The sequence below is a fragment of the Dryobates pubescens genome, chromosome Z (assembly GCF_014839835.1).
Source record: "Dryobates pubescens isolate bDryPub1 chromosome Z, bDryPub1.pri, whole genome shotgun sequence".
NCBI lineage: Eukaryota > Metazoa > Chordata > Aves > Piciformes > Picidae > Dryobates > Dryobates pubescens.
Window position 1 is genome coordinate 97,941,013 of NC_071657.1, and position 71,845 is coordinate 98,012,857.

Below are 71,845 nucleotides of genomic sequence, written 5' to 3' on the forward strand. Positions count from 1 at the left end.
GAATCAGACACCAGAGTCTGTTGCTGAGTTGAGACAAATACTTTGGCCAGTCTGATTTAAAGAAATTAAAATGTGTTTGAGTGTTAATAGTATGAGGATATAAGTCTTTCAGCATCTTTTTCTTGCCTTTCTAGAGCTCTGCAGCTCTGCTTCCATGACAGACAACCTGAGCTTTTGTGACCTTGGTTAGAGAGTGGCAGATACAATTTGAGTTTGTGCTGCTAGTGGATGGTGACTTAAACATTCAGTAATAATATATGGATTCTTTGTTATGTTATTAGTATAAACCTGATCTCTCCCTTTGGTTTTTAGACTGTAAGTACCTTGGTCTGCAGATTTGGGTTTTGGTCTTGTGCTATTCTTCCACTATTGGTACCTATCTTGACTTTCTAAAGATCTCATGATTGTCCTGCTTGAAGCTGAGAAATACATCTTGAAGGAAGGATTTTACTGTGTTTTTTTCTCCTCTTGCTGCAGTCTACTCACATTCAGTTTGCTGTTTTTCGATTTAGCATGCCCTGTGTTGATTAATCTGAGTCCTCTCAGAAACCCTTTTTTGGTGGCAGTTCTGTGACTCCAGGATTTCCTTAATTTGTGTTTTCACTAGTCTAACATAATTGAATTCTTTAAAAAAATTACTTGGATTTTTTTTTTTTGGTGAGGCTATTTTAGTGTTGGATGACTTCAACAGAGTCATTTATAAAACGATATTTGGGTGAGGTATACCTTTAAACATGTCTCTCTTTAAATGTAAAAGATTTTGTGTATTACCTAACAATTTAATTCTGGCATCAGAGGTACCTGAAAGGCTAAGTATGGGCTCACAGCATAAAAGGAGACATCAGCTTAGCTAAGTGCAATTCAGCACTTAGATATCTGTTAGATTTCCTTTTAGAAGCTGAAATGTTCTCATCTGTCACTGGAAATCTGCAGTAGCCAGGTCTAGGCCAGAATAAAACAAAAGTTACCAGCTATCAAGTTAAAATAACACACCTCTTACTAACACTTTCTCATGTTAGTTTAGATTGAAGTGAAGTACATCTGTGCTCACAGGCTAATTCTAGTGTACAGCGAGAATGCACATTTATTTGCATCTCCCTATGAAATAGATGTGGGTGGTTATTGTGCTTTCATAGCTGAATTTCTAACAGTTTGTATATCATACTTAAAATTTTGCAGTGTCTATCTGCAGAGCATGATTCAGGTACCCTTAATTCAGGCAGCATTTTGTCCATTTCTTTACTTTTTGTGCTTCAGGTAACATAGTTTGTATTCTCCTGCGTTGCCTGGTTTATTGAGAGATGTTTTCTGACTGGTGAGGAGAGCATGAGATAGAAAAGGTATTCTTGAGTTTTAATCTTAAGACATTACTTCTCTTGCCTGTTTTCAAACTAGAGAATTCTGGTTTTTGACACTGCTTCTGGGTATGTAGACTGTGTCCAATGACTCCAAACAGAATACAGGGTTGGTAATGGCCCTGAGCATCTAGGTTTTTTCATATGGAGCTTTCATTGGCATCTGAGATCCAACTTTTATAGACTAATTAAGATCAGCTTCTTCTAGCAAGCTAATTTAATAGTTCCTGAAATCTATTCTAGATTGTAGCAGAAAGTATTTCAACAACTTAATTTTGCCATAGCTTTCTGGATCTGACCTTACACAAGATGCTTTATGCCACCTGCAAGAGAAAATATAGGAAGTAAAGTTACTGTTATGGTTTCACAATACTTGTGATACACTTGATCAGTGTGAAACTTAAGGAATAAGAGTACAAATGTGATGCTGTGTGATAGAACAGTTAGATTCTAAACCAGATCTATGTGAGAAAATAATGCCAGAAATCAGAAGAGAAGAAAAATAAGGATTAAAACACCACAAGTATAGTTCTTCTGGAGTGCAGGAATCTGAAAAGTACTCATTTATGTTTCTTCCAATTGCAGGGACTTGCCATGAGGTGCTGAAACCTCATTCTCTTGATTTGGAGAGCCTGGACCTGAATGGCACAGCATGACTTCGCTCCAGCCTGGCTTAATTTTCCTACTCCTCCGTCATCAACAAGGGTATGTTACTTGTTGTTCTTTTGAACAGGTGATCTCATTAGAGAAGTGTAAACATCATAGAATCATAGAATCAACAAGGTTGGAAAAGACTGCAGAGATCATCAAGTCCAACCTATCACCTAACACCTCATGACTAACTAAACCAGTGCCACGTCCAATCCTTTATTGAACACCTCCAGGGGCGGTGAGTCCACCACCTCCCTGGGCAGCACATTCCAATGGCCAATCACTCTTTCTGTGAAGAACTTTCTCCTCACCTCGAGTCTAAACTTCCCCCTCCCCCTTCCCCCTTCCTCTTGTTCTGTTACTGGTTGCCTGGGAGAAGAGACCAACCACTCCCTTCAGGTAGTTGTAGACAGCAATAAGGTCTCCCTTGAGCCTTCTCTTCTCCAGGCTAAGCAACCCCAGCTCCCTCAGCCTCTTCTCACAGGGCTTGTGCTCAAGTCCTCTCACCAGCTTTGTTGCCCTTCTCTGAACGTGTTCAAGTGTCTCAATGTCCTTCTTAAACTGAGGGGCCCAGAACTGGACACAGGACTCAAGGTGTGGCCTAACCAATGCAGAGTACAGGGGCACAATGACTTCCCTGCTCCTGCTGGCCACACTATTCTTAATGCAGTCCAGGATGCCGTTGGCCTTCTTGGCTACCTGGGCACACTGCTGGCTCATGTTTAGGCGGGTGTCAATCAGCACCCCCAGGTCCCTCTCTGTTTGGCAGCTCTCCAGCCACTCTGACCCCAGCCTGTAGCTCTGCATGGGGTTGCTGTGGCCAAAGTGCAGCACCTGGCACTTGGATTTGTTGAATGCCATCCTGTTGCCCATCTGTCCAGTTGGTTGAGATCCCTCTGCAGAGCTCTAACACGCTCTAACACGCTCTAACAGATCAACATCTGCTCCCAACTTGGTGTCATCTGCAAGTTTGCTGATGACTGACTCAATCCCCTCATCCAGATCATCGATTAAGATATTGAATAGGATTGGGCCCAGCACTGATCCCTGCAGGACACATAACATTCATAGTCAAAATGCAATTCTCCTTATAAATAGGGTGGTAAGAGATGATAGCTAGCAAGTCTTGTTGTGATTTAAGTAGTTACACAATGGTTGTCAAGCCCATACCTCTAGTAGAGTTTTTTGCTTGAGCTGCTGAGTTCAGAGAAGTGAGCAAATGCCTAGCTATGTTACCAGTGCTGTTGCTGGGTTAAGATTTCCTTCACCAGGAGTTTGAAATGGATTAGTGTGTTTTGTGTTAGAAGTACCAAGACAAGGGTGTGTGCTTGATATTCTTGCTTCTGGTTTTATTCCATACTATGAATTTTACAGAAGTGTTGTTTCATTGTCAAGTGACTTTTGAAACAGACCTTCTGAGATCGTTCTTCAGTTGATGGAAGAACGCTTGTTTCTGCTGATGGAGTGTGGCCCTTTCAAATAGTTGTGCATTTTTACTCTAGTTTCACTTAGACTCCTGTTACTCAGCTTATATAGTGGGACGGTTAGCTTGGAAGCAGGAAGTAGTAATCACTGAATCATTAGGTTTTACAAATGTTCTAGGGTGTCACGAGAATGTCTGCCTTGTAAGTGTTTCTTTTTTTCCTGGCCTGTTCTTCTACTCTCTCTTAGTTGGCGTGAATGCAGAGGCAGCCCTGGACATTCAGACTCCTGTCATGTATTCCACTACTTGTACACCATTCCTGATTATAATCTTTTAAATGCAGTATCCCTATCTGCAGCTATGAGAGTGGTGTTGCCTCACTTGAATGTATTTAAGTTTCTTGGTGTCTTTCATGCCCATGGAAAGTGTTTAGCCTTTGTAAACTTACAGAAATAGGCTTGTGCTATTGTTAAATGTACAGTTAGTCATCAGTGTTAGTTGTGCTCCCATTGATTATATTTGTCTACATGTACATACATACATGCATGCAGTTTTTCACTTGAGTCCTTCAGTGTCCTTATTCATATTGCTCCGTTTCTCATTCTTCTATGCTGATTTAGCATCGTCTGCAAGTAACTCTCAGTTGCTGTTCTGGGAATATCAGGCCTATTCATTCTGGGATGAATCCTGCTGTCTGTTTTCATTCTACCTGAATTTTGATGCATTCAGCTCTTGGTCTGGTGGAGGTTTTTTTTGTTTGTTGTTTTGTTTTGGCTGGTTTGTTTGTTTTTCCCACCAGTTAAATACACTTCCAATTGGAAAAGTAATTAAAGTGTAGTTTAATATGAAGTCACAATTACAAACAATCTTATCAACGTGTTTCAATAATCTGGTGGAAGAGCTTTACCTACATACTTACTGTCAATATAACATGATAAATGTAAGTTCCAGAACTACTCCAGTATCTCTTCTATGTATGAGGTATAGGTTATACTTGTCATCTCATTCCTGAATTGTGGGAAATTTGAACTGCAAGCATGTATTTTGAATCCTGTTTTCTCCCTTGATTCTTTACCTTAAGGAGTTTAGATAGACTTTCTTTCATCTCCTGCAAAAGGTCCATAGTTGCATGTTTTCTTCAGTGTAGTTTCTGTGCTTCATGGTTTGAAGCTTATTTCACAGCTTATTTTTTTGTTAGCTCATCCCCTGAGTGATCAGCACTCTGTACTACACAGCATTTTTGAATTACTAAACACTTGTAAAAATCTTTTTGGTCCTGCCACTGTATAGTAATTCTTAGTTTATAGAATAAGGCTTGTCCTGTCATACTTTTACAAGATGTAGAGGAAGGTAAATGTTGTGGGCCCCTGTACCCTCCATTTCCTAGAGCATGCTTTTGATATCTGCTTCCCATATATCAACAAAGCACACAAAAAGTGCAGATGAGTCATGGGAGTGGAGAAGAAGATGAAGAAGAGTGTGGAGGGCAGGCTGTCTCATGTATTAACCAGATTGGAACTGAAGTAAGGTTGTGGTATCAACAGCATTTAACCTTGAAAAGGAGAGACCAAACTCTTCCTGGTCATTTTTTTATTTCCCTGAAGAGACATTTTAGAAATAGTATCTTTTTAAGCTTGGTTTCCCATCTCCAGAATTTGCCTATAGATTTCCTGTTGATCGCAAAGTTTACTGTGCTCTCTGCCACGGGAAGCTTGGTAGACTCATATCTCCCTCATGTGGGGGAAATGCAAACTACATGATCTCTGCTGAATTTGAAGACTCCCCCTCTACTCAGTTTGATCTGTGGAGTACTTTAAATATGAATGCAGACTGATGAGAAAGTAGTGGATAACTGCTGCTGAAATAAAGATAGGGGCTTTCATTTCAGCCACACAATATTTACTGCTGTCTCCTTTCCCTTTCCCTTTCCCTTTCCCTTTCCCTTTCCCTTTCCCTTTCCCTTTCCCTTTCCCTTTCCCTTTCCCTTTCCCTTTCCCTTTTCCCCCCCTTTTCCCCCCCTTTTCCCCCCCTTTTCCCCCCCTTTTCCCCCCCTTTTCCCCCCCTTTTCCCCCCCTTTTCCCCCCCTTTTCCCCCCCTTTTCCCCCCCTTTTCCCCCCCTTTTCCCCCCCTTTTCCCCCCCTTTTCCCCCCCTTTTCCCCCCCTTTTCCCCCCCTTTTCCCCCCCTTTTCCCCCCCTTTTCCCCCCCTTTTCCCCCCCTTTTCCCCCCCTTTTCCCCCCCTTTTCCCCCCCTTTTCCCCCCCTTTTCCCCCCCTTCCCCCCCCTTTCCCAGTCTGGAGAGGGAGTAAGTGTCAGGCAGCAAAATTAATGCAGTAAAATGTTTTGTTCTCTGGAACCAAGAAGGTTAGTTTGCTGTCACAGTACATGTCCACACAGTGACATGCATTTGTATCTCCTCTGGCACTGGGAAGTGTTGAATCTCTTGTACACCTGCAGTACAACGGGCATATATGCACACAGTAAGCCTGCTGGGATGGAAGGAGGCTTTGCCTCGCCTGCATCAAAGGTTGGCTGTGTGGCAGGGAGATGCTGGGTAACACAGCCACTTGTTGCTGCTCACTGTTGTATGAATGACAGTAGGGCTAAGCAACACCTTTGCAGATTGAAGATTTATTCCTGATTCTTTTTGTGGTTTTTTTTTTTAAGATGTAGCAGTGAAAGAAATGTTGGAATATTCAAACAGTAAAGCTAGATAGAAGTAATAAAGAGGGCAGCTGCTTATGATCTTTTTTTTGGTTTAATCACCTGAGGTATGAGTTCTAGATAGAATGTATTTTGATTTCTGAGCGGTGGTCTAAATGTAAGGTTTTAGTTTGCAAAGTACTTCCTACTTATATATTAAAAACCTATTTCTTTAAAATTTGTACATTACCTACTTCTATTGCTAATTTGAAATGCAGTTGTGCATCTGTACACTTCTGACTGGATCTTACTTGATTAGATTTGGATTTCATTTATTTGATTAGATTTAGATTTATTTGGTTAGATTTAGATGTGATTTATTTGATTAGAGTTAGATTTGATTAGAATTAGATTTAGATTTGATTTATTTGATTAAATGTGACTTGATTTACAACTAATTGCATTTACCTTATTATATTGTAAAGGTAGAACTAATAAATTGGGCCTTTTTTTGGGTGCAGCTACATCTGGTAAAAGCAACTCCTTGCGTTCTGTGGAACTCATTTCTGGAGTCCTTGACCACGCAAATTAAGATCCCAAACTTGTTTTCTGCCGTCCAAACTGTGATCTTCTGTCCTTTCTCACTTTTAAGATTTTTCTTTTGCTGCTACACATCATCTGTGTTTTGTTCTGCTGCCAAAACAAAACTGGTATTTGGGGGTTTTATCTTGTATCACAAGTATGGTCTCCAGCGCTGTTCAGCGTCCTGGAGCAGAAGGTATAGCTTCCACTTTGGTCTCATGGGAGTTGGTGACGTAGCTCTGAACATGTGTATATCATGGGTAATGTGAATAATACAGTTCTCATAATTCATTTTTGTTATAAGATATCTCAGGTCTACCACTTGTGCTCCTTTATAGTCATCACTGAACTTTGAGAAACATCCTGAAATTTTTTTGTGGACGAAGAATCATGATGAAGCAAATTACAGAAGACACGGCTCTTCAGATGGGTTTGATCCTAACATTGGATGGTGTAGTGGAGGTATAATTTAGCTTTCACAGAACATCTTGAATAAGTTTAGATCATTGCTTTTGACCTAGCTAGAAATATAATCTGGTGATAATAAGTCTTCTGTGTCAAATTCTTATTCTGTAGTGAAATAAAGGTAATGGCAAGGCAGGTCTGAGAGTGGTTGACGAAGGGTTGGTTAAAGTAGTACAATTCCAGGTAATAATAAAAGTGTTAATACTCTACCCAAAAATTTCAAATGATGAGCCACAAAAGGAGGTTGACTTGTGCTGGACTACACTCCTCTTTCTCTGGCACTGTTTTGTGAGATTGTTCCCTACTACTTATTTGAATGAAAACTTACGTTCGCCTTGCTATTACATCTTCTCTGCACCATGCTATTGTTCTTCTCTAACAATTTTGCAAAAGTAGAATACTCTTTTGGAATGATTTGTAACTGCATTTCTTTAAAAATCTAAGGGCATTTTGGGAGAAAAGAGAAGAATGGTTTGCCTTCACAAGGCAAAAATAGTACAGAAAATATACACCATCGTGGGGGATACTATGGAGGATGTTCTTGTGCTTGTACCAGCTCTTACTGCTGTGGAAAAAGTCACGGACTGTATGAAAGCAATGTACCTGATGGCAGAACTGGGAAAAGGGAAGACAAAGAAGTAACCAAACAGTTTGCTGCTGAAGATTTTGTAAGTTAATTTAGTTATAATGATCAAGGTTTCATTGTTTCTACAAAGTGCCATTTTGTCCATTACAAATTATTTCATGAGATTTCACTAGTTTCAGATCATATATTTGAGGGATTACTCTTCCTTATAGGTAAAAGGGTATTAGTCATTTGTTCAGTAACTTGTTTCTCCTTTCATATTCAGTTTTTATGGTTGTTTATTGTTGTCATGTTAGGTTGGACTCTGATCTCAAAGGTCTTTTCCAACCTGGTCTATTCTGTTCTGTTCTATTTTTACCCTGGAGAAGAGGAGGCTCAGGGGAATCCTTATTGCTCTCTACAACTACCTGAAAGGAGGTTGTAGCCCAGTGGAGATCAATCGCTTCTCCCAGGCAACTGGTGACAGAACAAGAGGACACAGTCTCAAGCTGCACCAGGGCAAATTTAGGATGGATTTAGGAAGAAATTCTTCACAGAAAGAGTGGTTGCCCATTGGAATGGGCTGCCCAGGGAGGTGGTGGAGTCACTGTCCCTGGAAGGGTTTAAAAAAAAGACTGGATATGGCACTTAGTGCCTTGGTTTAGTTGATTGGATGATGTTAGGTAATAGGTTGGACTTGATGATCTCAGAGGTCTTTTTCAGCTTAGCTGTTTCTGTGATTTTGAGATTTAACCCTAAATAGGTTGCAGTTTAATGGTATGTGTGTGCATTAACTTCTACACGTTGAATTTACTGGAAATATGAATTATTAACAATGTAATCTTTCTGCCAATGGCCCTTTCAGATCTCATGCTTCAATCTAGAGTTACAGGATGTAAGAGGAAAGATGAGCTTCCCCTTTAGAGAACCATACATCACTGGGTTTGTTTCTTTTCTGGACAGGTCATGTAATGATACTAATGCTGCCTGTGTTATGTTGGAAAAGAGAAGCAAGTGGGTGCTGGCCTGTTTGGGTCATGGGGGAAAATGTTTAGTCTGTATTGTGATTCTTTATTTCATTGGTCCCAGAATTCAAGACTTACTTCTTAATAATGATAACACTTTTTCAGCCATCTTTGAACCCTGAATATGAGAGGGAACCAAAGCAGAATAAATCTTCAGTTGCAGGTGTGTGGGGTAAGTATTTCTGATCTTTTTAAATGTGAAAGTGCAGTGGAGATCTAAAGGAGTTGTATTTGAAACATATTAATTTTTGTTAAGCGTTACAAAGATACACATTTATGTTACAAAGGTGTAGACTGAAACTCAGGAAGCTTCATTATTATTACAGTGTAAGCATCTTTTACTGGAGAGGTTACACTTCCATTTGCATATTAGTCTGTTGGTCTGCAGATGTATCCACAACTAAGATTCTTTTCTAGGGAAAACATAGACATCTGATTTTGTAAAGATGTCAAGAATCCACCTTCAACTATATTTTCAAGGGGAGATATAATGAAGGTTGGTCAACTGAACCCGTGGATTGATTGCTAGCTGAGGGTGTTGTGAAAGATTTCTTCTGACTACAGCTGTTGGAAAAGCAGGTTGGCTTGTAGAGGTTTAAGAGTCTCTTCCTGGAAGGAAGTATTTTAAGCGGTTGGTTGTACTTTGTAACAAACACAATCCTGAGAGTAAGCCTTGAACTGAGCTGTAGTCTGGGATTTTCTTACCTCTCTCTGAATAAATTTGACTATTACTTCGCAGTTCTGTGGCTTTGTGTGCAGTTCAACATTAAGAAGGTGGCAGCTATGGACCACACAGGTTTTGAAGTGGTAAATTTACTAAAAGAATAAGAAACTTTCTCTTTACAAAGATTAAACATTTACTTGAATTAAATATAAAAGGTACTACTTAAACTCTTGCTAATCTGAACCTTTTTGCTCATTTAAAATGGTACTTTAATTTGCTTATCCTTTCTCATACTTTCCCCACTATGTTTTCCTTTCTTCTTTCTTTATCCTTCCATAAAAGTGCAGCAAGGAGTAAATTCTTTCCTAATCAACCTGGGGAAAATTACTTAGCAGCTACCATTTTGCAACACTTCAGCCATGGCTTCTGTGTGAAATGGCTCAGTTTGAAGTGAAGTGGGGCAAGCTCTCCAGGCTTTTTAGTATATCACCCCTTCCAAATGAAGGAAAGAACAGTTTTATCAGAAAATAGTTTGGAAGGGACCTTTACAAGGCATATGGCTACAGCTCTGTGGCTTGTTAGAGCTGACGGTTTGGTACCTTACTTTATTACAGCTCTGCTATTGCAAACCTTGTTTTGTATCTTGTGCCTGCTTGAGAGGGTGACATCAGCTGTGGCAAATATAAATGAGGTAGACCTGAGCTGTGTGACACCATTTTGCTAGAGAGTTGCCAGGGAAGATTTAGACTGGATGTTAGGAAGAAGTTCTTCACAGAAAGAGTGATTGCCTATTGGAATGGGTTGCCCAGGGAGGTGGTGGAGTCACCATCAATGGAGGTGTTTAAGGGGAGAATAGAATAGAATACACCATATTGGAAGAGACCTTCAAGATCATTGCATCCAACCCATCATCAATCACCACCTAATCAACTAAACCATGCAACCAAGCACCCTATCAAGTCTCATCCTAAACACCTCCAACAATGGTGACTTCACCACCTCCCTGGGCAGCACACTCTCTCTGTGTAGAATTTCTTCCTAACATCCAACCTAAACATCCCCTGGTGCATCTTGTGACTGTGTCCTCTTGCTCTGGTGCTGGTTGCCTGGGAGAAGAGACCAGCCCTCACCTGGCTACAACCTCCCTTCAGGTAGTTGAAGACAGCAAGAAGGTCTCCCCTGAGCCTTCTCTTCTCCAGGCTAAGCAACCCCAGCTCCCTCAGCCTCTCCTCACAGGGCTTTTGTTCCAAACCCCTCACCAACTTTGTTGCCCTTCTCTGGACACGTTCTAGCAAGTCAACCTCCTTCCTAAACTGAGGGGCACAGAACTGGACACAGGACTCAAGGTGTGGCCTAACCAGTGCAGTGTACAGGGGCACAATGACCTCCCTGCTCCTGCTGGCCACTCTGTTCCTGATGCAGGCCAGGATGCCATTGGCTCTTGTGGTTGCCTGGGCACACTGCAGGCTCATGTTCAGCCTACCATCAACCAGCACCCCCAGGTCCCTCTCTCCATGGCTGCTCTCCAGCCACTCTGATCCCAGGCTGTAGCACTGCATGAGTCACTTGGTGCCATGGTTTAGTTAATTAGATGGTGTTGGACTCGATGATCTTGAAGGTCTTTTCCAACCTATTCTATTCTTTTAAAAATGGAAATTAAGGCTATTATGATTCCTTTTTAAAGGCAACAATATTCAGAACAGGAGAATATTACAATCTCCTTCTGATGCCTTTATTCTATTCTATTCTGTTAAAAATGTGTGCTTCTGTTGCATAATAGTTTACCTTGTGTATTTGCATGAGTGCTATGAAAAGTCATAGAATCATAGAATTATAGAATCAACAAGATTGGAAAAGACCTCAGAGTTCATCAAGTCCAATCTATCACCCAACACCTCATGACTAACTAAACCTTGGCTTCAAGTGCCATGTCAAATCCCTTTTTGAACACCTCCAGGGATAGTGACTCCACCACCTCCCTGGGCAGCACATTCCAATGGCCAATCACTCTTTCTGTGAAGAACTTTCTCCTCACCTCGAGGTTGAATTTCCCCTGGTGCATCTTGAGACTGTGTCCTCTTGTTCTGGTGCTGGTGCCTGGGAGAAGAGACCAACCCCCACCTGACTACAACCTCCCTTCAGGTAGAGAGCAATAAGGTCTCCCCTGAGCCTCCTCTTCTCCAGGCTAAACAACCCCAGCTCCCTCAGCCTCTCCTCATAGGGCTTGTGGTTGAGACCTTTCACCAGCCTTGTTGCCCTTCTCTGGACACATTCAAGTGTCTCAATGTCCTTCTTAAATTGTGTGGCTCAGAAGTGGACACAGGACTCAAGATGTGGCCTAACCAGTGCTGAGTACATGGTGACTTCCCTGCTCCTGCTGGCCTCACTGTTCCTGATGCAGGCCAGGATGCCATTGGCCTTCTTGGCCACCTGGGCAGTTCTTTCATAACAATCAATGAGAGCTAAGTATACAGTGACCATGAATATTTTGTGAAGTCTACTTGCTAAACAAAGCTGAAGTAATTTATGCTTGTAGGAGTTTAAATGTAGTATATCATGACTCTTTGTGAAGCAGAAATTCTTGCAGTGAGAGCAGGTAATCTTGGAAAGGGCTCTTAATGCAGGATTTGAATGTTTCAACAAATGACCCAGCCACCTTTTGCACAATGTTAGTGCTGTTTTTAATACATGTCAAACTTCTAAATGTCAGTTACTTCATATGTTAGCTGACTATGTCTCTTAGTTCCCTCTTGAATGTGGAAATGTAAGCTTCAGATGTTCTGTTATATTCAGGTAGAGAAACCAGTCATTACTGTGGTCTAGAGTAGTGCGTGTCTCTTATGTTTATAGGGCCTCAATGTGGTGCATTTGGCTCTAAACTGAGCTGTTAACAAATGTAAGTATTCTCTTGGTAACCTTAGAGAGAAATATGAGACCAATACTCACTTTTGAAGATAAGCTACCTATCAACTAATGGTATCAGGATTTTGGATTGCAAACAAGAGCTGTGTAGCTGGCTTCATTGAAGAATATCATTACTTTCCGAAAGTAAAATTCTTGCTTTGTCTAGTGAAATGTTTCATAAATGGTGGTTGTAGAAAATTGAACAGAACCTTTTTTCATCCAGGTTTGTACAATGTGTTATTTATGAAGATAACACTGGACTAAGTTTCTAGTGTACACTTGTTTGCACTGGACTGTATGCCTGTGCAGTACCTTTTCAAATAGAAATGCAAGATTGTATACACATGCACCCACACACATATGTGTGTATTCATACACATATTCTTCTTTTTTCCAGAGTCCCCTTTGAATCCTAAATCTAGTTCTCCAAGAATGCTAGTCATTAAAAAGGGCAGTACAAAAGAACTGCAGATACCTGGATTCCCAGTAGCAGGAAGACTTCATTCTCAACCAATAAGGAATGGAGCTGGTGCAAGTTTTTATAAAGGATTAGTCCCAAAGCCTGTCACTCCACCTACAAAGGTGAGTCTTTGATACCACTGGCATGAAAACTGAAGAAAAAATGCTGTCATTCTGTATGTGTTTATTTCACCTCTGAAATGACCGTTCCTGGCTTACTAAGTTTTCAGCTCTAAGTGCAGCCCACATCAAAAGCAAATGGAAACAACTTTCTGCCATTTTTCCTTTTAAACTGTACTGTAGATGGATCTCTCTCTTCCTTTTTTTTTCTCATTTACCTTTCTGGAGAAGTGTAAGACCTGTCCATGAAAGAGTGGAAAGGATGTTTTTAACTTGCAGAACAGTGATGCAATTTGTATATATGATTTTAACAGTAAAATATCTAGAAGAAATAATATAGTTAGTATAAAATCACCTTCAGAAGTTGTGTCATTCTCTTCCCAAGCTCCAATGCAACTTACCCTGTTCATCCCTTGACTTTTGTTTCGGGAATTTTTCTGTCCTCCTGAAAACATACAATGGAGAGTTTTTTAACTCTCTATCATTCTACATTATAAAACATAATTTCAGCTGTTGAAGACTTAGGTTTTGTACCTCAAATAGGAGTTTCAATTGTTTTGAAATTTTAATCCATACATAAAAATGGAATCAGTATTTGTGAGAAGATGAATTACTCATAAAGAGTCTCTCTTCCATGAGAAAACAGGTGTTTGTGCTGAATTTATGGTTGTAATTATGATCAGCCTGACCTCAGGCCTGTCAGCCTGACCTCAGTGCCCAGCAAGATTATGGAACAGGTCATCTTGAGTGCAGTTGCACAGAACTTGGAGGATGGCCAAGGGATCAGGCCCAGCCAGCATGGGTTTAGGAAGGGCAGGTCCTGCCTGACCAACCTAATCTCCTTCTATGATCAGGTGACTGCCTGGTGGATGTGGGGCAGGCTGTGGATGTAGACTACCTGGACCTCAGCAAGGCCTTTGACACCGTCCCCCACAGCAAACTCCTGGCCAAACTGTCAGCCCATGGCTTGGATGGGAGCACACTGAGATGGGTTAGGAAGTGGCTGGAGGGCCGAGCCCAGAGAGTGGTGGTGAATGGTGCCACATCCAGCTGGCAGCCAGGCACTAGTGGTGTGCCCCAGGGATCAGTGCTGGGCCCCATGCTCTTTAACATCTTTATTGATGATCTGGATGAGGGCATCAAGTCCATCATCAGTAAATTTGCTGATGATACCAAGCTGGGGGCAGGAGTTGATCTGCTGGAGGGTAGAGAGGCTCTGCAGAGGGACCTCGACAGGCTGGGCAGATGGGCAGAGTCCAACGGCATGAGATTGAACACATCCAAGTGCCGGGTTCTGCACATTGGCCACAACAACCCCATGCAGAGCTACAGGCTGGGGTCAGAGTGGCTGGAGAGCAGTCAGGCTGAGAGGGACCTGGGGTTGCTGGTTGATGGTAGACTGAACATGAGCGTGCAGTGTGCCCAGGCAGCCAGGAGGGCCAATGGCATCCTGGCCTGCATCAGGAACAGTGTGGCCAGCAGGAGCAGGGAGGTCATTCTGCCCCTGTACACTGCACTGGTTAGGCTGCACCTTGAGTACTGTGTCCAGTTCTGGGCCCCTCAGTTTAGGAAGGAGGTTGACTTGCTGGAGCGTGTCCAGAAAAGGGCAACAAAGTTGGTGAGGGGCTTGGAGCACAAGCCCTATGAGGAGAGATTGAGGGAGCTGGGGTTGCTTAGTCTGGAGAACAGGAGACTCAGGAGTGACCTTATTGCTCTCTACAACTACCTGAAGGGAGGTTGTAGTGAGGCAGAGGTTGGTCTCTTCTCCCAGGCAACCAGTACCAGAACAAGAGGACACAGTCTCAGGCTGCGTCAGGGGAGGTTTAGGCTGGAGGTTAGGAGGAAGTTTTACACAGAGAGAGTGATTGCCCACTGGAATGGGCTGCCTGAGGAGGTGGTGGGGTCGCCGTCGCTGGGGGTGTTCAGGGCGAGGTTGTATGGTTTAGTTGATTAGGTGGTGTCGGATGGTAGGTTGGACATGATGATCTCGAAGGTCTCTTCCAACCTGGTTAATTCTATTCTATTCTATTCCATTTGCTTTTGATTAATCATTTTTTTCTGAAGATTCCTGAAAACAGTCCTATTACAGGTGAATTTCTGTTTAACATATTGTTTAGCCTAAACAGTGGAAACTCCAATCAAGAGAAAACAAATATGGGAAACTGTTTCCATATGAGTCTACATGTGGTGCTGACAACTTCAGTCCTTTCAAATCGACTGCTAAGGCACTTACTGTATCACCGAATTCAGTGAAAGAGGTAAAGCAGTGTCTGCAATTTTTATCACATCTAGGTGATGTTTAATTTGGCTAGCTAATGGGTCAGTAAGTTTTATGCAGAATTGTATTAAGTTCTTTTTTGAAGTTAATGTGTGAGAAATACAGTAGGCATGTCACTGGCCTCTTAAGTACTGCAAAATTTAATTTGTAGGTTTGATGTGGAGTCAAAATGGTACCTTAGGAAGTATTACCAGATACATTTAGACTTCAAAACTGCTTATGGTGTGACACACTTCAGAAGATCCATGTTTTCTTAACTATAAACTCCATAAACCTGCATCTCTGGGTTTACATCTAAGAATTACACATGTTGAAATGGAACTATCTTCTTTCTGCTTTTGACTGTGGACATACATGACACCTGAAGCTGCAGGGTTCAGGGAGGTTTTTGTCTTTTATTCAAAGTTTTCTAAATTAATAAACTGATATTCTCTCTTTTTTTGACACCCTACCTTAGTGTAATCGGTCAAATTCTTCATCCCCTGTTGACAAAGTTGGTCAGCCTCATTTAACAAAGTTGACAAGAATGCAAACTGATAAGAAGAGTGAATTTTTGGAAGCATTGAAACAAGATAGAGTGGAAGAGGAACATGAAAATGAGAATGATGCTGGGCAAGAGAAGGTAATTTTGTTCATAGGTATTGTAGATCCAGCAGTAGTAATTTTCCAGTGGCCAAGAAGGCCAGTGGCATTCCTGGCCAGGAATAGTGTGGCCAGCAGAACTTGAGTACCATGTCCAGTTCTGGGCCCCTCAGTTCAAGAAAGATGTTGAGATGCTTGAATGTGTCCAGAGAAGGGCAACAAAGTTGGTGAGGGGTCTGGAGCACAAGCCCTATGAAGAATATATGGAATAAACCAGGTTGGAAGAGACCTTCAAGATCACTGCGTCCAACCCATCAACCAATCAAACACCACCCAAACAACTAACCCACGGCACCAGAGCAGCTGAGGGAGCTGGGGTTGTTTAGCCTGGGGGAAAGGAGGCTCAGGGGAGACCTTATTGCTGTCTACAACTACCCAAAGGGAGGTTGCAGCCAGGTGGGGGTTGGTCTCCTCTCCCAGGCAACGAGTGACAGAATAAGAGGACACAGTCTCAAGATCACGGTATCACAGTATCACAGTAACTAAGGTTGGAAGAGACCCCAAGGATCATCAAGTCCAACCTGTTCCAACAGACCTCACAACTAGATCATGGCACCAAGTGCCACGTCCAATCTCCCCTTGAACACCTCCAGGGACGGCGACTCCACCACCTCCCTGGGCAGCACATTCCAATGACGAATGACTCGCTCAGTGAAGAACTTTTTCCTCACCTCGAGTCTAAACCTCCCCTGGCACAGCTTGAGACTGTGTCCCCTTGTTCTGGTGCTGGTTGCCTGGGAGAAGAGACCAACCCCTTCCTGGCTACAACCACCTTTCAGGTAGTTGTAGAGGGCAATGAGGTCTCCCCTGATCCTTCTCTTCTCCAGGCTAAACAATCCCAGCTCCCTCAGCCTCTCCTCATAGGGCTGTGCTCAAGGCCTCTCCCCAGCCTTGTTGCCCTTCTCTGGACACGCTCAAGTGTCTCGATGTCCTTCTTAAACTGAGGGGCCCAGAACTGGACACAGGACTCAAGGTGTGGCCTAACCAATGCAGAATACAGGGGCAGAATGACCTCCCTGCTCCTGCTGGCCACACTATTCCTAATACAGGCCAGGATGCCATTGGCCCTCTTGGCCACCTGGGCACACTGCTGGCTCATGTTTAGGCAGGTGTCAATCATCACCCCCAGGTCCCTCTCTGTTTGGCAGCTCATGTTCATGTATGTTTGAGAAATACACAAGGACTTTACAGAATATTTAAAAGATACTGGGAAACAGTGTCTTGAGGTTCAGAATACTGAAAATAGTACATGTACATAGAATACATAGAATAGAATACATAGAATAAACCAGGTTGGAAGAGACCTTCAAGATCATCACGTCCAACCCATCAACCAATCCAACACCGCCCAAGCAACTAACCCACGGCACCAAGCACCCCATCAAGTCTTCTCCTAAAAACCTCCAGCGATGGCGACTCCACCACCTCCCCAGGCAGCCCATTCCAATGTGCAATCACTCTTTCTGTATAGAACTTTTTTCTAACATCCAGCCTGAATCTCCCCTGGCGCAGCCTGAGACTGTGTCCTCTTGTTCTGGTACTGCTTGCCTGGGAGAAGAGACCAACATCCGTCTGTCTACAACCTCCCTTCAGGTAGTTGTAGAGAGTAATAAGGTCACCCCTGAGTCTCCTCTTCTCCAGGCTAAGCAACCCCAGCTCCCTCAGCCTCTCCTCGTAGGGCTTATGTTCCAAACCCCTCACCAACTTTGTTGCTCTTCTCTGGACTCGTTCCAGCAAGTCAACCTCCTTCCTAAACTGAGGGGCCCAGAACTGGACACAGTACTCAAGGTGCGGCCTAACCAGTGCAGTGTACAGGGGCAGAATGACCTCCCTGCTCCTGCTGGCCACACTGTTCCTGATGCAGGCCAGGATGCCATTGGCCCTCTTAGCTGCCTGGGCACACTGCAGGCTCATGTTCAGTCTACCGTCGACCAGCACCCCCAGGTCCCTCTCAGCCTGACTGCTCTCCAGCCACTCTGACCCCAGCCTGTAGCTCTGCATGGGATTGCTGTGGCCAATGTGCAGAACCCGGCACTTGGATGTGTTCAATCTCATGCCGTTGGACTCTGCCCATCTGCCCAGCCTGTCGAGGTCCCTCTGCAGAGCCTCTCTACCCTCCAGCAGATCAACTCCTGCCCCCAGCTTGGTGTCGTCAGCAAATTTACTGATGATGGACTCGATGCCCTCGTCCAGATCATCAATAAAGATGTTAAAGAGCATGGGGCCCAGCACTGATCCCTGGGGCACACCACTGGTGACTGGCTGCCAGCTGGATGTGGCACCATTCACCACCACTCTCTGGGCTCGGCCCTCCAGCCAGTTCCTAACCCATCGCAGTGTGCTCCCATCCAAACCATGGGCTGACAGCTTGGCCAGGAGTTTGCTATGGGGAACAGTGTCAAAGGCCTTGCTGAGGTCCAGGTAGACTACATCCACAACCTGCCCCACATCCACCAGGTGGGTCACCTGATCATAGAAGGAGATCAGGTTGGTCAGGCAGGACCTGCCCTTCCTAAACCCATGCTGGCTGGGCCTGATCCCTTGGCCATCCTCTAAGTGTTGCGTGATTGCACTCAAGATGACCTGCTCCATAATCTTTCCTGGTACTGAGGTCAGGCTGACAGGCCTGTAATTCCCTGGCTCATCCAACCGGCCCTTCTTGTGGATGGGTACCACGTTGGCCAGCTTCCAGTCAGCTGGGATCTCTCCAGTGAGCCAGGACTGATGAAAAATAATGGAGAGTGGCTTGGCCAGCTCATCTGCCAGCTCTCTCAGCACCCTAGGATGGATCCCATCTGGTCCCATGGACTTGTGGGGGTCCAAGCTGCTGAGGAGAGCTCCTATCACTTGCTCATGGAACACAGAGAAACCATGCAGCTCCCTGGCTCCCTCTGCCAGTTCTGCAGGCCAGCTGTCTGGTAGACGTTCTTTCCAGCTAGTAAAAACTGAGGTAAAGAAGGTGTTAAGTACCTCTGCCTTGTACTTCTTGGGCGGCTCTGTACCTGAAACGGTTTTGAGTTCACAATACCTCTCTGATATGTTTGTCACATGCCTTCAGTTGTCCCCCTGTGCACAGCTATTTTCAGAAGCAAGTGTATTTTAAAAAAAGAAAAAGGCTCTTAGTAGTTGTGACCATTTTAAGCTATGCCTGTAAGAAAGGGACAGTTACTGAAACACTCTGGCTGAATGTCTTGGTGTGAAAAGGAAAACACAAGATAGTTCTAAACGAATTTCATTGGTAGATCAGTGAGAATGCAACATCAAATTTTAGTTTTAATTTGGTTTGTGTCTCACTCAGTCTGTCTGTTTCAGTCTGTCTGAGCAGCTGCTGTCTTTCTGTGCTTGGATGACCCTGGACTAATGAGATAAGAAACTGATTCTTTTTCTTTCCTTAGCGTATGCTTTTAGCTAACAGAATTTCCCCCTTAATAATTACTTTTCTCTCTCTAACCCTTTTTGGGAAAAAAGGGAGGAAGGGGGAAATGTGGTTTTTTTTTTTTGGGGTACCCTCCTCCACCAGGGAAGGCAGGTTTTCTGTGTTGTGTTCTTTGCTGTGTATTTTTGTATATATTGTAAATGCTGTACATTGTGTATATATTCATTGCATTTCATCCTGCTTCTAAAATATAGCTCTTTCCCATTTTGCTTCTCCAACTGAGTTAGCTGTGGTTTCTGTGTGTGTGTGGAGAACTGAACCTCTCACCACCACAGTATTGAAAAATTATAATCTCCTTGCACAGGTGTATTTAGCCTGGAGTAGTAGCTAATGTGTAATTCCTTTTCCCTGCTGTTGCTGTTTCACTAACATGTAAAAAGATGTTAAACAAACCATATAATAGCTGTCCTACTTCCAACATTCATTTTAACAATCACCAGAAGTGGATGTGGTGTGCAGCAGAGTGGATGGGGAGGTAACTGCACAACAATTTTCTGTAATGTGATTCTGTTGATAGAATTTTAAGGCCTAGAGTAACAGATTTCACCTCTGTAATAACAAGGCAAATCATCATCAGCAGCTGACTCATTCTTGGATGATGCTGTTTTGCCCTAATTACATTAAAATAGTTTAGTATCTTTGTGAATTGTTTGATAATTTTAGCTGTATTCTTTGGGTGTATGATTTAACATCTGAATTCAGCAAGGCATTTGACACCGTCACCCACAGCAAACTCCTGGCCAAGCTGTCAGCTCACGGCTTGGACAGCAGCACTCTGTGCTGGGTTAGGAACTGGCTGCAGGGCCGAGCCCAGAGAGTGGTGGTGAATGGTGCCACATCCAACTGGCAGCCAGTCACTAGTGGTGTCCCCCTGGCATCAGTGCTGGGCCCTATGATGATCTGGATGAGGGCATTGAGTCCATCATCAGTAAATGTGCAGATGACACCAAGTTGGGAGCAGCTGTTTATCTGTTAGAGAGTAGGAGAGATCTGCAGAGGGACCTTGACAGAATAGAATAGAATCATAGAATCAACAAAGTTGGAAAAGACCTCAGAGATCATCAAGTCCGAGCCATCACCAAACACCTCATGACCAACTAAACCATGGCACCAAGTGCCACATGCAATCCCCTCCTGAACACCTCCAGGGATGGTGACAGGCTGGGCAGATGGGCAGAGTCCAACGGCATGAGACTGAACACATCCAAGTGCCGGGTTCTGCACATTGGCCACAGCAACCCCATGCAGAGCTACAGGCTGGGGTCAGAGTGGCTGGAGAGCAGTCAGGCAGAAAGGGATCTGGGGGCACTGGTTGACAGTAGGCTGAACATGAGCCACCATTGTGCCCAGGTGGCCAAGAAGGCCAATGGCATCCTGTCCTGTGTCAGGAACAGTGTGGCCAGCAGGAGCAGGGAGGTCATTCTGCCCCTATACTTAGCACTTGTTAGGCCACACCTTGAGCACTGTGTCCAGTTCTGGGCCCCTCAGTTTAGGAAAGATGTTGAGTTGCTGCAATGTGTCCAGAGAAGAACAGCAAAGCTGGGGAGGGGTCTCATGCACAAGCCCTGTGAGGAGAGGTTGATGGAGCTGTGGTTGTTTAGCCTGGAGAAGAGGAAGCTCAGGGGTGACCTTATTGCTGTCTTCAACTACCTGAAGGGAGGTTGTAGCCAGGTGGGGGTTGGTCTGTTCTCCCAGGCAACCAGCACCAGAGCAAGAGGACACAGTCTCAAGCTGTGCCAGGGCAGGTTTAGGCTGGAGGTTAGGAAGAAGTTCTTCATAGAAAAGGTGATTGCCCATTGGAATGGGCTGCCCAGGGAGGTGGTGGAGTCACCATCACTGGAGGTGTTTAGGAAGAGACTGGAGGAGGTGCTTGGTGCCATGGTTTAGTTGAGTAGTTAGTGTTGGCTGATAGGTTGGAGTCGATCTCAAAAGTCTCTTCCAACCTGGTCTATTCTATTCTATTCTATTCTATTCTATTCTATTCTATGTTTACTGTGATACTTGAAAGAACTGTTGCTGAGCATTCTAAAATGTCTGGAAGCAGGCAATACTGTAAGTGGGAGGGAGGGTGTGTGAAATGATGATGGTCTTGATCTTGGATTCTGAAGTATGGTTCCTTTTAAACTGCAGAAACAGCTGACTGAGCAGTTGCTATGGATAATGCTGTTACACTCAGTTTAGGGATTTTTTGTCAAAAGTGTGTGAACTAGATGATAATAGTACTGTCCTCTTGGTTTATGCAGTTGGTGAGGCTTCTGAGGCTATTTGGCTCATTACTAAAGAACTGCTGGATACTGAATGCGTAGAATAGAAAGAAGTATCTCCGGTTTATAAGATTAAGGAGCTTTTAATCTTCAGTGAACCTGAACAGTCTTATTTCTAAATAAACTGTCTTCCTAGATCTTCATGGCTAGTGAGTACAGTTGGTGTTCACAACAGCCTGAGTAGTTGCAGTGTGTGTATGGGGAAGGCTATCTGTATTTAAGAGAAGCGTCCAGACTTTCTGAACTGGTGGCTTGTTGGCTGAGCTGTATTGGCTGTAACCCGCACCTTAATGGGGTAAACTGGAACTCTTATGCTTTGAGACTTCTCCTGATGACACATGGCTTTGATATTTAATTAGGAATACTGTTTGTAAGTCCAACAGATAACTTATTTCTTTATGTGTGAAAAGCTGTTGAAATAAGCTTCAATTTTAAGATACATTCAGAGCTTGATAGAAAATAAATTTCAGCCAGAGCACAGGAGTTACTTTCTAGATTACTTGATCAGTGCTCTAACTTAAGATTTCTGTAGTATCCAGGTACTGCAACCTCTGGAAGTACAAACAGAATTACCTTGGAAGTAGCAGAGAGTGTCTCCAGAATCACTGAATTGCAGCTCTTGCAGACATTTACTTGTGAACTGTATTTGCTTTTAGACTTTACAATACAGAATTATTTTGAACAGGACAAGGAGTCCTTCAGTTTGTGTAACAGCAACAGTCTCTGCCACGAGAGCGATATGAACCGAAACTTGGAAAATGAAATTCCACAGAGCAACAGCAAGGCTTCAGTTACATCTCAACAGGCTGTCCCATCTTCAGCTTTCCCTCAGGCAGATGCTCTTTCAAGCTCCCTTGAGGCAGAGCATAGGTATGTACTTCATATAGTAGAGTGTTCATGATGTGTAAGCATGTCATAAATTCATAGTAGTTCAGAAATCAGAATCTGAAAAATTAAAGTGCATGTTTAATGACTTCTGGGAAAGTTCAACTGTTAGACGTGTAGGAATTTAATATGGAATATACTTGGTTTCTGCTAGACTTATGCACTGACTTAAACTTTGTTAATTAAAAATTCGATGTATTTCTATATAAAGAAATAAAGCAACTTGTGTAGTGACTTCCTTCCTCTTGATTTTCATCTGCACGCCTAAGAGGCATGTAATTACTATTTGTACAAGTATTCCATATTAATTATTCTGATGGTGATTAGGTGGGGGGGGTTATTATTTTGTTAGGTATAGATTATGCATTAGACTGGAAGACTTGCCCATTCCTAGTGCACATAGAGGAGATGTTAATGGCCTATTACCCTTCATGAGTATGAAATTTGAAAGGCACCCTGCTCTATTTCTTTTTCCCCACTGCTGACTATGGAGACAGAAATATATATATATATTTTTTTTTTTTTAAATAGAAGATAGTAATTTTGCCAATTCAAAGGACTTTGAATGGCCTCCATAGGCTTTGTGAGCAGGTACTTTTCCTTTGTGCTGTCTTGGAGAGGCTGTCTCCATACTGCCCTTTGGCTGTGAACTCTGCCTGCATGTAGACAGATAGTTACATAAATATTTCTTGGTAAATTGGGCTTGAAGCAGCAGCCTAACTCAGGGTATACTTGTGTATACATAGGAACAGTCTGTACAAGCTATCTCGGGTTTCCAGCATGCACCTACTCTGTTGGTGTCAAGTTTGCAAGTCCAAAGTTGATTTTTCTTTCTTTATTTTTTTTTTTTAAATTTTATTTAACTGTTCTGGAAACCTAGTATTGCTTTAAAAGAACAGTGGTCCTGCTGACTTCTGGCAGTTCGGGCTGGGTGCCCCCTGCTGTGGCCACATAAGACACTCCGCTGTCCTGAGGGTCCCCAGCGGATGGACAGAGGAAGCCATGTATTTTGTTCCCGTAATGTCCTGCTCCCTATAAAAACCACCAGCAAGGTCTCACACTTCCTCTTTCTTCCCTTGCTGCTCCCATGGGAGATGCTCCCTATCTGGTAACGCAAGGGGAGTTACCTCAAGGCCTCTTGGGCCTGGCTAGGCCTAATGCCAGGAGGAGAAGGGGAAAGGGCAATCTCATCTGGCCAGCTCAGATTAGCCTAACAATGGAGGGGGTGAGAGGGAAAGAAAGAGCCCTGGGGGTTTTGGTTGTACCCTCAGGCAGGGAGAAGGGGAGTGCTGGGAGGCTTTTGGGCATGTTGTGAGGGGCTCTCTATGCTTTGGGATCTTCTTTTGTCACTGCTCTTGTGGTTCTCTGTAAAACACTCACTGCTGTTCCATTTAAACTTTCCATCACTTCTGCAATCCATTTCTCTGAGTCTCATTTTTTTGCCCTGGTTGGGAGGCAAGGGAGGATCTGCCTCAAACCACCACATAACTTTAATGTTACTTAAAAGTTAATTAGCCATTGCCCTAAATTTTACATTGACAGGAGCTCTGTGACTATCTACTTTTATTGTGAACGATACTACAAAAGCTCTTAGCTTGCTTGTAGTAAAGCTTTCTAACTTGAATTACTGTTGCCAAATATATAACTGTCATTGAACTGCATTTAACGTTGGTTTTTCCTATGTGTCTATACCAATGCCACAGCAACCCCATGCAGAGCTACAGGCTGGGGTCAGAGTGGCTGGAGAGCTCCCAAGCAGAGAGGGACCTGGGGGTGCTGATTGACCACCACCTAAACATGAGCCTGCAGTGTGCCCAGGTGGCCAAGAGGGCCAATGGCATCCTGGTCTGCATTAGGAATAGTGTGGCCAGCAGGAGCAGGGAAGTCATTGTGCCCCTGTACTCTGCATTGGTTAGGCCACACCTTGAGTCCTGTGTCCAGTTCTGGGCCCCTCAGTTTAAGAAGGACATCGAGACACTTGAACGTGTCCAGAGAAGGGCAACAAGGCTGGGGAGAGGCCTTCAGCACAAGCCCTATGAGGAGAGGCTGAGGGAGCTGGGGTTGTTTAGCCTGGAGAAGAGGAGGCTCAGGGGTGACCTCATTGTCTTCTACAACTACCTGAAAGGTGGTTGTAGCCAGGAAGGGGTTGGTCTCTTCTCCCGGGCAACCAGCACCAGAACAAGGGGACACAGTCTCAAGCTGTGCCAGGGGAGGTTTAGACTCGAGGTGAGGAGAAAGTTCTTCACTGAGCGAGTCGTTCGTCATTGGAATGTGCTGCCCAGGGAGGTGGTGGAGTCACCGTCCCTGGAGGTGTTCGAGAGGAGATTGGACGTGGCACTTGGTGCCATGGTCTAGTCGTGAGGTCTGTGGAGACAGGCTGGACTCGATGATCCTTGAGGTCTCTTCCAACCTTGGTGATACTGTGATATTCTCTTAAAACAGAGTTTTTGATGACATGCATAATACTTCTTCTACTTCACGGGCATTTAATTATTCCTGGATGTCCCATTGTCCATTTTGGTCTAAATATTACAGAAGTTGTAATTTCCATTTCTATTACTCTCCTGTCAACTACTGTTTTTGGTAAAACCAGAGTAGTGCTGTTTCCCCGCCCCCCCCCCAGCAATTTCAGGCTTTTGTTACAGTTTTAACAACAGGCATTGGTGTAATTGGTCACCTGCAAAATTGCTTAATGCACACCCATTTTGTTGAGACCTAGAGTTCTTTATGGAGAGGGCTACCTGAAGAGCATTTTTATTGCTGACATCTGGTTAAATGAAATACCTGGTAGTTGACATCCACTGTTAGTTCATCTTTTTTTCCCTGTTTCAGTATAATCACCATTCTTCAGTTCCAAGTGTCAGTTTCTTGTGCCAGTCTTGATATGTACTTTAGAAGCTTTTTTATGTTTTATGGAACAGATTTTATTTCCTTTAATATTTAAGGCCAACAGGCTTGTGGTTTGCCTGAAGAAGGTTCTAGTCTTTTTGGCAAAAACTTTGCAGCAAGAGAACTTAACTATTTTCACTGTTAAGCATCTTGGTGTCTTCACTTTTTGACAGTTCCTGTTTTCACAATGTCTTCACATGCAAACCCACTTTATTCCTGCTCAGATAATATATTGCACTTTTGGCACTAGCTAAAGCACTCTGATCATTGAATCTTTGGATATCTTAAGCATGCTGACAAGAGGAATCTATCTCTTGTTTCCTTTCCTCCCCTCACCTCAGACAGACTTGCTAGTTGTAGTTCATCTGTGTTGAAAAGTCAGCCTCTGCTGTTGAGTGAGACTCAGTGGCAAAGAAGCCTGTCCTGGATCTGACATTAGTATGTACTAGAAAAAAAGAAACTATGAGGTCATTGCATCCTGAATTCATTCCTGTGGAGGGACACTAACAGGGACACTGCTTTGTTATGCAGGAAAACCTGCAGATGCCCTCAGCATGCGTCTTTGTCTCTTCATACTGTTTTCAAGGGCTTGCATTGCTGCTCCACCAGAGCAGTTATGCAGAGGAATTAAGTTCTTGCTTTTCTACCTTGCACAGATGTCTGGCCTTAAAATAAAGATACACTTTTCATCATGTGTAGTGGTAAAACAAGGTCATATGTGAAGGACCTGAGAGGTTTTCAACTTGATGCGTTTCTATCACTTGTAAGACTTTTTTTAACCAACTGTTATGCAAGTTGCCCATATGTAACACATAAAGGTATTGCTTTTAGAGAAGGAAAAATTTGGCAAGTGATGAATCCCCTTGCATTCTAGCTGCTCCTCGGAGATTAGAGGGACTAGGCTGGACTTACTTCTTAACAGCCATGGCAGTTTGATGCTGTGACTGCAGGCCTGGCAGCAGATGCAGAAGCAGGCTGTCTTCTGTAGGCCCAGCTGCATTCAAAAGCAGCAGTGGGGCACATGGAAGAGTGTGGATTGTTTACATGCAACACACATGGATTCCTTAAAGTTGCTGGTGACAAACACTGAGCTAAGGACTGGCTGTGTAGCTCTAAAATATGGTTACTATTTTGATCTGGGAAGTGCTGAGTGTTGCGAACGTTGCAAATCTTACCCAAAAGGTGTCTCTTTTGTAGTGGTTGAGGAGGACAATCTGTTGACCTGTCCCTGCTCTTTGGTATTGAACTCTCCTTCCTTTCCAAATGAGATAGGAAACTGAGGTAATGTTTTATACCTTGTCATCTGCTGTTGCATAGAGTGTGTGTGGGACTATGGTCAAGTCATCATTGGTGGTGGTCAAAGAGTTGTTCCTTCATCAGTTGCACAAGATGTTGCTTCTTGGTTTTGGTGTAACTTTTCTGGTCAGCGGTCCTGCAGATAAGTGGAAGAGTGGAACTGTGTGACCTCTGCCTTGCCTTTTCATTCTTCACAGTGCCAGGGCAAAACAGATCATCAGGTTTCTGCCTGCTCTGGTCACCATGTGCTTACCAGCAACATTTTGCTCTGTAATTTTCTACTATTTTGTGCTTCCAACAGTTGGCAGAGCTTGAAATGCCTTGAGAGTATGTAGCAAATTCCTTAATGTTGTCCTTTTTAATGTAAAGGTTATTAAAGGAGATGGGTTGGCAGGAAGACTGTGAAAATGATGAAACATGTGCTCCACTAACAGAGGATGAGATGAGAGAGTTCCAAATAATTTTTGAACAGGTAACACTTAATGTTCATTATGGGCTTGTAGTTTGCTGCTACCATAAATAATTGTCTTTTTGGAAGAATATGTAGTAACTTTGGTGGTTAGGGATGTTGCCATTTCAGTACCATTTTGGTACTGTGCTTTTGGAAGAACAGTTGCTTAAAAAAAATAGGAGGTCAGTGCTGCTTGTACATAAAGCCTATTCTCAACATGCCAAGGGATGTTTCAGCATTGCTGGTAGTAGAATTGCACAGGCTTTACAACTTCTCAGCTTAGCCTGAGGAAAGGGAATTTCCTTTCAAGGTTTTTTATGCAGTTTCCTTGGTTCTCCAAAATCTATTGTAAAGTGAGACACACTTAATTCACCATTAATAGTCTGAAAAAGCAGTCTAGGCTTGATATTGTTTTTAATTAGGAGGATCTCTCTCTCTTTATATATATATATATATATCTGAGCAGGAGCTGGGAAGGAGAATATTTTGCATTGTTAAATCTGTATATTTGATATTTCTTTAAATCTAGCCATGCATGTATTAGAACACATGGAATATTAAACTATAAAATGCTTGGCTTATTGTTCATCTTCCTTTCTTATTTTAGAGTAATTTTTTTTCCTTTCTCTTCAGTGTTCTTGACTTTTTAGCTACATCAGGTAGACAGATTGGGATACCCATTTCTTCCTGTTACTTCTCCTCTGGACCCTTTTAGTACAGACATTTGCAGCACAGTGGAAAAAGGGACTGCATTGCAGGGAAGACCGTGAGGAAGGAGGGATCACTGGTGCAAGATGTGAGGAAGTGGGTGAGAACAGTGTAAGCTTGCAGTCAGTGCAGCAGGAGTTTAGCATTATGGGAGGTATTCAGTATCACCAAGGTTGGAAGAGACCTCAAAGATCATCGAGTCCAACCTGTCACCACAGACCCCATGACTAGAGTAGGGAGGACAATAGTGCCCACTGCAGGCTTGAACTCACAAGCTTCCCATTAAGGGTCTTATGTGCTACCAACTGAGCCACACAGTACTGCCTGTACCTGGGTACAAGCATCTGGTCCAGAAGTAAAGGCTCTCGGAGCCTCTGTGTGTATTCATGAAAAGGTAGTGCTGTGGATGTAATGTAGCCCAGAGATGAAAATACAACAAATGTTGAAATGTGACATATTGTTGTTCAGCCTTTTCTTTCCCTAAATACATTTTGTTTTCTCATTTCAGTTTAAAAAAAAAGGCCTTCAGAAAAATGGCATTTTGAAAAATGGCCTCATCTGTGATTTTAAATTTAGCCCCTGGAAAAATGGTGCTTTCAAGTCTGCTCTTGAGAATGAGGATTCTGAGACGAGCAGCAGCGATACGTCAGATGATGATGATACATGAAAAAGTCTGTAATGTCTGTAGGACGCTGCTTTGATTTCACAAAACACAGGGATGTGTGGTCCAAATAAAATTTTTAATATATGTGGTAACATACCCACTGGAGGAGAATGATGGGACTTTTCTCTGAAGAAAGCAAGGAATGTCGTACTGGGTGTGTTGAACGGTGCTTTCTTTATACATGAGGTTGTAGAATGAGGTCTTGGGTCTCACTGAAGCATTTCCGACTAGCAGTGTGACAATGTAACAACTCAAGACTTCCACATTTAATAATAAAAGCAAATAACTATATAATGTCTTCTAAAGCTTCTGTCTTAATGTCCAAATCTTAAGGGGGGGAAAAAAGGGCAGTTTGATAAAGTGTTTTGCTTGCCAAGTAATTTCTTTTTTACAGTGGAAACCCTTGAGCCCACTTTGTATGCAAAAAGGGCAATGTAGCATGTTGGCTAAAGCAAGCAAAATGCACTAAACCTCTTTTCCTTAATTGAACTGTTGTACAGTTCTGCTTCTTCCACACAGAACTGTTCTTTAGCCATTTGTAGTGTAGTCATTGTTATTAATGGCAAAAGGCTCTTATGGTACAGTTCCAAATGTGTAGAATTTACCTGAAAGCTCTATGGATCCAGTATTCTTGCAGCGACCCTGGGGTTCCATAAATGCAGATCTCATACACAGTCTCCACCCTTCAGCATCTCAATTAAAAACAAGTTTGAAATTTTAACTAGTAGGCACACAGGGCCAAGGGTGCAGATAAACTAACAGCACACGACAGATACTGCAAAAAGAAAGGATGTGTGCTTGTAGTGGGACACTTCCTGCTGAAAGGCACTATCTGCCAACCAGGCAGGGAGTATGTGAGGTGTGCTGCCTTCACATAGCTAAGATCAGTGATGTTGCAATGTGGGTCCCACGACTTATCAAAAGCATAGGCTATACATTATTCCACTTTCATGTTGGCATGAGCAACATGGTAAGATGAGACACCCTCCGTGGGGGAGAAAGTGAAGAATCTTGGTGCCTAAGTCATCTTTTCTTCCATATTACCACTTCAGGGATGGTGGGTGGGGAGAAATAGACACATAATGCAGATCACCGTCTGGCTAGGTGGTTACTGTTACTGCAAGGGGTTTGGCTTTTGTGGTAACGATTTTACAACTCGTTTTGCCTAGGGGATTTTCTGTTGATGTGCAGGGAAATGTGTTGTGTGGCTAAATGCTGTACTAGTTGTCCTCTGTCCCTTGTACTTGGGTGTTAGTGTTGGAAGAGCACAGAACTATGAATCACAAAACCTCTCTGACAGGGGGTGCTAAGGTATGGGTGACATACTTCTGAATGCAAATGTGTGACACAACAAATCAAAGTTGAAAGGTGCATCCAAATGCTTGTTTTGTCTGCTGTGGCATGCATTTTAAGTTTAAGCATAACTTTTAAGCATAATACTTGGTGCCATGGTCTAGTCATGAGGTCTGTGATGACAGGTTGGACTTGATGATCTTTGAGGTCTATTCCAACCTTGGTGATATTGTGAACTACAGCCTGCTAGGAAGGGATGGAGTCAACCTGGAATCTTGGGCGGCAAGCTGTCCAGTGTGGTGAGGTGGCCATTAAACTGAAGGTCTTGGCAGGAGGGAACCAAACCAGCAATGTCCAAGCCACCTTCACTGCAACAACCAGTCAAGGAATTAAAGACGCCAGCTGGAGTAGTGTAAAATGTGCCTCAACTGTCTCCCCAGATGAGAAACAAAAAACCAAGCAAGTATGTATACGGCTGCTTGAAGTCTGGGAAACGAATGAAGAACTGAGCTATGTGCCTAGCCAGGAAATTGTGAGATCATATGAATACCTGAAACTTGGTGGATAACTCACTTGACTGGAGAATCATGATGGATGGCTATAGGCTGTTTTGTAAAGACAGGGCAGAAGAGGTGGTAAGGTTGCACTCAAATAGAACCCTGAAAGTACTGAAGGCAACTATGGTAATGCATTCTGTTACCAACTCTCAAACCAGGGTGACAGTAATATACAATTTACAGTATCACAGTATAACTAAGGTTGGAAGAGACCCCAAGGATCATCAAGTCCAACCTGTCCCAACAGACCTCACGACTAGACCATGGCACCAAGTGCCACGTCCAATCTCCTCTTGAACACCTCCAGGGACGGTGACTCCACCACCTCCCTGGGCAGCCCATTCCAATGATGAACGACTCGCTCAGTGAAGAACTTTCTCCTCACCTCAAGTCTAAACCTCCCCTGGCACAGCTTGAGACTGTGTCCCCTTGTTCTGGTGCTGGTTGCCTGGGAGAAGAGACCAACCCCCTCCTGTCTACAACCACCTTTCAGGTAGTTGTAGAGGGCAATGAGGTCACCCCTGATCCTTCTCTTCTCCAGGCTAAACAATCCCAGTTCCCTCAGCCTCTCCTCATAGGGCTTGTGCTGAAGGCCTCTCCCCAGCCTTGTTGCCCTTCTCTGGACATGTTCAAGTGTCTCGATGTCCTTCCTAAACTGAGGGGCCCAGAACTGGACACAGGACTCAAGGTGTGGCCTAACCAATGCAGTGTACAGGGGCACAATGACCTCCCTGCTCCTGCTGGCCACACTATTCCTAATACAGGCCAGGATGCCACTGGCCCTCTTGGCCACCTGGGCACACTGCAGGCTCATGTTTAGGCAGGTGTCAATCAGTACCCCCAGCTCCCTCTCTGTTTGGCAGCTCTCCAGCCACTCTGACCCCAGCCTGTAGCTCTGCATGGGGTTGCCATGACCAAAGTGCAGCACCCGGCACTTGGACTTGTTAAATGCCATGCCATTGGACTCTGTCCATCTGCAGAGTCACCCAGCGCCGCCGTCCAGACCAGCCTAGGAACCAGACCAGCTACAGTAGTCTGCCGGAACCCAACCTTGCTACAAACAACAGCTACAAAGTATCTCCCACGTGCTTTCCATCCACTAACACTCCGTTCAAAGCACCCGTGTCTAGCAGAGTCATCTCTGATGCGCAGAAACATTGCTGTATACAGCCAGTAGCCGCCCGAGCCCTGTCGAGTCGCCACCCAGTGGCCAAGTGGCAGAACTGCACCCTCCGTTAATATAAATAGAAAATGATTCTGTAAATATTCCAATTGAGTTCTCATTATAAATACTAAACCACTTATGGAACATATTTTATGAATGTGCACTAGAATATATATAAAAAATAGTGATTCATTGGTTATTATTAATTTTTATAGTAAAAGGAATATTTTAATAATTCATATTTCATATTCATAAATAACCTCTTAATCACAGTAAAGTATATGAAAGCACCATTTTGCACCATCCCCCTGACTTTTGCTCAGTGCTTGGATGTAAAGCAGAATGCAATCTAATTCTCCAGTAACAATGCAACTTTTCCCATCTTTAACCAAGTTCTTTTCTCAGGGCAATTTTATAGTTCAGCAGCCTTTCTCTTTTGTTACAGGTAAACTACGTTCTATTACCAGGACGCATCCTTTCTTGCTTTTCTGCTTGAGCAGATTAAACACCAGCAAAGAAAGTCTGCATTAAAGGCTTAAGAATTTGGTCAACTAAGCTTGCCCATTCCCTTTGTAAGTTCTAGCACACTTTGGGTGTTCTTCTGTGCTGTAGAATTTTTCAGTGCTGGGCTGAGCAAGCTTGACCTCATTGACAGTAATTACTGACTGCTGTATGCATACTGGGCACTTCTGTATGATGTGGGTTAGTTGCTTGGGCGGAGTTGGATTGGTTGATGGGTTGGACGCGATGATCTTGAAGGTCTCTTCCAACCTGGTTTATTCTATGTATTCTATGTATTCTATGTAATTCCAGTCCCTGCCATTTCTCCTCTTCATCCTGTCTTTACTGGTAGAGAACCCTATCTTCCTGGCTATCTTTTCCATATTTTTCAACAGGGAAGATGAGTGGTGAGTCATTCACTGATTTAAAGATCTATTGGTGATGAGTGATGAGGGATGTGCCCTCTTGTGTGTGCTTGCTGGTATGGTGGGTACCTATGTCTCTGGTGGGTAGCTAAGGCTCCTTTACCCTCTTTGAAATGAATAGAAGCCTTCCTCACTGATTTGAACAAGGCCTTTTTCTCTTGCAACTAGTAAGAGGAGCTACTTGTCTCTGAAAAGAGTGCTGATTGCAGTAAGTTATCCATTTGTGATGAAGAGGATATTAATTTATGAATATGAATTATGAAAAGTTTGTTTTTATTAATTATAAAAATTAATAGCCAATGAATAACTATTTTATATACATATTCTAGTGCACATTCATAAAATATATTCCATAAGTGGTTTAGTATTGTAATTAGGACTCAGTTGGAATATTTACAGAATCATTTTCTATATTTATATAATGAGGGGTGCAGTTCTGCCACTTGGCCACTGGATGGCGACTCGACAGAGCTGGGGCGGCTGCTGGCTGTATACAGCAATGTTTCTGTGCATCAGAGATCACTCCGCGAGATGCGGATGCTTTGAACGGAGTGTTAGTGGATGGAAAGCACGTGGGAGATGCTGTGTAGCTGTTGTTTGTAGCAAGGTTGGGTTCCGGCAGACTACTGTTGCTGATGTGGTTCCTAGGCTGGTCTGGACAGCGGCGCTGGGTGGCTCTCCTCTCTCTGCGGCAGTGGAGAGGAGATGGAACTTGGGCTTAGCTAGTAAGCAGTTTCCCTTCACAGGACTCGGCAAGTTCCCTCCAGACGACAGGGAGTGGTCTTGGTAGGGTCAGCCTGGCAGGGCTGGTAGGGCTGGTCCCAGGACAGGGTTGGTCCTCAGAGTCAGCTCGCAAGGCAGGGCAGGGTGACAGTTCCCGATCGGCGGGTTCAGAGGCTTCCGACCGGGCATGGCAGCAGACGGGGCCGGACCCAGCCGGGGGGGTTGGCCGTGCTGCAATGGGCTCGGGGCTGGCGTGGAGCGGCCCTGGGGAAGAAGCGCGGCTGCATGAAGTGGTGGCTTCCCGTTTACTTGGGTCAAAGGAGCAGCGGGACCCTCTCAGAGCGGTCCTGGCTTCGGAGCATGGACAGTGCTGCTCTGGATCTCCCTCAGGTTTACAGAGCTCGGAACGGCAAAGGTGGCCGGCTCCTCTCCCGCCATAGCGGGGTAATGTAGATGTGTGGACTACCAGACTCAGTAGTCCTTTTCCCTGACAGTTGGGCAGATCTTACTCTCTGGGGTCCAGTCCTCTGGAGGCATGGTGGGCTCTCCCGGTTGGTGTGACTGGCTGTAACGATGCTGGGCTTCTCGGGCTCAGTGAAGGTCCCTCCTCTTGGAAGATATTCTCAGGGCTATGGCTGGGTACGGGCTTCTCCTTGTTGTGCAGAGGCTTCTAGTGTGCTTGCATGTATGAGAGAGAAGACTTAATAGCAAGGAGCTCAATGGCAGAGGCTATGGCACGAGCACGGTCCTCTCCAGCAAGGAGAGACAAAGTGAAAGACAGGGCAACTTGTTTACCAACTGGGGTGGTACTCAGAGGTTCCTTGAGGCTGGGTTTGACCAGTGGGCACTCTTGTAAACAACTGGCTTCAGCCTATAGAAAGCATGAAGCTAGAATTATGCCTATACTTGATGTTAGCACGAGCATCCCATGCACTGAGTGCGTGCAGTGGGCTGTGCTGGCCTGGCTAATGCCTTGGCCTTTGTCTCCCGCATGAAGGAGGGGAACTTGTCCACGAGCTGGGACAGGATTCAATATCTGGGCATAATGTGCCTTCACCACACCATTGCTGCATAATGTACGAAAACAAGATACTGAAGTAGATTTTTGCATCTTGTCCTTCCAATCCTTCAGAAATGTTATCAACCTTGAGTGAAATTGATTTTCGTTCTCCTACAAAATTTTGGGAGGTGGGGGGGGGGAAGGGGAAGGGGGGAAGTTGGGGCAATCTGTGCCACTTAGGTCAGGAACCCCATAATCATTGCTTTTTAAAGACTGTTTTTCAGTAAATGAGTTTAAACTTCTGTCTGCTGGAAAAGAAGGAGACTTTAGTCAAGGATGCCTTTGGTTTTCCCTGGTTTCTATTTACAGCTAGGCAGTGGCTGAGGCATTCTACTCAGCTGTAGGAACTTTTGGTCTGATTGAGGGTTATTGTTGTTTTGCACCAACAATTATTGGTTCCTTAGGATGATGAATATGCTGGTTAGCTGGTCAGATTACTTCATGCTGTTATTCGTAGCCATCAGAGATCTTTGTTCAAGGTGAATGAGGTTTCTGTCATTCCCTGCATCACTTTTCAGCATTCCATAGAGGTGGGTGGCAATGCATTTGATAAACCAGCACTGGCAGCAATTTTCAAGGCACTCTGGCTTTCTGTGAGGCATAGCTATGTACTGAATACTTTCTTCTGTTCTCTAAAGGTTTGTGCTTCCTCAGAGATTTGTAAGCAGCTTCTGGAGGTCTGTCTCATAGTATGCTGCCATTTAGGAAAGACCTTCAGACAAACTAAAGAAAAAGTCATGCCTTTGACCATTTGGTCAGTACAGTGTACTAATCAACTCTTACTGACCATTTATTACTGAACTTCATACCTACCAAGCCTGCTTCCATTGCAGTCTCCCATGCAGATCTGATCGTTGGAGTATTTGGTTTGGCTGAGCTGGAGTGAATTCCCCCGACAGCATTTTCCTAGTGCTGTGTTTTGTAGTGCTGTACCTGGGTGTTGGTTACACACCAGTGTTCTGGCTACTGCTCAAACCAAATACTCAGACTGTACTTTTTCAACATTTCCTCATCCCAAGAGTATGCTGAGGGATGGGCAAGATCTTGGGCAGGGGTGGGGATCACACATCTGGGACAGCTGACCCAAACTAACCAAATGGGTATTCCATGATGTATAACATCAGCTCAGATATACAAGCCAAGTGAAAGAAGGACGTGAGGGGACATTCATTGATGTTGTTTGTCCTTCAGAGCAACTGTTATGTGTATTAGAGCCCTGCTTCCCAGAAAGTGACCAAAACACTCTCTGCTGAGGGGAAGTAGAGAATAACATCTTTGTTTGGTTTTGCTTTGCATTAATAAAATTGCTTCTATCTTATTATGAGCCTTTTGTTATATTTTCCCTTCTCCCCTGTCCATCTAAGAAGGGGAGTGATAGTGTGGCTTTGGTGGGCATTTGGCCCCCAGCCAGGGCCAAACGACCACATACATTTTTTTTTACATCCCTAGAAAGATACCCAACAGCATGTTGGGCTTCATTCTCTATACGTATTTGTTGGACAACCTGTCAGCATGCAGCTGTTTTTCCCCCGGCAATGGTTTGATTGTTACAGGGAACCGATTCCCAAAAGGAAGATGCTCAATGTTCTATGGCACAAACCTTAGAGCTATTGACACCTATAACTTAAAATACCATTGTGGCAGGAAATCAACTGACCTATGCATAGCCAAGAGATCAAACTTTCCAGTCAGTGGTCTGTTTTCTATTGTATTGCTTTTAAATAGTATCTTCTAACCATTTAACTCTTCATTTCCATTCCTAATTATTTACTTTTCAGCTTGTGTCTCTCCCCATCTTTCACAATTTGTGGGTTCTCATAACTGCCTTTTAAGTGTTGCAGATCTTCCCTGTATAAGATTGTTAAAATATTACTTATGCTGCCAAGTATGTCAACATTCTTCACTGGGTCTTTTCTTATCTGCCCAGCTTTTGAGTCAGCAGCATCACCCTTCACCTCAGCTGCCCCATCTGTCTTAGGGTGATTATGTACAGGTTGTTCTCCCATGTCTGATTCTTTCTTACTCTTGCCACATATCTCCTACCCCTCACTATATGAAACATGCTTTTTCCTCCCTTGCTGCCATCATAGGGCCAAATGAGCCCCAGCACAAAAACCAGCCCACTGTCCTGCTGAAGCCAGACTGGCCTCAAGACCATATGGCCTTCCTGCTGGCAATCAGCCATGCCTGGCACATGAGAGTGCCCCAAAAGCCTCAACAGCTGATACACAGCAGCAGCTCTCCCCACTTGGGTGGAATCAGCTGTGAGTAATTAATTCATTGCCTCTTTGGTTTAAATAGAAGTAAAATGTTTAATTGGGACCATGCCCTTATACTATACAAAGCTCTTTATGGTAAGACTTTGGTGATTCAGGAAGCCTGTGACTGAGGAGGGGAAGCTGGCTTTTATTCTGGTATCCATTCAAGTGAAATAAAGCTGTGTGCTGCTACATCCAGTTCCTTGCAAAACACCTGGAATATTGCATCTAGTTCTGGGCTCTCCAGTTCAAGAGGACAGGGATCTACTTGAGAGAGTCCAACAGAGGGCTACAAGGATGATTAAGGGACTGGAGCACTGCCTTATGAGGAAAAGCTGAGAGACCTGGGGCTTTTTAGCCTGGAGAGGAGGCAATTACAGTGATGCTGCACAAGTTGGGGCATGCACAGTGAACCATGCTGCTGTAAGCAGGTAGCATGCTGTGTGGTGATGATGAAATCTAAAGAGCTCCAGCCCTATAAAATTGTTTTCATTCTCTGTAAGACAGCCTCAAGTGATTGCTTTTTATAGGAAAGTGCATTTTGTTGCTTATCTTGCTTTATATGTAAAAGCAGAATGCATAAAACAGGTCAAAATGTGAGGCATCATACTGCCAGGGCCAATACATATGTGTATGCATGGATATACACATACATATAATTTTATAGGCTGTGTGGGGACACCAAGGACAGATCTTGTTTCAATCCTTAGTTTCTTTTTGAACCACCTCATTTTCCAAGGCTTGTTTTGTTTACCCTCAGTAAATTTCCAGATTACACTAGGTGAGAGTGTTGATCTGCTTGAGGATAGGAAGACTCTACAGAGAAACCTGGACAGGCAAGATCAGTGGGTTGAGGCCAGTTGTATGAGATTCAAAAAGGCTGAGTGCTGGGTCACAACAACCCCAGACCAGACAGTGCTACAGATCTGGGGCAGAGTGGCTGGAAAGCTGCCTGGTAAAGACCTGGGATGTTGATCAACAGTCATTTGAATATGAGCTAGCTAGTGTGCCTGCGTGGACAGAAAGGCCAACAGCATCCTGGACTGTATCAGCAGCAGTGTGGCAAGCAGACCAGGGAAGCAATTGTTCTCCTGTACTCAGTCAGTGGTGAGGCCACACCTTGAGTGAGTCAGTGTTCAGTTTTGTGTTCCTCACTACAAGAATCATAGAATCATTCATGTTGGAAAAGACCTCGAAGATCATCAAGTCCAACCCTCAGACATTTTCATGCTGGAGACTGTCCAAAGAATGGCAGTGTAGCTGGTAAAGTGTCTGGAGAACAAGTCTTATGAAGAGCTGGTGAGGGAACTGGTACAGTTTAGTTTGGAGAAAAGGGCACTGAGGGAAGACTTCATTGCTCTCTACAACCACCTGAAAGGAGGTTGTAGCAAGGTGGGTGTTCTGATCTTAGCAATAAGTGATAGAGCAAGAGGAAATGGCCTCAGGTTGAACCAAGGGAGGTTTAGATTGAATATTAGAAGAATCTTCTTCACTGAAAGGATTATCAGACACTGTAATAGGTTCTTCAGGATGTTTGTTCAATTGGCATTCATGGAGGTGTTTGAAAGACACAAGGATGTGGTACTAGGGGACATGGTTTGTCACCAAACTTGGTGGAGGACCAGATGATCTTAAAGCTCTTTTCTAACTGAAGTGATACTGAGATTCTATGGTTCTATTGTTCATGCTTTTTCTGTAAAAGAATACAGGGTTATCAAGTTCAAAATTTGTTGTGGGTGCTAAAATATATGGATTGCTACAGTGGGCAAAGATGCAGCTTTTGCTGAAGGTGCCTGGTTTGAAGAAACACGAAGGGGTTCAGAGGAGCTCCTAACTGCAGTGTTTGTTTAAGCAGAATATGCCCTTATGCTCCAGGCTGAGGTTATCTCCCAAGAGTCATACCAAATTAAGTGTCTATGCTGCTGTTTAAATATGTATTTTGGTGAAGCAAAATACAAACTCTTTCATGAGGCTTGAGCCTTATTTTCAAACGCGGTAGATATGTACTGAATAAGTCTGCGTGTGGGCGTGGAAAAGCAGATTAGCAGTAATCATACTGCCTCCTGCCTGGGCCGCCTGTTCAGTTGCACACAGCACAATGCCTGCAGATCTTTCTGAGAACATCTCTTTAGTGGACACTTCTCATGCTAGCCACTATAAATTTTTCAGAAGACACTAAACCACATGGTAACTTTTGAACATGTCAAGCAGTTCTTTGCAAAGCGCAGAGGTGGGTCTCTCCCTCTGATATGCTCTCCACTGGTATTGCAGAGCATTGCAGGGCACAAGGTTGTTGCTGGGAGTCAGTTCTGGGGCCACTGTTGTCAGATGCAACCACCAAGTGCAAAACAAATGGTTCCACTTTTCTAGACTTCGAGAAAACCTTAAGTATGTGATTTGTACTCATCTTTGAGCAGTGAATTGGCTTGCCGCGAAAGGAAATCTGAGACACTGTTTCCAGAGGTTATTCACCATATGTTTAAAATCCACAGTATGTAATTGAGAAATAGAGAGCTCTTCTAAGCCAGTGTTTGTACAAATGGGCAGAGTCCAACGGCATGAGATTGAACACATCCAAGTGCCGGGTTCTGCACTTTGGCCACAGCAACCCCATGCAGAGCTACAGGCTGGGGTCAGAGTGGCTGGAGAGCAGCCAGGTGGAAAGGGACCTGGGGGTGCTGGTAGATGGTAGGCTGAACATGAGCCTGCAGTGTGCCCAGGCAGCCAGGAGGGCCAATGGCATCCTGGCCTGCATCAGGAACAGTGTGGCCAGCAGGAGCAGGGAGGTCATTCTGCCCCTGTACACTGCACTGGTTAGGCCGCACCTCGAGTACTGTGTCCAGTTCTGGGCCCCTCAGTTTAGGAAGGAGGTTGACTTGCTGGAGCATGTCCAGAGAAGGGCAACAAAGTTGGTGAGGGGCTTGGAGCACAAGCCCTATGAGGAGAGATTGAGGGAGCTGGGGTTGCTTAGTCTGGAGAGGAGGAGACTCAGGGGTGACCTTATTGCTCTCTACAACACCCTTAAGGGGGGTTGTAGTGAGGCAGAGGTTGGTCTCTTCTCCCAGGCAACCAGTACCAGAACAAGAGGACACAGTCTCAGGCTGCGTCAGGGGAGGTTTAGGCTGGAGGTTAGGAGCAAGTTTTACACAGAGAGAGTGATTGCCCACTGGAATGGGCTGCCTGAGGAGGTGGTGGGGTCGCCGTCGCTGGGGGTGTTCAGGGCGAGGCTTGACAGGATGCTTGGTTGCATAGTTTAGTTGATTAGGTGGTGTTGGATGATAGGTTGGACATGATGATCTTGAAGGTCTCTTCCAACTTGGTCTATTCTATTCTATTCTATTCTATTCTATTCTATTCTATTCTATTCTATTCTATTCTATTCTATTCTATTCTATTCTATTCTATTCTATTCTATTCTATTCTATTCTATATACTCTGGGGTTGAAGTGAACACTTAGTCCAATGAATTCGTTGTGCTTGTTTGTGGGTTTTATAGACCTTACCATGCAATATGTGTTTGCATTGGGGAAACAAAAGCTGCAATCAGCAGCTCTTGGCTTTTGTGTGTCAGATCTTTCCCAAATGGAATGCAAACACACTTTTGTACTATTTGGCTTTGTGTCAGTGTTATTGATTATATCGTTTCCAAACTGTTTGTGCTGGTCACATCGATAAAATAAAAGGGTAAGGGCAAAGTCAGTTTTGTTTTTTCAAACCCATATTGCTGCAAATCATTACCTGCAGGTGTTGAAGATTAATTTTCTTCCTTGTTCATTTTCAGTGAAAGTAGCTTGCTTCACATCTTACTGATTTTGAGTACTTGCATCTTCATATTGATTTGAGCCATTTTTGCTTTTATTTCTGGATCTCTCTAGCATTCCTACAGGCGTGTTCTATAAATTGCAAAGTTCTCATGCTCCTACGCTTCAGAATGATATTTGATTTGCACACATGCAGAGACACTTTAATTAAACCATTTCTCTTTCCTACTCCTTAAGAAAATATTTCCATTCCTACTGCACTCTAACTATAGTTGTATTTATATAGAAAGTCAAGATTTTCTTGGACCTAACGCCAGCTGGCAGTGTTCATCTAAGTATGGTGATTTGCATTTCATGAGTTTAAAAATCTCTTACTGTATTCTGGTTCTGCAGTTCTCAACAGGAACACTGGGTGGAGTTCGTCACGTTGTAATCTCTATGAATTTTATATACAACTGAACTGGGATTTTGCTACTGTCTTCAGTAGGGACTGAGTGATTGTAAGGTTTCACAGAATCACAGAATGGTGAAGGCTGTCGTGGACTTCTGGAGGTCATCTGGCCCAACCTTCCTTCTCAAGTGTGGCCTCCTAGGACTGGCTGCCCAGGTCCGTGTCCAGGGGGCTTTGATTATCTCCAAGTATCAACAGCCAATACATTCAAATTAATCCACATTGCTACTGCTTGTTGAAGGAATGTAGCCCTGGGCTAGCTGTAACTTCCACTTTCTGCTGGGGGGCTGTGCCACCAGGGCTCCTAACTATGGTGATGCCGGCTGCTTGGAGCTGTGTGCCATTGCAACACAAACACAGACAAATTAAGGGTCTGCAGTGGGGCTGTGCATGGCTGTATGGATTCTGCAGCACAGTGCTATGCTGTTGGTACAGCCAGTGTGACCCATGCAACTGGGTGCCTAAATGCCTTTTATCCTGGCACTGAGCTCTGCTCTACAGAGCTATGCCCCTGCTGAAGGGAGGTGACATTCAGAGCTGCCAGCTTATCCTGCTGGTTGGGGATTCTCCCTCTTCTTGCTGCAGCAGGGACAGTGTGAAAACACATGAATGCATCAAGTATTGTTGCACGCAGAAGCCTGCAAAGCCAGCCTGGACATTGTGGGCCATTGGTTCTGGTTGCTCCTCAGCTAGAGAAAGGGAAAGGGTTTGTCCATACTACTGGGTTGCATGAGTGCTGCCATCCTGATGTGCTAGTAACTACTTGACAGAGGGAGCTGCCTGTGTTCACTGCTATCAGTCCTCTGTGTTTATCAGCAACATAAATGCACACAGAACGAAGCAGGAGAAGCAGACTGGAAATTAAATGGATAAGAAGGCAGAGGAACAGGTTTTCTTTGTGTCTGTGTGAAGTTTCTAAGAAGAGTTTTAAAAGGCTGAATACCTGGCATGGTCCTTCAACAGATGAAACTGCTCTCCAGGGTCTAGATATACAATAGTACTCTATTGTCAGGAGTGAGAGAAGTAATCCTTAGGGAGGAGAAGAGGGGAAGAAATGGTCCTTGGAAAGAATTGTATGACCCATGTCCAGAAAAGCGGTATCAGCTTCCAATGTGATCACTTGGACATTATGAAGAAAAAGGTGAATGTCTCTTGGACTGCTTCAGGTTCTTGAAAGTTCAACTGGGAACACAGGAATATTTTCCCCCAAACAAGCAAGGGCTTATTTAGGAAAGTAAACAAAAAACCTTCTGGAGCTTGTGAAAAAGCTTGATGGTTGGAATCAGCAGCAAGTGAAAAGTTTGTGTTTTAATGGTAGTACCTAAAGACTTGCTAATGTCAAATGCTCTTCAAAGAGGAGAGATCTATTGCTCCCAGACAGATTGTAATAATTTTTTTTAGGGCATAACTCCTTAAGAACGTGAAGGATTTTTTGTCCTAGATGTGCCACTCACTTAAAAGAAGCACCAGTGTCTGACCCAAAAGATTGAAGATTATACAAATGGAAGAAGTGCAAAAGTAACTGGGAGGACAGACACATTAGTTCTGTGTATCTGCTGTTGCAGGACATGAAGATAATAAGCTTTCCTGACATCCTCACACAGCTTTTCTCCATCTTTCACAGAATGGTTCATCTTAACAGAGTCATCTCCAGAGTGGAGACTTTTCTGCTGGCACCTGGACTTTCTGCAGGTGGGGCTCCATCCTCACCATGGGTTTGTGGGGAATGTGGCAAGGTAAATTGGCCTGTGTACTCTGGTGTATTTATTATTTCCTTTGCTCCTCTTCCAATTACCTTTGTCTTGCATGAGTAGTGCTGTAGTTTTAGCAACCTTCCTCTGTTTTTCAGCATAACTCCAGCCAACTGTCCTGTGATAATTCAGTTGCACACTCTCAGCTTATTAAGCTTATAAACTTCCCTGTTCATGGTGCAGGTAAAATTGTGATTAATTTTTTCTGCTTATAAAATAGAGGTATTTTCACATTTTTATAAGCAGTCCTAGTATGGTGTTAACAGTCATACAATGTTATATTTCATATCACTGTAAGATGGCTTTAATTTATATAGCAGTGGAACAGAGTGGAAAACAGGCAGCAAGTTATTTCCCCATCCATGCAGTACTCCATCTCTTCTGTTCTGCACTCGTTGGAAACAAGTCAGGCTTTCCTGAATCACTTTATCTTTCGTGAATATCTCAACATTATGGATAGACTCACCATCAGAAAAAGGAGAGAGATCTGTGTTTTTAGGGGTTAAGGGATAGAAGAGATGGAAAACAAACAGGTGGCAACTCTTTTAATAGACATTTATTTGATGTTCTGAGCACTGTGCAGGAGAACTGGAGCCCTGCAGAACTCTCTACCAGCTCACTTCCATCACAGTCAATCAGATGAGCATGCAAATTAATAAGCCCCTTTTCAAACAAGTCCTTAATCAGGAGCTGGTGCTGTAATAATTACATCCTAGTTCCTCGAGGGCTTGTTGAAGTAGTTACTAATTTAAAAACATCTTTGGCTTGAAATGTGTGTATGAGGGAGTATTTGGAAAGCAGTAAGTAGCTCTAACCTTCCGCAGGCCGTTTGTTTGATTGTAATATAAATCATGTAGCACTGTAAGGTCAGACTTGTCCAACAGCTGGGAAAGGTTGTTCTTTGTGTGTATTCTGTTGTAGGTGAGCTAAGTTTAGTATTTGAAGAGGATACACCTTGGGAGGGCCTGCTATATTTAAGAGCTGCTGTCAGCTTCTAAATCAATAGCTTCTTTGGGAACTTGTGCACAGATTTCATGAAGTGTTTTTCTGCAGACAGTGGGGACAAGCACTGCACATGCATGAGGTATTACTTTCACAGCCAAGGCACACCATGAGAAGCTCTATGAAATGCATATGAAATGGGAAGCTCAGTGATTGAGGTGGAAGATTCCAGGCAGATGCTAAGCATGGAGGTATCATAGCTCATCAGAAACTGGTTAGCTCCTACTGTGCCAGGTGTTGTGTTTGGTATCTTAACACTGAAATTAAATGGCTACTCCTTTATGTTGTCTGATGCATAACAGAAAGGCAAGGGCTTTAGATTATTTGCTCATTGTAGTTATTTATCCAGACAACAGAAGAGCTTCCCCCAGCCTCCTTTAACAGAGGCTGTTAGTGTGTGGCATGGTTTCTCTTTTCTTCAACCTGCAAGTTTGCAAGTGCTGGTTTGGGGATCTGTGAAAGACAGTGTATCACCAGAATCGACCAGAAGCTATGGTTTGCAGGCAGATTGCATTCATTGTACTCAAAGACAATCAACTTTCTTTTGAAATGTGAAGAGTGGAGAATGTTTTCCACACCTTAAAGAAGTTCCATCTACGTCAAACTCTTGATTTCCAGGAAAGATGAAAGCTGTCCAGCAGGATTATATCAACATTGGATTTGTTTTTAACCTAAACACTATCTGACTGAATGCAAAAGCTCTAGTAGAAATTGCTGACCTTTTGCATAATTACAACCTCTGACCTGCTGAAGAACCCTATATGAATCATCCTGCAGTGAAATATAAACAGGATGCTGCCCTTCCATTGCTGCTTTGTTTACCAACATGTGCTCATCTGAACTGCAATGATTTTAAATTAGGTGACAACAGCAGTTTGAAGCAACACGGGTATCCAAGGTCAAAGCTGTGGGAATGGGTAATACTCCCCTTCTCCATCTGCTTTTCCAAGAACAGACTAAAGCAGAGGACTTCTCACCCTCTTCTATGAGGTCAGAATGGTCTTAATTTGAGACTGATTAAGATAAAATTTAGCAGTGATGTCTGAAGTTCATGGAGTGTACAGTTTGGGGCATCTTTCCTTTGCTTCAATTTTCACCTGAAACCATAAAATTCAACCAATTTTCACAGGAAAATGAGAGTAATTCTCTTCTCCTTCCGCACTTCTTATCCCAGGTGCTGCGTGAGCCTACCAGGGGCAAGGCTTTGCTTGACCTCCTCTTCACCAACAGGGAAGGGCTGGTGGGTGATGTGGTGGTCGGAGGCTGTTTAGGGGCCAGTGACCATGAAATAATAGAATTTTCAGTATTCAGTCAAGCTAAGAGGGCCAGCAAGAAGACCTCCACTCTGGACTTCCGGAGGGCGGACTTCAGGTTGCTCAAGGAAATAATTCAGAGGGTTCCTTGGGAGAAAGCCCTTAAAAATAAAGGGGTCCAGGAGGGCTGGACCTGCTTCAAGAAAGAGCTGATGAAGGCTCAGGAGCAGGCTGTGCCAATGTGCCGGAAGAGGAGCCGCCGGGGCAGACGGCCAGCCTGGCTGTGTAATGAACTTTTAATAGAACTAAGGGAAAAAAAGAGGGTGTATCATCTTTGGAAGAAAGGTGAGGCAACCCATGGAACGTTTAAAGAGGTTGCTAGGGCATGTAGGAGGAAAATTAGGGAGGCAAAAGCATATTTGGAACTTAAACTGGCCTCTGATGTGAAGGACAACAAAAAGTCCTTCTATAAATATATTAATAGCAAGAGGAAGGGCAGGGACAACCTCCACTCCTTGGTTGACATAGAAGGAAATGTTGTAACACAGGATGAGGAAAAGGCAGAGGTACTTAACACCTTCTTTACCTCAGTTTTTACTACCTGGAAAGAACGTCTACCAGACAGCTGGCCTGCAGAACTGACAGAGGGAGCCAGGGAGCTGCATGGTTTCCCTTTGTTCCATGAGCAAGTGATAGGAGCTCTCCTCAGCAGCTTGGATCCCCACAAGTCCATGGGACCAGATGGGATCCATCCTAGGGTGCTGAGAGAGCTGGCAGATGAGCTGGCCAAACCACTCTCCATTATTTTTCATCAGTCCTGGCTCACTGGAGAGATCCCAGCTGACTGGAAGCTGGCCAACGTGGTACCCATCCACAAGAAGGGCCGGTTGGATGAGCCAGGGAATTACAGGCCTGTCAGCCTGACCTCAGTACCAGGAAAGATTATGGAGCAGGTCATCCTGAGTGCAATCACACAACACTTAGAGGATGGCCAAGGGATCAGGCCCAGCCAGCATGGGTTTAGGAAGGGCAGGTCCTGCCTGACCAACCTGATCTCCTTCTATGATCAGGTGACCCGCCTGGTGGATGTGGGGAGGCCTGTGGATGTAGTCTACCTGGACCTCAGCAAGGCCTTTGACACCGTTCCCCATAGCAAGCTCCTGGCCAAGCTGTCAGCCCATGGCTTGGATGGGAGCACACTGCGATGGGTTAGGAACTGGCTGGAGGGCCGAGCCCAGAGAGTGGTAGTGAATGGTGCCACATCCAGCTGGCAGCCAGTCACCAGTGGTGTGCCTCAAGGATCAGTGCTGGGCCCCATGCTCTTTAACATCTTTATTGATGATCTGGACGAGGGCATCGAGTCCATCATCAGTAAATTTGCTGACGACACCAAGCTGGGCGCAGGAGTTGATCTGCTGGAGGGTAGAGAGGCTCTGCAGAGGGACCTCGACAGGCTGGGCAGTTGGGCAGAGTCCAACGGCATGAGATTTAACACATCCAAGTGCCGGGTTCTGCACATTGGCCACAGCAACCCCATGCAGAGCTACAGGCTGGGGTCAGAGTGGCTGGAGAGCAGTCAGGCTGAGAGGGACCTGGGGGTGCTGGTCGACGGTAGACTGAACATGAGCCTGCAGTGTGCCCAGGCAGCTAAGAGGGCCAATGGCATCCTGGCCTGCATCAGGAACAGTGTGGCCAGCAGGAGCAGGGAGGTCATTCTGCCCCTGTACACTGCACTGGTTAGGCCGCACCTCGAGTACTGTGTCCAGTTCTGGGCCCCTCAGTTTAGGAAGGATGTTGACTTGCTGGAACGAGTCCAGAGAAGAGCAACAAAGTTGGTGAGGGGTTTGGAACATAAGCCCTACGAGGAGAGGCTGAGGGAGCTGGGGTTGCTTAGCCTGGAGAAGAGGAGACTGAGGGGTGACCTTATTACTCTCTACAACTACCTGAAGGGAGGTTGTAGACAGACGGATGTTGGTCTCTTCTCCCAGGCAAGCAGTACCAGAACAAGAGGACACAGTCTCAGGCTGCGCCAGGGGAGGTTCAGGCTGGATGTTAGAAAAAAGTTCTATACAGAAAGAGTGATTGCACATTGGAATGGGCTGCCTGGGGAGGTGGTGGAGTCGCCATCACTGGAGGTTTTTAGGAGAAGACTTGACAGGGTGCTTGGTGCTGTGGGTTAGTTGCTTGGGCGGTGTTGGATTGGTGATGGGTTGGACGCGATGATCTTGAAGGTCTCTTCCAACCTGGTTTATTCTATTCTATTCTATTCTACCCAGCTGAAATTGAAGCAGCAAGATCCTGGAATAAAGCCCTTGAGGTTTAAAGGATGTGAAACAGGGTCACCAGTACAACTTTTGTTGGTTTTGTTCATATCCATGCCCATTAGCCATGTCTCCATTATGCCTTGTCCCATGTGTTGTGTTTTGGTTTTGTTTGTTTGTTTGTTTGTTTTTTAACCTGCTCAGCATGAGTGAAGCCATGGAAATCCAACTTTATCCTGTCTTCTTTATTAGCAATAGGAAAACAGCCTGGTGGGGGGTTGAAGAAGAGCAAGTTACTGCTGAGCCAAAAATGGTTCAAAAAGGCCTTAGGCAAATTAATGAAAACAGATCAAATACTCAGATCTGACTCAGGAAAGCCTGTAGGTACAATATTTTGGAGGCTGGGCTACTGAATTATAACTATGGTGCCACTCTTCTTGCACCCTTATGTCTGTTCCTGGCTGCTGGGGAAGGCAGAATACTCAGGCAGACCCATTGTAAACATTAAATTGTTCTTGTAGGAAGGTTTGATGAGATTTGGGTTCATAACAATGACTTCAGTTTACTGTGTTGAGTTGACTTTATGATATTTTTGGACTTTATGATGCTTGTGATTAGCATCACTGGACTTTAGAAGCAGGCACTGATTTTTATGCTCTGGGCATCCTGCCACTATTTCACTTACTTGGTAAGAAAGCCAGCATCAATACATCACCAGCATGCATTCATGGAGACATTCAAGGTCAGGCTTGATGGGGCTCTGAGAAACCTGATCTAGCTGGGGATGTCCCTGCTTTGTGCAGCAAATTTGGACTACATGATCTCTAGAGGTCCCTTCCCCTTCTTTGATCTTGGGGAACTTTATACAGCTCTGGGTCTGCTAGCAACAGATGGGGCACATATGTCTCAGAAGGGGAGAAAGATCCTGGCACACGAGCTGGCAGTGCTTGTTGGAAGGGCTTGAAACTAGGTTTGAAGGGGGAGGGGATTAAACACAGCAGTACTATAGATGAGCCGATGGAGGCTAAGGGTGGTAAGCCAGAGATGGGGGTTAAACACAGCAGTACTGTAGATGAGCCGATGGACTCCTAGCACTTAGATGTGTTAAATCTCATGCCGTTGGATTCTGCCTATCTGTGCAGTCTGTCAAGGTCCCTCTGCAGAGCTCTCCTCTGGTTTTGTGTTATATTACATCTTCTTTCAGAAGGGGAGATGATTGAAAGGAGATTGAAATCTGGTTGTGGCTTTCAATCCACAGGACAGCCAAAGAGTTCAAATATGACAAATGATCTCCCTGAATCAAAATAATTCAAAGTAGTTTTGTTTGGGCTTTGACTTTTGTTTTGTTCTTGTGCCTTCTTCTTCTTCTTCTTCTTTTCTTCTTCTTCTCTTCTTCTTCCTCTTCTTCTTCTTCTTCTTCTTCTTCTTCTTATTCTTCTTCTTCTTCTTCTTCTCTTCTTCTTCTTCTTCTTCTTCTTCTTCTTCTTCTTCTTCTTCTTCTTCTTCTTTTCTTCTTCTTCTTCTTCTTCTTCTTCTTCTTCTTCTTCTTCTTCTTTTCTTCTCTTCTTCTTCTTCCTCTTCTTCCTCTTCTTCTTCTTCTTTTCTTCTTCTTCTTCTTCTTCTTCTTCTTCTTCTTCTTCTTCTTCTTCTTCTTCTTCTTCTTCTTCTTCTTCTTCTCTTCTTCTTCTTCTTCTTCTCTTCTTCTTTTTCTTCTTCTTCTTCTTCTTCTTCTTCTTCTTCTTCATCTTCTTCATCTTTTTTTTTTTTTTTTTTTTTTTTTTTAATTTAGGTTGGATAATTCTGAAGTAGTGCTTTTGGGTTTATTTGTTGCCCTGCTATTTTCCTCCTTGAAGAAAATGTGGCTGCAAAGGAAAGAGACTTCCACTCATGCACAGAATTTAAAGGGATGGGGAACACTGGATATTAGAGCCTGAGATGAGTCTGATGCACAGGATTAGGCCAGTTCATGTGAACCAGAGTCATGTGCTGGTGAGTTCTCTAGTCCTGCCTGCCTGCTTAGTCATGTGTGGGTTTTGTTTAGTAATGAACTTCAGTTTGATTGTTCCGGCAGACACACTAAAAATTATCTGGTCTCTAGTAGTGTCTCAGGGTGGGTATAAAGAACCAGAAATCCTGTCCTTGCTCAGGACAGAAAACATGGGGGCAGGAGCACAGAAAACCACCCTTTCTCCACTAATCTATGCGATGAGCCAATCTCTACAGGATATGTCAAGGTATCTTTTTCCCCCTCTGTCATCATTCTTGTGAGCATAGGAGAAAAGGAGGTCTGTTTATTTTTTCTTATTTTGTAGGTGGATTCTAGGAACCACACTGGGGGCTTCATAAGATGATCAGTGCTGAAGTTTGTTTAATATCTGCAGGATGACAGGAATAAACCTGAAGAGTTTTCACTCAAATTAGGACTTTTTACCTACTTTAGTTTTTCAAAGTATGGATGTGAATGTATAGAGCTCTGTAGAACTCTGCTAGAAAATGAGGCTCTTGCCTTTCATGAGAGGGAAAGGAAAATTCCAGAAGCTGTTTGTGTGACTTATTCTTTTCCATGAAGTTCATGGAACATGAACTGCTAAGTTTAAGACTCATATGACTATAAAAGGATTATTTTCATCTCCTAGATATGAAGTTTAATGTCTTGTCACAGGGTCACTTCTCAAAGAACAATCACTCAGTAACTCACTAATTTCTGCAACAGCTGAGCTGGGGAAGGAGAGTTCCACCTTCTGCAACTACAAAGACAAATTCAAATGCAGTTACAAAGTGACCTTGTTTCTGTTATTTTGAAAATTCACAGTGTAATTTTCTTCCAGACACATCCCACTGTGCACATCCAATGCTCATTTATACCGCTGGCATTCCTGTTGTTTTTACTTCACAGCATTTTCACCGCAAACTGCAAAATAACACTGATTTAAACAGTGTGCTAGAAAGGGCCCTAAGTATTTGTAGTCTGACACTGATAATCATGCACATCATAGGCACTTTCAAAAACTTATTGTCCATTTAGTTTTGACCCTTCATTATTATCTCTCAAAAACAGTGTTTTGCCTAGAGTGGGCAAGCATCTTACCTACTGGTGTATGCCTGACCCTTTAGGGTAGAAGTTACTGTGAAATTACTTGTGTTAAATACTGGCTATTTTTGTGCTGATTCTTATGTTTGGGAGCATCTAGCACTGTGTGATTAAGCATCACAGAATCACAGAATTACTGAGTCTGGAACTGACCTATCAGTCCAGCCTATGACCTAACACCACCACATCAACTAGACCGTGTCACTAAGTGCCACATCCAATCTTTCTTTAAACACCTCCAGGGATGGCAACTCCACCACCTCCCTGGGCAGCCCATTCCATTGTCTAATTACCCTTTCTATGAGGAAGTGCTCCCAAACATCCAACCCAAACCTCCCCATGTGCAGCTTCAGGCCATTCCTTCTCATTTTGTCACAAGTTGCCTGGGAGAAGAGTCCAAGCCCCACTTTACTACTACTTCCCTTCAGGTAGTTGTAGAGTGTGATAAGGTCCTCCCTGAGTCTCCTTTTTTCCAAGCCAAACAATCCCAGCTCCCTCAGCCTCTCCTCATAAGACTTTCCCTCTAGTCCCTTCACCAGTCTTCTGAAATAGTCAGATGATACTACTAGGAAGAAACGCCCTTTTCTCTCATCCATTCATTGAGCATACATATCTCTGGTAACCAGGGGTTAAGACACAAATTTGGGTGAAGCTTCATGGCACTGGTAGAGCCAATCTATTAGGGTCATTGCTATCAGGACAGTTGCCTGCTGGCTACAGAGTTGTAGAATTGTTTCAGTTGGCAAAGACCTCTAAGATCATTGAGTCCATCCATTGACCTAACAACAGTATGGCTGTTAAATCACGTCCTGAAGTGCCACGTTCACACATTTTTTCAAACACCTCCAGGGATGGTGACTCCACCACCTCCCTGGAGAGCCAGTTTCAGTGCCTGATCACCCTTCAAGATGATCTGCTCCATGACCTTAACCAGCACTGAGGTCAGACTGACAGGCCTGTAATTCCCAGGGTCCTCCTTCTGGCTGTTCTTGTAGATGGGTGTCACATTTGCCAATCTCCAGTCAGCTGGAACCACCCTGGTTAGCTAGAACTGCAGGTAAATGGTGGGAAGTGGCTTGATGAGCACTTCTACCAGTAAAGATTGTCCTTCATGCCTTCCCCCCCCTTTCTTTCCCCTGTTGTCTTTTCTGAGAAGAGAGTGAAAATGTATCTTCTGGTGACTGTAAGCTGTTTGCTCGGCTCATCTTGTAAAATTTCTGCCTGACTTTCAGACAATCTGTTTACATGCACTTCCTGCTGACCTTTTTATTATTTTTTTTTTTAAATTTTGTTTTGCTTTTTAAGAAAAGAGATTGTTGATGTAGCTTTGTAGTTGAGACTCTTCCAAGAGTTTTCACGTTAGCATGACCCATAAGTGTAGTATCTTATAAAACACTAATGTGATCTGAAACTGACTGAGTCAGAAGGAAGCATACAAATCAAGTACATGCAAATAGCTTGCTGTTTAGAAATTGCATGGTTGATGGAAATAGAATGGTCTTTAGCATGCATTTTATCCTGAAAAGCCTCATAGCTTGCTAGCTTTCTGTTTTGAGATAATATGCTCAAACTCTGTCTTTTTAACATTATACAATGAAGTAGTTAAAACCACACTAAACAAAGTGAAGGCAGTTTAACTATTTTGAAATGTTATGCTTTTCTCTAAATCATTGAGTGCCCCTTGCAATTTTTGCAAACAAGATGATTGAGAGAACCATGTAGTGGGAAGGCAGAGGAAAGAAGGCAGCAGAGCAATTTCTTAAACACAACAGTTTTGTTTGAGAAGAGGGAGAAAGTACATATCAACATTGTCAGTCAGTGGAATAGATCAAGACTACTTCTATGTTTGCAAGATTTTATTCAATCCTTGATTCTTCTATAGCTTCTCCTTCAGCTGCCTAGTTGGTGTGGGATACCAAGGTATGGTTTGACCTGCTTTGGTCCTGCTCAAGCCTTCCAGCAGGATGGAGAGCAGGATGGTGGAGGATGTGTGGGAGTCAGTTCTGGCAACAGGCTTTTTTTATGCATTCAGGATCTGAGTCCTGCTCTCCTAGAAACCGGTCCTCCATAAGGAATAATATTTACCTTCAAGTCCTCAGTCTTAGTAGTAAAAATGAAATATTGAAAATGGTGTTTTCTAAAAGGTTACCTTGTTTAATAAATACTGCTTGCTCTCATCTCTTATTCAGCCCTGGTTCTGGCACCTACTGGGCTTAATATGGAGTGTTGATCCTGTGTTAAAACTTGCAACCTGCTGAGTCTCTACACCTGCCTTTTTTTGTTTTCCCCCTAACACACTACTTGTACTGTCTCAGCTCTGTTTTCATTTAGTATTCCATATCTGATCCCTTAAATTCATGACGATAACTTCTGTCACTGCTAGATGGCCCTTACTGTGAAACTGTACACTGGAGATTGTTTCATGCCTAATTCCAGGTTGGCAAATGCTTTTGGAGTGTCAGGGTTTTGGCAGATACACCAGAGCCTCAGGATCCTTTGGCATACTTATTTGCAGCTGTTGACCTGGTTCACAAAGCAAAGTAGATACTTTTCATTTCAGAGAAGGTGGACTGTTTGGTTCAAATGTGTAAAAAAGTTTTGGAATTAATAACTTCTGTGGATGTTTAGCATACTTACCAGCACACAAGTACACAGTTCTTTAATTAAATCAGATAACAAAAAATAGCTTAGTTATTTTTTGTATTTATCAGCCCCAGAACACCTTTTAATGAATATGATAGCAAGTTTTGAAGCTGCTGGAGTAATTGTACCTCCTAGCTAGGGCCAGGTCATCAGCTGTGGTGTATTCCCAAACAAGTGTGTCTGACAGAAGTTTAGCCCTTGCCAGGCTACAGTGCTGCTCCCAATCCTTGAATGCTGCCATCATGATTTGTCAGGTGCCTGCAATCTGCTCCTCGTGTAACCTGTGATGCAGGGGGGCTGCAAGTCTGCCACTGTCCCACCACGCCAGACATCTCTTTGCTTCTCCAGGTTTCTGTTTCTCCAGCCCAGGCTCTGTCTCTAAGGACCACCACAGGTACCCTCTGTCTCTAAGCTTTTTTGGTGCTTGGCAGACAGGTATGTCCTTGTTTGAGGCCAGGCATGTCCTCTCTTGCCCCTGAGAGGGGCAAAAGAATGACACTCACAAATGGATTGCAGTAGTGATAGAAAGTGTGAATGGAAAATCAATGAGTGTTTTACAGAAACTACAAGCAGTGACAAAGATCCCCCCAAAATGTACAGAGTCCCTTCCAGCACACCCAAAGGTTCCAAACATTTCCCATCTCCCCACCTGAGGGTGCACCCAAAACCCTCAGGGCTCTTTCTTCCCCTGCCCACTGCCAGGCTGGTCTCAGGCTGGCCAGGTCTGAGACTGCCCCTTTCCCCCCACTCCCCCCTGCTTCTCCTCCTGGCATTAGTCCTAGCCAGGCCTAAGAGGCCTTGAGATACCATTACCCGACAGGGAGCATCTCTCATGGGAGCAGAGAGGGAAGAAAGAGGAAGAGAAAGACTTTGCAGATGGATTTAGAGGGTGCAGGATATTATGGGTATTAAATAGGCTATTTCTTGTGTCCACCCACTGGGTTGGATACTGGAGGTGCAACTTATGTGGCAAGAACAGGAGCGACCCAGCCCAGACGGCCACACAGGTACCGTTGGAGCCCCTTCAGGAACTGCTGTAGCTGGAAGAGCGTCAGCTGTAGGAAACAGAGCCCCTTCAATGCGAGCTGCAGTTCCTACTCACCTGAATCACTACATGCTACTTCTGGGATACTTCTGTTACTAACTGTTACACTAATGACCACGTAACTCCTGCAACAGGATGTTGGTTGACTTGGTCTCAAGTATACAAGGTTCTTTTTCTGTTTCCTGACCGATACCTTTCTGCTTGTCATGTGAAAGAAACATTATATCCATTTAGGGGGACAGTAATGCCCTCTTGCCTGTGCCATGCACTGAAAGAAGTCGATGTCTTTCCCTTCAGCCAGCGTTGGACAGCAGTGCAGGAGGCCTCTCTGGTCCTGTCTGATGCCTGCCCCCTTGCTGCAGTAAATCTCACCACAATAGCAGCATGATTTCCAGCTGCTGAAACTGTAGGTAGGTTTTGAAATATGGAGTGTTGGGAGTGTGGGACTGTTGCTTAAAGAATATACCTCTGGAGTTTGTATCACAATAACCTTTGCCTGTGATGCTTATTTGCTTTATGGACTCATTTCAAATGAGAAGGAAATACTTTTCTTTCTAGCACAAACTATGTTAGTTTATATCCCTAAAATCCATGAACTAATTGTAAGCAGAAGTAGTGACATCCCTTGCCATGGCTTCTTGGGTAATTTTTGGTGCAAAATAATATTTTACTGTGAAAATTTCTAAGTTTATATGAAAGAATTCATAAGATTAAGAGGATAAAATCAGAACTAAATGTTCTGAAATACTGAAACAGAACAATTACTAAACTAAGCTGAGAGGCAGTCTGAAATATCATGGCTGGGAACAAAACCAAACAGTCTTGTCCAACCTATACTGGAAAAGCAACTCTAATTCCAGTGTTCTCTACCTTGCACATACTGACTTTTCAGCCTTAATAATAATTTTCTTCCATGCCCCGAGGGTGAGCTGGAAGCATGCTACCGAAGCAGAGTTCAGGGGTTGTAATTGCAGCTGTGCTGAAATTGTAGCAAGATCCTTGCCAATTTTGCTCTGTTTTCCTCTGTGCATTTTCTTGCCTGGCTGCCTCGAGGTTTTCAAGTTAAATGTTTGCTTATTGTCTTCTGTCTATGGAAGAGGGAAACAGAATGGAGATACAGAATAGTGATGATAAACCTTGTGTCCCGAGTGGATGATAGAAAAGAAAGCCATGGCCCTGATACCTGGCTAAGGAGCTTCTCCTGGAAGGGGCAGAGGGATCCATGAGACTTCTGTGCTGCATTCACAGAGAAGGCAGAATGGGAAGAAGACTCAGGGTATTGGAGGACTTTGGTGTTGATAATGTTGCCTTACTATAATAACTGCTAGCAAAAGCAGTTGCAGCTGAGCAGAGGCTGATAGCTGTACACAGCCCAACATTCAGCTTGTATTGGATATTTTCATGAAGTACCTTCCCAGGCTGCCAAACTATTCCTCTTCATTAATAATCAACAGGCCTGTGGCTTCTTTCATTAGCCTATGTTTATATTTGTTGTCCTGAAAGGACCTAGTTCTGACATATTTAATGGATGGTAAGAACCCAGAATAAAGGCTTGTAGGTCTGACAAATAAATCAACTCTTCAGATGCAACTAGTAAATATTTGTTTTCAGAAACTTATTGTGGTTGATTCTAGCTCAGGTAATACTTCAGTGTGTATGCTTTCATCTTCCTGGGCTGCATTCCCAAGAAGCCCTGGCTAGGCATGCAGTTTCTAAATCCCTTGATATAACTGATTTCTGCATAACTGTCATGCACTCTTGCTTGAAGTTTCACGTGTCTTGGGCTACTGTTGTGCAGCTGTTTGTGTATAGTATGCATAAAGATCCATCCCTACATTTTGCTGTCATGGTCATTCCTGCAAATGAGCACAGCAACTGCTTAAACTGCTGAAGCAACAGTAAACTTCAAATTAGCAAGCAAAAAGAAGAAACTTCAGGTGTCGTTCTAAGACAGGGTGGATAAATTTCTATCTTGTGCCATTGCAGTACCTCCTGGGAGGTAATTTAAGAAAGGAATTTTGTTTGCTTTTTGGTTATTCTATTAAATGGAGCATATTTAGACTGAAGCTGCTGAGATGCAATAAACCCAAATCATAACAACCAACTTTTGTGGAGGCACTTTTCAAGCTAGGACCACATTTCTGAGGCAAATCTATTGAAATTCACATTTGCCCAAAGCATCTGGCAGTGCTGGTATGTCTTGTGCCAACTTATACTAGAGATTGTTGTGAAATGTTTACTTTATTAATTTTTGTCTTCTTCACCCACATTCCTTCCTAACTCCTGCTCCCCCACCCAGACTTCACAACAAAGAGATTAATCAGACTCCACCATAAACACTGTGGAACAAAAAGAAAGGACATAATTTTCTTTGTGAGGGGAGTAGGTTGGTGATGAATCCTGGCTCTCATTTTGTAGTTGGTTTCCTGGGCTTTCTGTATGTACTAAGTTAAAAGAACTACTCATGTGAGTTAAATTAAATGCATACCTTGGTTTACAGAATAGAGGCTATGTTATCAGATGTGTGGATGTTAGTTTGCTTTCAACAATTAATTAAAAATGATGGAAGACTGCTTTTAATGTGCCATTAGGCAAAAAGTCATTAGAATTGGCAATCTATAAAAGACATTTAGGTTACAGATAATTTCCAGACTGAAATTAATGTTGCATCATGGTAATGACTGTGACCCTAGTGCATGTTCTGACACTTCCACTACTTCTATCAGGGCATTCTTCTTTCCTTGTCTTGTTGATGATGTTTCTGAAAAACACTACCAGGGCAATCACAGGCAGTGCCAATGTGGGCAGAGCTCTACTGGCATGCTCTGTAGGTATCAACATAAGATATCAGCAATGTATTTAATGTCCAATAATAAAATAATAAAGATGAGAACAAAAAACTCCTACTTGTTAGCTTCCCAAATTTACAGATACTGTATCATTCTGTTATATAAAAGATTTCTCTTTGGGGATGGTCAGGGGAGACATAGTAAGATAAAAAAAACTGTTGTTTGACTGGATTACAACAGAGATGGGTAAAGATAAAGTGCTCCCAGACTGCATGTAATAAGAATTGAATGCACTTGACTGAAAATCATAAAAGACACTATCATGGCATACAGCTCAGATGAGAGCTCAGCTGCAGCACTTACTGATTGCTGCATTGCTTTCATATCATCCTGTAACACAGCAACATGAACAGAAGCCCAAACACAGCTGAGTGGTACCACTAATATATAGAACAGAATAGAATAAACCAGGTTGGAAGAGACCTTCAAGATCATCGTGTCCAACCTATCATCCAACACCACCCAAACAACTAAACCATGCAACCAAGCACCCTGTCAAGTCTCCTCCTGAACACCTCCAATGATGGTGACTCCACCACCTCCTCAGGCAGCCCATTCCAATGGGCAATCACTCTCTCTGTGTAAAACTTCCTCCTAACCTCCAGCCTAAACCTCCCCTGATGCAGCCTGAGACTGTCCTCTTGTTCCGGTACTGGTTGCCTGGGAGAAGAGACCAACCTCTGCCTCACTAGTTCTTGTTCTGATAAGCAAATATATGTCTTGCCCACAAGAAAAAAGAGAACATACAGCCACCCTGCTGTCTTTACCCTATTAAGGACTCCTGTTACAGTGGGAAACACTGGTTGCTTGTTCTTGTTTTTGTTTTTTATTTTTTTTTGCCCTTTTGTCATTTTTAGTTTGTTTGTTGTGGTTTTGTTGTTTGTTTGTTTTGTTTTGCTTGTGTAATTTAAAAAAAAAAAAAAGAATCTGAATGATGAACTGAGGCTCAATGAGAAACGACTAAGGGTTTCCTAAATTGTGCAGTGTTTATGCTAATGTAGGTGCTCCAGAGGTATATAATGCTGAGCCACAGGTTCCAGCTCCTTATGCAGTGAGCTGAAGAAGAGTGCAAGGGGATCCTTCCTATGTGTATGCTGTGCCCTGGGAGTAAAATAACAGCATACAAATATAACTGCAGTAGAAGGATCAGCAAGTTTGCAGCTTACGTGTATCCAGACATGTAGAGAGGCTCTGCAGAGGGACCTCGACAGGCTGGACAGATGGGCAGAATCCAACAGCATGAGATTGAACACATCCAAGTGCCGGGTTCTGCACATCGGGCACAACAACCCCATGCAGAGCTACAGGCTGGGGTCAGAGTGGCTGGAGAGCAGTCAGGCAGAGAGGGACCTGCAGGTGCTGGTTGATGGTAGACTGAACATGAGCCTGCAGTGTGCCCAGGCAGCCAGGAGGGCCAATGGCATCCTGGCCTGCATCAGGAACAGTGTGGCCAGCAGGAGCAGGGAGGTCATTCTGCCCCTGTACACTGCACTGGTTAGGCCACACCTCGAGTACTGTGTCCGGTTCTGGGCCCCTCAGTTTAGGAAGGAGGTTGACTTGCTGGAACGAGTCCAGAGAAGAGCAACAAAGTTGGTGAGGGGTTTGGAACACAGCCCTGTGAGGAGAGGCTGAGGGAGCTGGGGTTGCTTAGCCTGGAGAGAAGGAGTCTCAGGGATGACCTTATTGCTCTCTACAACTACCTGAAGGGAGGTTGTAGACTGATGGATGTTGGTCTCTTCTCCCAGGCAGCCAGTACCAGAACAAGAGGACACAGTCTCAGGCTGTGCCAGGGGAGGTTCAGGCTAGATGTTAGGAAAAAGTTCTATACAGAAAGAGTGATTGCACATTGGAATGGGCTGCCTGGGGAGGTGGTGGAGTCGCCATCATTGGAGGTTTTCAGGAGGAGACTTGATGGGGTGCTTGGTGCCGTGGGTTAGTTGCTTGGGTGGTGTTGGATTGGTTGATGGGTTGGACGCGGTGATCTTGAAGGTCTCTTCCAACCTGGTTTATTCTATGTATTCTATGTATTTTTAATGAGGCCCCAGGAATGTTGGGAGTGGTAACTTTTGTGTTTGCATTAGGTATACAAAAATGGTTCTGTAGAGGCTGATCATACTTTAAAAATTATTTTTATTTTTTTTTTTAGGAGACAAATTGTGCTACCAAAGCATGTTTATGTCTTTTTGGTTTTGTCTGTTTTTAGCTGCAGTGATTTTCTTTATCACAGTATCACAGTATTTCTGTGAATCCATGTGTTGTGCTGCGTGGAGCAACGTCTCAACACACCAAAAAGACAGAAATTGTTGGGGGTATGGGCTAGGAAGCTGTCCTAAAGAACTGATGCTCTACAGGCAGAGGCATCTTTATCAGTGTTCCCATTTCCACCTTAGCTACACTGTCTGGGCTTCAGCCAGCACATGGTCACTGTGAGGATGCTACGATTGACATGTGTTGTGTTCTGTGAACAAAAAAGCCATCAAGTCATTAGGAAAATGGAAAGGTTTGAGAAATTTCAAAGACATTGAAACATCTCATTGGAAAGATTTAACATTTAAAAGAGACAATTTATTGCCAGATTTGTAGTCTGGTAAATGACAAGTACATAGAATACATAGAATACATAGAATAAACCAGGTTGGAAGAGACCTTCAAGATCATGCAACCCATCATCCATCACCACCTAATCAACTAACCCATGGCACCAAGCACCCCATCAAGTCTTCTCCTGAAAACCTCCAATGATGGCAACTCCACCACCTCCCCAGGCAGCCCATTCCAATGGGCAATCACTCTCTCTGTATAGAACTTTTTCCTAACATCCAGCCTGAACCTCCCCTGGCACAGCCTGAGACTGTGTCCTCTTGTTCTGGTACTGGCTGCCTGGGAGAAGAGACCAACCTCTGTCTGTCTACAACCTCCCTTCAGGTAGTTGTAGAGAGTAATAAGTAACTGCAAGAAAAATGGCTATGCCCAGAAATTTGTCTTAAGATACAGTCTTGGATTTCATAAAGCATTATCTTTCCTTCAGACCTTGGTTAACCAAATTACTCATTCTTTAACTGATGCTATAGTACCCTTCCTGGACAGCCAGCCCTCACTACCGTTTCCAAGCTACTTGCCAGATGCTGTGCCTCTGTCCCTGCAAGACATCATACTTTTGTTGACCTCTATCATTTCCTTCCTCAGGTGTTTCTTTTCCAGACTATCTGGAAATGATAATCAGTAGTTTTTGTTTGTTGTCGGGAAACAGTCTACACCTTTGAGCATCTTTGATGTCCCTTCTCTGAACTCTGCTTAATTCTGTTACTTGCTGCTGAAGATGAGAGGAGTAGAACTGCACACAGTATTCAATTTGTGGATAAAGCCTGGATAGAATGATGTTCTTGGTTTTAGTCTCTGTTCCTTTTCCAGTAATTCTTAATATTTAGTTTGCTCTTTTACTGCTACTGAGCACTAAGCTGATTTATTTGTGGAACTATTTATCATAACCTCAAAACTTTGGACTTAAGTGGTAATACCCAGGCTGTAAACCATCATCTGACATTTGAAATCAGGATCTTTCTTTTTCCTTTGGGGTTGACATTATTCTTATCTTCTCAGAATTTCATCTGTGTGTTATTATCCAATCATTCAGTCTCATGAGGTCATTTGGAAATTGTCCTTTTCAGCTAGCGTGCACAAACAAGCATCAGCAAACACTGTCACCACCATTGCTGTTTTCAGATCACTCTGGATTTGTTGAACACCACAAGTCCTAGTGAAGACACTTGAAGAGCATTGTCTGTCACTGCCCTCCATGGCATAAGCTGCCTGTTTGCGTTTGATATTATGGCTTGCTGGAATTGTTACAAATGCAAGACATTATCATATCTTTTCTGCACACTTTCTGATCTGTCCAGAGGACTGAAACATGTTGGCAGAGTGGGACCAACCTGTGTAAAAATGTGCTGACACTTTTCAAGTCTACATTTTTCTTCACATGCTATATCCCTACATTCCTTGATTCCAGCTGTTTTGGCTAGGAAGCCTCCTTATCATATTTTCCTGCTTTACAAACGAGGAAGGCATCCTACCACTGTGAGGTCAAGGAAATGCTGAGCTGGAGATACCAGTTTTGGTGTGAGAGGCTCGGTGCATTGATTGTTCAGACTCTGAGACCCCCTGCTTTTTGTAGCATTTTCTGCTTCTTTTCTCTTCCTACTCCTAGGTTTGTATTAAAGGATTTAATCAGAGGACTCCTTCTTTTACCACAAGGCCTCTAATGAGAATATGAAATAACACAGATGCCTTAGGACAAATGTGAGGGGACTGTCCCTCCAGAGTGACAGCTCAGCTTACTGTCAGCAATCCTTAGCTGCTTGCACACCTTCATGCAATAATTCCTTCTCTGATTGAGCAAGTAATCTTCCACAAAATGGTAGCTGCTGTTTATCAAAGTTTGCTGCCTTTGCTTGCTTTTTAAGAAGCTTGTTTTTCTCCCTAATGAAAAGTAATAGGTTGGCCTGGCTTTGCCCTTGATGCACTTGTATTCTCCAGTTTCTCTTTCACTCTGTGTTTCATTAGGCTGCCTTTCCTAATTTGCTCTAAAACTATAAATGCCATTGGCATTTGGCTAACATAGGTAATTTTGAATAGTTCACTTTACCTCCCTGTATGTACATCGATTTCCTATTATCCACCCACAACATGCCTTCACAAAATAGAGAAGATTATGGCAAGTATTTACTATCAAAGCTGAGATTTCATAGAAGAGACCCTAGAAGTCTTGAGATGGTGTTTGTCTGGTTGCTTTAATCAAGAGTGCAGAAAAACTTTCATTCCAGCTTCTACTTCATTTAAGGTGATTTTCATTTTCACACCCCTGCTCCCATCTTCCCTTTGCACTCTGTATTAGCATTTTCCTAAATCACTTATTTACTCCTGATTTCACTTTTATTTAGGTCCTGTCTATTTATCCTTGTGGTGTTAGAGACCTTTCTGACTTAGGTAGCTGAATGTAGTCAGTTGATGAATTTCCATCACAAAGTCACACTTTAAAAAGTTTTCACATCAACACCCTGCTTCTTTACTCCTACAATGTGCTTTGTCTTCAGTCTTTTTCTTATCAGCTTCTTTGACTCACTGTAAAATTACTGATACATAACTCATTTTTTTCACAGTATCACAGTATCACAGTAGCAAAGAACATCAAGTCCAACCTGTCCCAACAGACCTCACGACTAGACCATGGCACCAAGTACCACATCCAATCCCCTCTTGAACACCTCCAGGGACCAGGACTCCACCACCTCCCTGGGCAGCCCATTCCAATGACGAACGACTCGCTCAGTGAAGAACTTTCTCCTCACTTCGAGTCTAAACCTCCCCTGGTGCAGCTTGAGACTGTGTCCCCTTGTTCTGGTGCTCGTTGCCTGGGAGAAGAGACCAACCCCTTCCTGGCTACAACCACCTTTCAGGTAGTTGTAGAGGGCAATGAGGTCACCCCTAAGCCTCCTCTTCTCCAGGCTAAACAATCCCAGCTCCCTCAGCCTCTCCTCATAGGGCTGTGCTCAAGGCCTCTCCCCAGCCTTGTTGCCCTTCTCTGGACACGGTCAAGTGTCTCAATGTCCTTCTTAAACTGAGGGGCCCAGAACTGGACACAGTACTCAAGGTGTGGCCTAACCAATGCCAAGTACAGGGGGACAATGACTTCCTGCTCCTGCTGGCCACACTCTTCCTAATACAGGCCAGGATGCCATTGGCCTTCTTGGCCACCTGGGCACACTGCTGGCTCATGTTTAGGTGGCTGTCAATCAGCACCCCCAGGTCCCTCTCTGTTTGGCAGCTCTCCAGCCACTCTGACCCCAGCCTGTAGCTCTGCATGGGGTTGCCATGGCCAAAGTGCAGCACCCAGCACTTGGACTTGTTAAATGCCATGCCATTGGACTCTGTCCATTTGTCCAGTCAGTCGAGGTCCCTCTGCAGAGCCCTTCCACCCTCTAACATCTGCTCCCACCTTGGTGTCATCTGCAAATTAGCTGATGACTGTCTCAACCCCCTCATCCATATCATCAATGAAGATATTAAAGAGGATGGGGCCCAGCACTGATCCCTGGGGGACGCCACTGGTGCCTGGCTGCCAGCTGGATGTGGCACCATTCACCACCACTCTCTGGGCTCAGCCCTCCAGCCAGTTCCTAACCCAGCACAGAGTGTTGCTGTCCAAGCCACGAGCTGACAGCTTAGCCAGCAGTTTACTGTGGGGGACGGTGTCAAAGGCCTTGCTGTGGTCCAACTAGACCACATCCACAGGCCTCCCCACATCCACCAGATGGGTCACCTGATCATAGAAGGAGATCAGGTTGGTGAGGCAGGACCTGCCCTTCCTAAATCCATGTTGGCTGGACCTGAGCCCTTGGCCACCCTTCAGGTGCACAGTTATTGCTGCCAGGATAATCTGCTCCATCACTTCCCTGGCACTGAGGTCAGGCTGACTGGCCTGGAGTTTCCAGGTTCCTCCATCCATCCATTCTTGTGGATGGGGACCACATTGGCCAGTTTCAGTCATCTGGGACCTCTCCAGTGAGCCAGGACTGGAGGAAAATGATGGAGAGCGGCTTGGCCAGCTCATCTGCCAGCTCTCTCAGCACCCCAGGATGGATCCCATCCGATCCCATGGACTTGTGAGTGTCCAAGTGGCTCAGCAGCTCCCGAACCAATTCCTCCTGGATTTCCGGGGCATCACACTGCTCCCCGGCCCTATTACCCAGCTCAGGAGGCCACTCATCCTGGACTCCTACCTTGCTGTTAGACATTGAGGCAAAGAAGGTGTTCAGGACCTCAGCCTTTTCCTTGTCTTCAGTCACCGTGTTCCCCTCCAGGTCCAGTAAGGAGTGCAGGTTCTTCTTGCCCTTCTTTTTAGTGTTAATATATTTGTAAAAGATGCTTTTTATTATCTTTCACAGAGGTGTTCAGCTTCAGTTCCAACTGGGCCTTTGCCTTTTGTACATGAAACTGCATGTTTGGGTGTACGTTGACTTCTGACCCATAAACCACTTTATGATGCATAGAGTTAGTCCAGTAATGGTTTAGTAGTTTCACAGAGTTCATCATTTGGCCATGCTTCATATTAGTTTGTAGAAGTTCAGTCTTGAGTAATACTCATCCTCTGGAGTATGTAAATATTTTCCTTCAGAGTAACTCTATGAGTTGCTTGAGTGGATGATGAAATTGCACATTAAATGCACGATTTTCCATTTCCCTCTGAAAGGACTTAGCCTTTACATAGCTTACAGGATGTGAGCTAAATGGTCTTCTTGATTGTACTTTTTTTTCTTTTCTTTTTTCTTTTTCTTTTCTTTCTTTTATTTTTTTTTTCTTCTGGGTGTGATCAAACTTGCAGAAAAGTCTTTGTGCTTTTGAGGGAAAGAGTCACCTGGTAATGTAGTAGAAGAAAACAACTCATCACTGGAGCTGCCTGGGATTTCTGTTGTGTGTAATAAATGGAGAGTACATAAAGTTGCTGTGGGAGTGTTCCTTCTGCTGCTTGATTGAAACACTGCCAGGCCCTGGCAGTGCTGCTTGCTGTGAGCATGAGGGCTCGTGCAAAGCTTTCATTTTGAGCAGCACTATCTTTTTCACGGTGATATGAGCCAGGGAAGGTCACAACAAAAGTACTATTGTTGGTGCCTCCTACAGAATGCCCTCACAGTGCTAGGCAGGAGTCATAACATTGTGTGGTGGTCTCTGAAACAAAGGCTGCCAAGAACCTGGATAAGGTTGCTATACTTCCTCTTATTCAAACTAGAGATAGATGATTGTTGGTTTTACCCCAAAAATGTAAGATCTGCTTAGCTGTGTGTGGTAGTTTGGTTTGCTAAGAAGGCGAATTGGGCTTCATGCCCATGCAGGAGTGTTATGATCATAAGTAGGCTATCAATATTCAATAGGCAGAACTATTAATAATAATATTAATAACTTTATTAATTAAAAAAACCCATGGAAAATATTAATGAAACCTATTTACTGGTTCGAAATATTTGGTTGTGGAACAGATCTCTTACCAGCAGGAACATGTCACCATTTAAACAATATGAGCATAAATCCAGAAACAACAAACAGCACTTTACACTAAAGAAAAAGGGACCATTGGCAACAGACCTGGATATTGCCCACAAAGCAGGGGGCAGGGGACGGGAGGGGACCTCCAAGGATTCTCTAGGGCAACAGACCTTCAGTAGATGCTTATAAAAATCAGATTTCACCATTACTCACTGATCCCCCCGCGGCACGCGTTGGGATTTCAACAAAACCAAAATGGCATTGACCACGTGAAGGCTGCAGGAGCACAGTTTCACTTTCTGTTGGCTTCTGTAGCTTATTGCTGAGGCACATTCAGGATTTATCTCTGAAGGCTTTGTGGCTGAAAGCTTTGTAGCAAAAAGGTTGCTGCTGAGGCTTGCAGGGTCTGCTGACTTCGTAGTTTTGCCTATTTGGAGAGGTTCTTCAGCTGCAATCTTTATAGCGGTGCTTGTTGCTTCTTCCAATAAAACTAAACTGTCCTGGGGACTCTTGGCTCCTCCTGGGGTTTGTCTCTCGGCCTGGCAAGATGTGTCCAGTCTGCTCCTGGGCTTTACAATGCTATACAGTGAGGAATCTTCGCAGTCCTGTCTGGGTAAACTGAAACACAGCTCAGATTCCAGTCAAGGCTTGTGACTTCTCCCAGAGCTTGGACAATTGCAAGGCAAGGCACTGACTCTTTGGGCTGATATTTATAGATTTCCTGAGACAATAAAGGCCAGTGACAACACAGATTGTGAGATAAAAACCTGACAGCCCTCTCTGTTTGACAGCTCTCCAGCCACTCTGACCCCAGCCTGTAGCTCTGCATGGGGTTGCTGTGGCCAAAGTGCAGCACCCGGCACTTGGATTTGTTGAATGCCATCCTGTTGGACTCTGCCCATCCATCCAGTCAGTCTAGGTCCCTCTGCATAGCCCTTCCACCCTCTAACTGACCAACATCTGCTCCCAACTTGGTGTCATCTGCAAATTTGCTGATGACTGTCTCAATCCCTTCATCCAGATCATCAGTGAAGATGTTAAAGAGGATGGGGCCCAGCACTGATCCCTGGGGGACACCACTGGTGCCTGGCCGCCAGCTGGATGTGGCACCATTCACCACCACTCTCTGGGCTCGGCCCTCCAGCCAGTTCCTAACCCAGCACAGAGTGTTGTGGTCCAAGCCAGAATGTCCCAGAACTGAACACAATACTTGAAGTGTGGTGTCACCATTGCTGAGTACAGAGGGATGATCACCTCCCTGTTCCTGCTGATCACTGTGTTTCTCATAAAAGCCAGGATGCCACTGGCTTTCTTGGCCACCCGGGCACACTGCAGACTCATGTTCAGTCAATTAGCAACAAGTGCCCCCAGAATACTCTCCAAGTTGCAGCTTTCCAACCACATATCCTCAAGTCTGTGGCTTGCTGTGGGGTTGTTGTGACTGAAGTGCAGGACCTGGCACTTGGCCTTGTTGAACTTGATACAGTTAGCCTTGGCCCATTGATCTAACCTGTCCCTACCCGCTATCAGATTGATACAGCCACCTAGCTTGGCATCATCTGCAGACTGACTGTGGGTGCACTCAGTCCCCTCATTGAGATCATGAATAAGGATAACAACATCATCTCTAATTACAAGGTGTTATATCTTGCTTCTGCCCTAAGCTCTCTGCCTTCTTCAGTACTGAGAGCTGAACTACTCTGAGGCTTCACTGAAGGACAAGAGCAGGTAAGTTTCTTTTTTCTAGGGACAGCCTTACTTACATTACTTCTGGAGGTGTCCTACTTCTGGAGGTGTCCAACCAGCTGTCAAGGGATGAGTCCTGGCAAAGAAGGACAGAGTCTCTGTCTGGATTAAATCTCCTGCCTGTTGTCTGATTGGGCTCTTACCTCTCCTACTGGCTAGTCAAAGTCCTGCTTCTTCCAGACCAGCAAGACAGTCCACTGGTTACTGCCATAAGTGGTACATAGACTAGGTGCCACCACCTGCCCAATGCTTGAGAACCCAATTCACCATCTAACCCAGGCAATGTACTGCAGTCAAAGGCTGCAGATAGGCTCAGATAATCTTGTGGCACCAGCTGGAGTTCTGAGCAGCCAAAGCATATGCAGCAAGCCTCTAGAGTGCAAGGTTCACTAATTCAGATGGATGTTTTTGTGTGAATTTCAAGGACATTTTAAATGTCTAAAATTAGTCTTTCCTTCCTTGTCCCCACATCATATTTGGCTCTGATCCTGGATGTATTCTTGGAAGAATTCATGGATTTAAAAATATTTCTCCCCCCCCCCCCCCTTTTTTTTTTCTTTCTTCTTTTTTAATTTCTGAAATCCTTCTTAAACAAATATCACTGTTTTTGCAGAAACATTCCAGAAATATTATCTGAAACAGACATCCATTAGGAATGACTTCAGCATGCTGGGAAAGCTGAAATAGGGAGCAGAAGAACTGAAGGGTGGTTGTAGCCAGGGGGTTGGTCTCTTCTCTCAAGCAACCAGAACAAGAGGACACAGTCTCAAGCTGCACCAGGGGAAGTTACAGCTTGAGGTGAGGAGAAAGTTCTTCACTGAGAGTTGTTTGCCATTGCAATGGGCTGCCCAGGCAGGTGGTGGAGTTACCATCCCTGGAGATGTACAAGAGGGGATTGGATGTGGCACTTGGTGCCACGGTTTAGTCATGAGGTCTCTGGTGACAGGTTGGACTCGATGATCTTTGAGGTCTCTTCCAACCTCGGTGATTCTGTGCTTCTGTGATTTAGTTGCATAGGCATATAGTTTTCTAGAGAAGGGTTAGTGAGGCAATTAAACACACAGTGTTCTAGTAGTAACCTATTATGTTTTCTGAAAAGAGATATGGCAGCTGATAGATTATCGAGATTGCTCTATAAACAGTGCTGATATGTTCTTTCCATTCACATAAATGTTTTCCTAATTCATCATTAATTTATTAAAACCAGATAGCAAATCTTGAATAAAATAATGGCAATGGTCCCAGAATAATTAACCACAGATAATGAAGATAATGAAGTCTGTTTAGTTTAAAACCACACACAACACAAAACAGAGTACCATTTATTGTAACTGTTCTTGTCATCTCTTCGTATGCATGTTGACTTATTAACGATTTTGAGACATAGTGAATACTATAATTAGTATTTGTTCTCAGCAGCTGTTGTGAGTTGCTGTTTTGTGATACTGAATAAATTGTTTTAGATACTGGAAACATTAACTGTGAACCATCTGTTTTGGGGTACACTAAGGTCTCATTTAAAAGTGATGTCTGAATCACTGTTTTCTCATTTTGAACTTTCGAATGCAGAACTTTGTTTTTAAACCACTGATGGCTCATGGTAATGTTTTGTGTTTTTCCTCCTTGCAGAATCAATTGTGTTTCTCCAAAAAAAAAAGAAAAAAGAAAAAAAGGATTCTGTCACTTTGATGTCTTTCAGACTTTCAATATTCCCTAAATCATATATACTCCTCCAATCCCTGGCACGTGAGGTAATACACTTAGAAGGATTATGATGGGCAAGTGAAATAAGTATTTTGAAGAATCTATATAATCCTAATACTTCAAAGTAAATTTGATAAAGTAGTTATAAAAATGCAATGCTTACTTTTATAGGCTAGATGTTCCATTTTGTTAGAGAACAGGATAAGCTTTCAGGCTTTTCATTCCCATTAGGGTTAATTTTCCAACAGGTGAAACCAATGGGAATCTCTGTGTTGCTTCAGGAGTGGCACAGGGCCCAAAGCCTCTGAAAGCCAGTCTGTGCAGATATCAGAGCTGGGAGATCTTTATAGAGCATGCATGTCCTCTGCACAGCATGCCTGGATGAATTGACGACATGTAAACTGATGCCTGGTAAGCTTTAAGTTCTTTGGAATGTGTGTGCCCTGTGATTCTGAAGGAGTGATCTGGCAAGGGAACCACAGAAATGAAGGCACAGCAAGCAGGAATTAACTGAAAATTGCAGTTTTTAGCCTACATACATCATCTTAGATTCCTTTTGTTGTCAATGCACAAAGCCAATTCTGTAAGTTAATTTGTTGTTCTAAAGACTGAACAGGCCTTTGAGAGGTCAGTATCTCTTAACTGGGAAGGAAACATAGATAAGCCTGTCAAACTGGACAAACTGGTGACTGCAGAGTAAACAAATGTTGCTGCACTCAGCTCTAATCCATGCATCCTGATTACCATGTATTGTTTGGTTCAACTTGAAGGGCAAGTGAATTCTGATGTACTTTTGGAAAACAAACACACATGAATTTGAGCAGGCAGAATACCTGTTATCTTGTGCCTACTACAGAGAAGATGAGTACCTCCCATGGACACTTACATTGCTGTGCTGCATCCTACTGTGTCTCTCTGAATACATGGAAAATAATAACCCAAATGCAACGTTTTATCTTTACATCAAATATACAGATATGATGACATAGAATATTCCACTGGTGTGATTATGAATCTTTTCAGTTTTTAAACTACAGCAAAGAGCAAAATATATCTCCATTTGACTGATGATAATTAGGACTATATCAAATTTTCTTCTTTACATTTTAGCTCAGCAAGATATGTAGTTTTCAGATAAATTGATTTCATAAACAATTTTGAACTGGGGAGATTTCATCTGTATTCTATTTCAAGAAATCAGAATTATGGCTGATATATTTCAGCTGGCTAGGAATAGGGTGGCCAGCAGGAGCAGGGAAGTCATTCTGCCCCTGTACTCTGCATTGGTTAGGCCACACCTTGAGTACTGTGTCCAGTTCTGGGCCCCTCAGTTTAAGAAGGACATTGAGACACTTGAACGTGTCCAGAGAAGGGCAACAAGGCTGGGGAGAGGCCTTGAGCATAAGCCCTATGAGGAGAGGCTGAGGAAGCTGGGATTGTTTAGCCTGGAGAAGAGGAGGCTCAGGGGTGACCTCATTGCCCTCTACAACTACCTAAAAGGTGGTTATAGCCATGAAGGGGTTGGTCTCTTCTCCCAGGCAACCAGCACCAGAACAAGGGGACACAGTCTCAAGCTGCACCAGGGGAGGTTTAGACTCGAAGTGAGAAGAAAGTTCTTCACTGAGCGAGTCGTTCGTCATTGGAATGTGCTGCCCAGGGAGGTGGTGGAGTCACCGTCCCTGGAGGTGTTCAAGAGGGGATTGGACGTGGCACTTGGTGCCATGGTCTAGTCATGAGGTCTGTGGTGCAGGTTGGACTCAGTGATCCTCGAGGTCTCTTCCAGTCTTGGTGATACGGTGATACTGTGATACTATTATTCATCAACCATCCTAAACATTTTTGGAATTAAATGGGCTAGGTGTCTCATAATTCTCAGGGTAATACCATACCTTTTGAAAGGAGATTAGCTGTATGTGCTTGCTGAAGTCCTATAATATTTCCTATAATACTGTGGGAAACAAAGGGTCAAGCAGATTTGTGATAGATGTTAAGATAATTTAATCTGCACAAAATGGAAGTGCTACAAACATTTTTTAATAGTTATTCCCTTTCAGGCTGTATCTACGTCATAGTTTTAAAATCTCCATGTACTGACCAGCTATGAAGCAAATATCCAGAGAAGCCCTGGAAAGCTGGTGAGGGACATGTGGGTGTCAGGTAACAACAGGACTAGGGGGAATGGAAAAAATTAGAAATATGTAGATTCAGATTGGATGTTAGGAAGAAGTTCTTCACCGTGAGGGTGGTGAGACACTGGAAGAGGTTGCCCAGGGAGGTGGTAGAAGCCCCATCCCTGGAGGTTTTTAAGGCCAGGCTGGATGTGGCTCTGACCAAACTGATCTGATGTGACGTGTCCCTGTGCATGTCAGGGAGTTGGAACTAAATGATTTTGAGGTCACATCCAACCCTGACAATTCTATGATTCTGTGTGCCTTGACTTGGATATACCCTGACTTTAATGTACCTACTGTTCTGACTGGGTGAGACTAATAGCTCTGGGTTTGTCCTCTGACATTCATCTCTTAAATCCTCTCCAGGGAACAGATTGGCTTTCTCACTAGCAGCTAAAAGAAAATCTGAGACTTTGACTATCTCAGTGAAAATTATGCCTGGTGCTGTTTGCCTTCCAACAAAGGGATTACTCCATGAACAGAAGATACAGCCTTCCTTCTGTTGACTTCTGGAGAACCTCCAGTGCCTTGATGCCAGTTGCTCATGATAACCAGATAGCGTACACTTATGCTTTGAGCATTGTTAGAGACAACTAATAATCATTGGAACAAACCTGGACTGTTCTCTGAAATTACAGGCCTTATTTCTAAGCAGGCAATGGGACAACAAATTGGGGCCTAGCAGATTACTTCCTACAAAATAGTTGTCAATCTATATGGACTTCAAAGAGAAAGCTAAAGCCATACTCGCCTGGAGAAGAGGAGACTCAGGGGTGACCTTATTACTCTCTACAACTACCTGAAGGGAGGTTGTAGACAGACGGATGTTGGTCTCTTCTCCCAGGCAAGCAGTACCAGAACAAGAGGACACAGTCTCAGGCTGCACCAGGGGAGGTTCATGCTGGATGTTAGAAAAAAGTTCTATACAGAAAGAGTGATTGCCCACTGGAATGGGCTGCCTGGGGAGGTGGTGGAGTCGCCATCACTGGAGGTTTTTAGGAGGAGACTTGATGGGGTGCTTGGTGCCATGGGTTAGTTGTTTGGGTGGTGTTTGATTGGTTGATGGGTTGGACGCGATGATCTTGAAGGTCTCTTCCAACCTGGTTTATTCTATGTATTCTATGTATTCTATGTATTCTATTATTTTTTTCTTTAAAATACCAGAAACTCTTCATTAAAACATATTCAAACTGAAATGATTAAGTGAATGCTTGTTTGCTTTTTAATTGCAACATAATATTAAATTACAGGAATACATTGTGAATAAACACATTGCTATCAAATTCCTGTGAATGAATGTTAGGGATAAAATAGTTATTTATACTTATGTTATTGATACTTATGTTAGGAACTGGCTGGAGGGCTGAGCCCAGAGAGTGGTGGTGAATGGTGCCACATCCAGCTGGCGGCCAGGCACCAGTGGTGTCCCACAGGGATCAGTGCTGGGCCCCATGCTCTTTAACATCTTTATTGATGGTCTGGATGAGGGGGTTGAGTCAGTCATCAGCAAGTTTGCAGGTGACACCAAGTTAGGAACAGATGTTGGTCAGTTAGAGGGTGGAAAGGCTCTGCAGAGGGACCTTGACCGACTGGACAGATGGGCAGAGTCCAATGGCATGGCATTTAACAAGTCCAAGTGCCGGGTGCTGCACTTTGGCCACGGCAACCCCATGCAGAGCTACAGGCTGGGGTCAGAGTGGCTAGAGAGCTTCCAAACAGAGAGGGACCT

At 43.9% G+C, this 71,845-nt stretch overlaps 1 protein-coding gene across 1 annotated transcript; it reads left to right on the forward strand.

Annotated features, from left to right (window-relative positions):
- The first annotated feature begins 1,946 nt into the window (after positions 1-1,946).
- On the forward strand, positions 1,947-28,373 carry GPBP1 (GC-rich promoter binding protein 1). Its single transcript, XM_054178465.1, has 10 exons — positions 1,947-2,060; positions 6,990-7,113; positions 7,561-7,784; positions 8,812-8,878; positions 12,672-12,856; positions 14,971-15,111; positions 15,589-15,753; positions 22,159-22,343; positions 26,913-27,015; positions 28,211-28,373. The coding sequence occupies exons 1-10, from the start codon at positions 1,998-2,000 to the stop codon at positions 28,367-28,369; spliced, it is 1,416 nt and encodes a 471-aa protein (XP_054034440.1). The 5' UTR covers positions 1,947-1,997; the 3' UTR covers positions 28,370-28,373.
- The last annotated feature ends 43,472 nt before the right edge of the window (positions 28,374-71,845 follow it).

What these genes read in the sequence shown, in the direction of transcription:
- GPBP1 (XM_054178465.1), top strand. Translation starts at nt 1,998, where the DNA reads ATGGCACAGCATGACTTCGCTCCAGCCTGGCTTAATTTTCCTACTCCT. An exon ending in CTCCTCCGTCATCAACAAGG is followed by an intron (nt 2,061 to 6,989) that starts GTATGTTACTTG and finishes GCTCCTTTATAG; the next exon opens with TCATCACTGAACTTTGAGAA. An exon ending in CACCGAATTCAGTGAAAGAG is followed by an intron (nt 15,112 to 15,588) that starts GTAAAGCAGTGT and finishes ACCCTACCTTAG; the next exon opens with TGTAATCGGTCAAATTCTTC.